This window comes from Rhipicephalus microplus, chromosome 2 (assembly GCF_043290135.1).
Source record: "Rhipicephalus microplus isolate Deutch F79 chromosome 2, USDA_Rmic, whole genome shotgun sequence".
NCBI classification, from domain to species: domain Eukaryota; kingdom Metazoa; phylum Arthropoda; class Arachnida; order Ixodida; family Ixodidae; genus Rhipicephalus; species Rhipicephalus microplus.
Genome location: NC_134701.1, coordinates 120,317,986 through 120,390,074, shown reverse-complemented (window position 1 = coordinate 120,390,074; position 72,089 = coordinate 120,317,986). Strand labels below are relative to the sequence as shown.

Here is a 72,089-nt window from a genome sequence, read left to right as displayed (position 1 = left end):
ATGAAAAGGTTTGAGCTCTGGTGACGAATAATCAGGCAGACCAGTACTCTTGCCAAATGAAATCATGCACTCCAGAGTGTAGATTGCAGCACCAAGCTCTCTAACGAAGTCAATTCCTATAAATTAATTTTTGCATCACTCTGGGACAACGTGAGGGCGCATCGTTTTGTAAGAAGCAGTTAATGACCATCCGCAGTTCTTATATATTGTCCTGTTCATGATGTTTTGACTTTCTTAAGACGAGAGTCCAGATCTCGTCTTATTCGGGAAAAATCAGCAAGTGTATTGACTAAGGCCATCACTTGCTCTCCGTCAATAAATACATTAGGGTCGACGCTCGTCATTTCCTCGCTGTTAATATTCTTCGGCGTCACTTCGTTCTGTTGCGCAAAACGGAGGACTTTTATTCATCTTGTTACCGGGCTGGGACGTTACCCCAACAGGTCACCGCCTTTAATTTCCCTGGTGTTTGTTAGAGGACCTCAACCCACAAAGGTGAGCAAAAATACGCCGCTTCAGAGACAGCGCTTGTGCAAGGGAGGAAGAGCGTGACCGGTAGCTGGAGAAGTGCTGGTGATCAGGAAGCGACTCATTATAACCAGCACCTCCACCCGTCTCGCGGTTCATCATGAACAAAACACCGCAGCGTTTCGTCGAAGAACAAGTGATTTGATTTATCCAACAGCGAAAACAAAAATATAAACAAAACCACACCGCCTTCTTCGGTCTGTGTCCCACTCCACAAGGCTGTCGAAGTGCACATCGTCTTCGTTGTCTGCCCAATTTGGGAGCGCCAATACGAATCAATTTTTTGTGATTCGACTTAAACCCCTCTAATTCTTCCATGCGACATAATAACTTATACTTAAGATGGCCAACGCGAACCTTTCTCCCATGCAAGCGGCATCGAAGTGAAAATGCAGACGAATGTCCATGCAAGTACCTGAAAAACTGCTGAGCAACTTCATGCGAAGCATTTTTTGATTGATTTCTCGGCTTCTATTTTCTGAAATGCTAATGCTGATGGACGACACATTTAGTGAAGTTGAATAACGTTTATCGAATCTCCATTCATTACCAGCATTCCATGACACTTTCACACATGGTTCTATATTTGCGCAGTATTGCCATGTGATTGCGGTTACAAGCTCTTCCATCGCAACTTGGCACAAACTGAGTGCAAACTTACGACCACTGCACAAAAAGTGCACGAGACTCTCTGTGTGATTTTAGCTTTAACAAATAACAATGTAGCGTGGCTGATGATATAGCTTCAATAATGAATAAGGAAGGTCTGTTACAAACACGATCACGCTCACGTCACGTCCGCTCACGGCAGCAGTGGTCTTGCTGTCCGCTGCCTTGTGACGGCCACTTATGCATAGTGTCATGCGTATAGAGATGTGAAGTGCGGAAAAAAACTGGAACATTTGGAAAAAAAGCTATTTTCTTTGGCACATTTGCAATAAAAATTGCCAACATTTTCTTGAGGTAAAACGAATAGAAATAAAGCTTAAGCAACATCTACCATTGAGCGTGAAACCAAAACGCCGCACTTGATATCAAAACACCAAATGATAGTTAACCACTCGCCATCAACATCACATGAAGTCAGCTTTGGCTTTAGCGTAGCTTGACTCTATAGCGTAGCTTGGTGTTCTGGTGTGGTCATGTTGGACGGTTGCAAGTGTTTCGGTACCCGTCATTGTTCACATTTGACTTTCCTAGTACATTTCTGCGACCTGTCAACAAACTCCGCTTATAAAACCACGTAGAAACAGACTATCCAAAGGTTGGGTCAATTTCCGACGGGTGAATGCACTTCGCTGTCGGGGAAACCTTTGACGCGAAACGTGAACTCGCTGTCTCTTAGCACTGAAACAGTAGTCGTGGTTTTCTTATTGCAACATCTTAACATGATGAAGAACGCTACAGATGAAGCCAGTGATAATGACTCTCATTTATTGTATGAGTTTCATTTTTGTACCATCTTCATCAATGTTTTTATAGCCAAAGCCACGACAAGAAGACATTTGTGGGTTCTTTATTCTAACTGACGAAACAATTATAGAAAGCCGCACCCATTCACAGAGAGTTGAATGAGTTCGCAGTCATGCCTCTGGTCAGCCTTCGATTTGGTAAATGTTATGCTTGTTTGTAAAATTGAAAAGAGGATTTCATTTCAGCTATTTATATACTAAAAGAGATTGCCTTTCACACTTGGCAACAATTTTTTTTACCAATGCCAACAAACTCTTGTTATATGTTAAAGAACATCTGTTTTAGTTCTTCAAAAGTTTCCGAAAAAGTAACAATTTTTTTTTCAATTGTTCAAAATTTCTAAAAATTTTGCATCTGAAGCTCTCCCTCAAGGACCTGGTAGACCAACAGCAACTTGTCAGCAGGGCCAAGAGAGCAGTAGAAACCCCCTTGGCCCTTTAGGGAGAGCTTTAGGTAAAGCTTTAGGGTATTTAGGGCTTGGTATATGTGATAGAGCAAAGTGTTTCGTCATGATGTGTATAATGTTTGAATTCATACAAAGAGCATTGTGCAAACGGAATGCGATAATTTTTAAGATATGTTGCAAAGGTTATATAAATTTGTAAGTATCATGTATACGCAGATTGTTCGAGACCGAAACTCAAGTGGTTTGAAAATAGAAAAAAATGGCAACGAAGATATAACGCGTTATTAAAATAGTTTGCCAGTTAGGAAGCTGTCTTAGCGGGAGTATTGATTAACGCCATTATTTTTAAAAACTCACATGTTCGTATTCATGCCCTATTAAGAATGGTAGGATGATATGGGCCAGACTCCTCAACTTATTGTGGGATAGCTCATCTGTTCTGATAAGTTTGAATGTAGGAATCGAGTAATTGAGTTTATTGTAGAGTTAACGTAGGAGGCATCTAGTTACTACTAGTTCTAATTGATAGTTTGTAAAAAATTCAAGGAATCAATTGAAAAGAAGAATATTCAATGAGAACAGAGGCAACCTTCACATAGCCGTTATTGTGACGGTATGGCACTGTTTGTGAAATAAATAATATGTGCTTTTAAATCAAGTAATGTTAATTTTTTGGTTACAAGGCCACTCTGTAAAGAGTTTCTCGTTAAGCGGCTTGAGTAGACCTCTTTCATTATCACAAAGAAGCGATAACGTGAGAGTGAAATACTGAACGTGAGAATAAAAAATAATTTTGAAAACACAAACTGTTGTTTCTTTTACACAAACTGTTCATCTGACCTCACAATGAGGTGATACAAAATAATTGTGAGATGTCTATCGTTCTATAAAAAATAAATTTATTGCTGTATACGTTCACACGCAGCACATGGCGAGGTATGTAGCTGCACACAACTGTTCACCTCAAAGCATTCCGGCTATTACACACTTGCACAAACTCTGTTGCTATTATGCATGTGGTGCTTCAACCGCTTCTTATATTAGAAAAAAAGTAAATTTATTTATGTGGTGATCCTAACGTAAATTCTTCATCATCGCATCAATATCATCATCTGGCGCTATGGTTATAGCGCTTTAGCCTCTGAAAAGACAGAAGAAACTTTAGCGTTGGAAACCTATAGGCGGTGGAGTACGAGCTCTCTGGTGCCTGAGTCCCCTCATTCCAGTAGTACCCGTCCAATTTCAACCAATGGTATCCCTAAAATTCATTTTGTGCCGCAGCTTGTGCCTCCTGCTTTCGGATATGTGACAAGATGAGCAGCCAGCCCAACGTGACAGCAACATGATCGTTTGCTCCCACTCCAGCGTCTTCACGGGTGATCATCATCACTAAGGTGAATCCAGCGTAGTTCTCTGGAGATCCAGTTAACACGTTTTTAAACGGTTGACTGAGCACAATTAAAAGTTGTTCCGCCAGCCAGAGTATCGGGTTCCCGAAAGTGCCATTCGAGCAAAACCTGACAAGAGTGCAGCCGTTGTTTGTGTGCCTAGTACACACAAACATATGTATTTTATTTAATACATACTGCGGACCACACTTCGGTCCAAGCAGGAGGGCATGGCGTATTACAAATAGAAATACAATACACGCAAAACAAAAACAAAACAGTGCACAGTTACTCAGTATCGCAAGTACTAGATTCCATTGTCTGGTTCCAGTCTGAAATGGTGCGTGGAAAAAATGAAAATTTGAACGTGTCCGTTCTCGCGAAGTACGGAGTTAGTGCATTTGGTTGGTGATGTCTTGTCGGTCTTGTGTTTAATGGAGAAGAAAAGGGGTTGGATCAAGGGAAAGTTTGCGATTATATAAAAGAGACAGAAAATCAAGGCGGGACCTCTTTCTACGATCCTGAAGGGGAGGAATATTAAGCTAGCATTAGGTCTGTGGGGGAGCCCGTTCGCAAAAACCTAGAATAAACAAACCGAATGGCCTTCGGCTGAATCCTTGCAAGTTTTTTAACGTTTTGTTTAGTATGGGGGTCCCACACGATACTCGCATACTCCAGCTTCGGCCTAACGAAAGTGAAATAACTAAGAAGCTTTACGTTTAGAGGGGAATTTTTGAGCTTATATCTTAGGAAGCATAATTTCCGAAAGGCAGACGAGCAAATATTATCTATGTGCATGTTCCATGATAAGTTGTTTGTTAGCGTAACGCCGAGGTACTTATAACTGTCAACCTGTGTGAGAGAAGACGATCCTAATTTATACACGTGTTCACTAGGGTTTTTCTTTCTCGTTACACAGAGATATACACTTTTTTTCAAATTTAATTCCATTCCCCATTCTACACACCACTCCCACACGTTTTCAATATTTTTCTCGAGTTCGTTCTGATCATTAGTACATGTGACTTCCCGAAACAAAACACAGTCGTCAGCGAACAATCGAATTTGAACAGTAGGGTCAACAACAGTTACTAAATCGTTAATATACAACAAAAAGCAATGGTCCCAAAACACTACCTTGTGGAACCCCAGAGGTGACAGGAAGACACCGAGATTCTTCTTCGTTAATTTTTACAAGCTGTTGGCGGTTGGATAGGTAGGCTGCAATCCAGGAAACAAAAATATCCGGAATGTGAATGCTTTTAAGTTTTGCTATTAGTTTGTCGTGTGGTAGCTTGTCGAAAGCTTTTTTGAAATCTAAAAATATAGCATCAATTTGGCCGTTATTGTCAAGACACGCTGCGAACGAATGAATTATTGTCACCAATTGGGTTGCCGTGGAATAACCTTTTCTAAAACCATGTTGAAATTTTGTTAGTACGACATTTACTTCTAGAAATTCAAAAATCTGTTTGGAAATAATATGTTCAATGATCTTGCAGCATTGAGACGTTAAAAATATCGGACGGTAATTTTGAAAGCTGGACCGGTCACATTTTTTTAAAAACAGGAACAATCAGAGCCATCCTCCAGTCACTCGGCAGCTTCCCAGTGGACAAAGAAGTACGAAATATTACTACAAAAAACTTAGCAAGTATTTCGGCATATCTGCGTAAAAAGGCGTTTGGAATCTGGTCTGCACCACATGAAGACTTGGTTTTCAAATTTAACAGCATAGATAGTACACCAGAGTAAGATACAAAGTCAGCGTCATAAATGCCAGGATCTGATATTAACAGTGGATACGTTTGCGCAGGAGAAAACACACTGTGAAAATAATGATTAAAATATTTAGCAATAATTGCAGGAGTTTTTAACAATTAACAAGAATTTTTGAGCAGGTAATTTGCTTGCGTTGCTTCATCAATTCACATTACTGCCACCGTCATAAATCTTCGAAAATAATTAAGCAACCACTGCGCTACTACTCTACATATAACGGAAGGGGAGGCAACCGCCACACATCTCTGTGACCTTATCAGCACAATTTGGCTGACAGTTGTATTAAAATGAAAAATTATGAAGGAGCACTCTATAATTGGCTGTAATCTTTGAACAACCACTCATTACGTAAGTCAAATTCCTAACGCATTCACATCACTTGTTCTTCTATCTCACTAATTTAACGACTCTCCTTCCTCGTAAATGTCTGTACCGAATTTTTGTAATGAGTCATAAGCTATATTTTTTCTGGTATAATAATATACTGCTCGCAAAGGGCCCGGATTTAAAGTCAAACCAATCTTATGTTTTCTTATTTATTATTTTATACGATAGCTTATTCGACGCTGGTGATGGAGAGCAACAACGGCCCCAAAATTGGCTTTTGCGATCTCGTGATTGCCGTTGCGGTTTTCAGTCGATTTGCAGATTGTCACGCTATAACGGTGGTTGTTGCCCGTAAAATATGATCTCGAGAAACCTGGGTCGTAAGACATGTTTGTTACAAAAATAGTACCCAAGGCGCATTTGTTTATATTTATATAAAATCAACCAGTTTAGGTTGTTCTAGTAAGCATGAGCGTGCAACGTGAGCATCTCAGTTTAATCTGGAACCAGTGTGACCTCGAGCAACAAGGATAGAACCTTTGAGGCTACATGTATAAGTGGTCGATTGGTCTAACCAATGATCAGGATACCACTGACCAACATCTGTAATTGCCGCTATCACAGCACTGCGTGCGTTGCTTGTAATATTACTTCTTTCCTCGGCAGAAGATCGTCATTGAACAATGGAATCTGTAAGCGCCCGGCTGCTGTTTCTTCACCGTCACGACCACGTGATTTTAGTGGGGAGGTGTTGGTACCTGTGTATGAAAGTGTACCATGCCCACTTTCTGTGCTAATCATACATTTATTAAAAAAGGCAACAAAATTAACGTTGGTATATCATGCCATATCTCTAACAAGCATCCCGTGCAAATTCGCTCTAACATTTCAAAGCACCAACAAACTATCAATCTCTTTTTCCAGAACCTAAGTGAGTTCACAAAAGCAATTTTCATGTGACACTCAAGTAATGTATTTCACTAAATATTTCTTCGATTGATTGATTGATTGATTTGTGGGATTTAACGTCCCAAAACCACCATATGATTGTGAGAGACGAGTACCGGAGAGCTCCGCAATGTTTTACCACCTCGGGTTCATTAACGTGCACCCAAATCTGAGCACACCAGCCTACAACATTTCCGCCTCCATTGGAAATGCAGCCGCCACAGCTGGGATTTGATCCCGCGACCTGCGGGTAAGCAGCCGAGTACCTTGGCCACTAGACCACCGCGGAGGGGCCTAAATATTTCTTTGATGGCATGAATAAGTACCTGAATAATGGCTACATATTCACCAATTTCTCCATTCGTGTTTTACATTATCGCCTAATATCTAAACTTTTGTCAGTGAATTTAGATGCTTTAACTTTATTGTTGCTCCGAAACGATCTTTTTTCATTTCATAAGCACTATATTTTTACCAATTTTTTCTGCTCTCCACTAACTGAATTAATTAAATTATGGATTGCATTAGAGATGAATTTCATCACAATGAGAGGCATCAACAGCCTTTCCAACGTTTAGTTTTGTCTTTTGAGGCATTTTACGAAGTACACTCTTAACAGATTTGTCTTAAATGTGTTTGCCTCGTGGAAGTTTAAAAAAAAAAGATGCGCCAAAGCTCTAGAAGCTGCACTCGATTGAATTTGTCTTGGCCCATACAGGCAAAAGTTAATGTGATTAGCTCCTTCAAATAATGATTAGTTTTTAAAGGTGATGAACCCTTGAAGAACAGCTTCACCAAGCAAGTAGACGTTGTCGTGATGAGCAAGATTCCATTCATTGGATGCGGTAGTTTTTTTTCTTTTCATATGGCAGAGAAATTTCTCAGATTTCTTTGAGCATGTCTGCTTCTGTTTAAATCAACTTGTTATAGCTGTAGCGTCTACCAGTGCTAAATAAAATCCTGTGTGCTACTGTCATGTAAAAAAAATAATGCCACACGCGTTTCTTATTTTCACTTTTCTTTCATTTGGTTTACGCCACAAAGTGCCGATAAGGAATACTCATCGCAAACTGCGCATCATTATTCGAGAACGTTCATGATCATAGTAGATCGTTCTGTTATGATTGCCTGCAAGATGCGAATACCCGAGAATATTCATGATCTTGTGACAATACCGGAGATAAGGTGAAATACTCGACGACACATGCATAAATGCCACCGCGCTTCACCGCTTGTCAGTTAGTTGATCGCCGGCCTATGCTCTGGTTGCCACTATGGGTGCCCATGTGTTTCTGTATATTCTGACTTATCTGACATGCTAGAGAAGATACAAGGAAAGTATTACTGACCTGCCTCACTGCCGACGTCATGCACTACGTGAAATCTTGTCGGGACTGTCAGTGATAGAAGACACCGCCAACTAGGCCCGCTAGACTTCAGCAGCCCATTAAACCATCTCGCTGACCGTTCCATCAAACCGGCATGGGCCTACTGGGGCCATTCAAGGCGCCGAATGTCGGAAACAAATGAATCGCATAGCTACAGACTCCCTCAACCGCTGCGCCTACAGACGAAAGTGCTGAACAAAATCTGTGCCACCGACGTTGCATTGTTCTTCGTCACGAGCATAGCCCTGTACGTTCATGGTGCCTCGTAAATCCTCAATACCGATAGAGGCATGGCCGTCACTGCGGGAATAACTAAGCCGATGTTGGCACAAATCCACGGAAGCCACCGCTGGACGACGGCGTACCACCTACAGGCGAGCGGCCTCACCTAGCGGCTAAACAAAGCAATAACCGACAGGTTCGCCAAGTACGTCAACTTCAAACACAAGACGTTGTATGACATGCATGTGTACGCGAATTTGAATACAACACGGTGGTACAGGATACAACAATGATGTCGTCATACAAGTCGGTCTACGGAAGGAACACGTCCACAACGCTAGACGCCATGCTTCCCAACGTCGCTGACGAACAAAGCCTTAACGCCATGGTCTACTTTAGGCTTACAAGGTCACTCGGCCACCTCCACATCAAGAACCAAGGGAAAAAACAGCAGCTACTGTTACAATGTGCTTACAAACCTTAAGAACTGTATTTGTTGGGTCTATGTACATTATTTCACGTTGGTATTTATTATTACACCTTCCTCATTCCTGTTATCTTCAGTGTTCATGTATTTTTCCCGAGTTTCGTTTCAAGCATCGGGCGATGCTTTCTCAGAGGGGAAAATGCCACGCGCGTTTTTGTTTTCACTTTTGTTCCATTCAGTTTTCACTCACAAAGCCTGGCTCAGGAATGCTCATCCTGAACGGCGCATCATTGTTTGAGAACGTTTGTGATGACTGTAGATCGTTCTGTCATGATTGCTCGCAAGACACAAAACCTTAATAATATTTAAGAGCTTGCGCAGAGAAATGAAAAGGCTTCAATATTCGACGACGCATGTATAAACACCGCGACTCTTCGACTCTTGTCAGTTGATCGCCGGCCCACGCTTTGTTCGCTGCTATCGGTGCCCGTGTGTTGCTGTAATTTGACTTTCAGTTTCTTAGCCAAAAGTTAGGCCGGATGCGCTGTTCGTCCACGTCGCCTTCTCGGTGACAAAATTTCGAATCGGAGAGGAAGTTTAAATGTTAACAATCTCGTTTATACTACAGACACACTGCATTAGAGTACACATTTCAAGCCGAAAGTTCCTCACGTGTGTTAAGTGTATAAAACCTGAGCACAACAAGTGTGTAATGTATGCAAACTTTTATTATTTCATCATTTGCACAGGTTCGCGTCGTGTGCCATCAATTGATTTCGTGAGTGTTTTCTTGTAAAAGAGTTTTAAAGTTATATCGACATGTTTACGCAAAAAAGAGATTATGCTTACAGTCCCAGCCAAGCAGTTATTTTGTACACTGTATAAGCACCAATAAAAATCTACAAACAACAAACATGTACTATGCATGCCTGAAGTTTATTTTGTTGAAATTTTACCTCTTCAAAGTATAGGTACTCACCTCATAACTCCTTTTCTTTAATATACATATTTTTGCTGCATGCTTAGCAGACTTTGTGACGAGAAATTCTAACTGTACACTGTAAAAATTTTACATCCTGAAAGGTGAAAAACGGGTGTACGTATTAAAAGCACCCATATGAACACCTTTCATACACTCCATTTTTTAATTTGAGGTCTTTGGGAATAAAACGCGCTAAAAACACCCCATTTGCACCTTTATATTTGGGGTGTTATGAACAAGACTACAAATGATTGATTGATATGTGGGGTTTAACATCCCAAAACCACGATATGATTATGAGAGGCACTGTAGTGGAGGGCTCAGGAAATTTCGACCACCTGGGGTTCCTTAACGTGCACCCACATCTGAGCACACGCGCCTACAAGGCTACAAATGCACGAGATTTTCGGGCAGTTTAGTTTATACTCTTAGTATACATTAACCATCTCGATACCAGCAAGGCTCCTACTACTAGCTACTTGCGGGCCTTGTAATAAATCGAAGCATGAAGTACTGTAACCGAAACACAGTTTTCATCGATATAGCACGCAAACTACTATAAGATGGAAGATACAATAGGAGCACCGCTTGTCCAATAGAGTAAGGCCAAATTCTCTTATATCTGTTTCTTTCATCTGTGTCATTTGCGTGATTAGTGCACAAAGTGCACTGATTTGCCTGAACAAGGTAACGTTGCGCACATTGGTGTAGCCATGCATAGAACACCCCCCTTCCTCCGTCCACCATAAGATTGAAGCTTTTAAAGCTGGAGATAAAACGTCCGCCACCTGCAAAAAAACAACAAAAACAAACAACAGCACCACAATTGTTTAGCCATAACCATCACGTCAGCGGGCCATCAGGTCCCTCAAAAACGAACATTGACGTCATGTATTTTTAGCAGGCACGCTTTAGTTAATTACTGTAGCGAATGTTCCTCTTCATGTGTCCTTAAAATTGCGTCATGAAAATAAGGAAGAGGACACCGACCATAAAGAAAAATGCAGAATAAGGACATTTCGGTGACCTTGACGCAACCTTGCTCACAATGACGGGAGCCTTGTGTACTAAATTGCGAACAAAGCTCTCCTCAGGGGAGCCGAAACGCATTCTCTAGTTCTCTCTCTTTCCTTTTTTTTTTTGTGGATCCCCTTCTTTTAATTTATGTAACTTCCCCAGCAGACGTGCTTCAGTCAAAGCCTTGCCTTTGTGGGTAGTGAGAAAACAACATTGATGAAATCATTTTCAGCCGCGGTCTTGTTCCAAGGACTGCAAGCTTAATACAAATGTATTTTTGCAACGTGAAGACAGAAGTAGTAATTAACAAATTGAGAAAGTAGCAGCAGGTCAGTATTTTTATTTACTGCGCATCAGAGCGTTCCTCTTTCTTCTTGTTATTGCTTGCTGCATAAAAGCGTACAGATGCGCATATGCGCTGTCGTCTTCGTCTTCCTAGCAGTACCCTTGTGGCAATATGTTCTCATCGAATAGTGCGACGGCCGATGCATGCAATGTTGCAATGTCTTTGCTGAAATGAAAGTGCTGATAAAATATCGCATGTGTGACCCTGAAGGTGCAGTCCCTAAAGACCCATAGAGCTAAGCAGAAAGCATCAACTTAGCTTTTTTACCAGTATTCACTACATTAGGTCGGTGAAGGTGCGCTAAATATTGCTCTTGATTAATACAGAAGCGCGTTTTTACTAGTAGCTCGTGCTGACCGCACTGCGTCGTCGCAATATTCACTATGATTAAGATGCACTGTTAAAGAACCAACCAATATACCGCAACAGATCACTGCCAAAAAAAAAAGAAAAAAAAAGCAGCGCCCGCACTATCAGTAGAGGCCCGGAGCTAGCGTTAAACGGCATCTATCCGGTCTGAGAGCGCATCGGCGCCATGAAGTCTCGTCGCCTAGATAACCTTGGCTGCCCGTGATTGCTATGCGCACGGGCGCTGACTGAGGGAAAGGGACTAAAATCGTCTTACATGTCACTGCATGCGCTGGCGAAAACCCTCCCGAGTGAGTGCGTGTGGTGCGCGTGGCTTCTCGATCGGTAGAGTTTATTAGTCAGTGTTCAGTTTTAAATGTGCCTGCGCTGTGTGCTCAACCTGTGTGTTCGGTCAGTGCTGATTATTGCAAAAGTGCACCATCCTGAAGACTGTACCTGCGCATTCATATTATGGAGCACTCGAAGTGAAACAGTGAGTACCGCTCTCACGTTGTTCCGTTAAGCACTTTGTTGACTGCGCGAGAACCAGAATAACGCCTTCAAACAATTTTGTTTTCAACTAGTTGATGACAAATCAGCATTGTTTTACCTAGTTAGAATATTTGTCCGAACCATTTCACGAGGATGATGGCGAAGTGTGATTGTGGGCAAGTTTTTTTTTTGTTTACAATGTTTGGAGTACAAAGCAGAGTGAGCGTGCGCCGCTCACTCTGCTTGAAATTGAACAGATTTTTGCGGTGCCCTCTGTTGGCAGTCGTGTTTAACGGGGCCCGATCGTAATGCAAATCAATTTTAGTAAACTAATTAATACATGTGTGGGGACGGCGCCTGCTAGCTCTAAGCATCAACCGTATCTAAGACGCATATGCTTGGGCATGTTGGTAGTTCATATACTTTCTTTTTTTTATTGCACAAAAAGACCGAGAACGGAAAACAAGGGCGTGGTGTCCATGTCGTTCTTTTCGGTTCTTTTTTGTTTTCTGCGGTAATACTACCGTGATAACTCGGGTTGATGCATCGGTTCACAACACAGCATATTGCTTCGCGTTAGGTGCGCCTCGCCAAGTTCGCCTACTTGCTAATACATTCGCTTTCGTTAAATTCGTCTTCGCCGGTATTTTCGTTCACCCGCAACGTAGCGTGACACTGCCGACAGCCGTATCTATGTAGTGCATCGAGCACTGAAGCTGGACTTTTGTTTGAACAGACCTTTCGTCTTTGTGTGTGGCCAAATTACCTACTTGAACAGTGCAGACACTTGTTTGAACGTAACTGCTAAAGTTCGAGCACATTTTATTCAGATTGCTTCCATCGTGGGTATCTTTCAAAATATTCTTGTTCTTCAGTGTTTTATTGCCATTGCCACGCTTTGGCCTTTAACTTCGCTAAGTACTTCCGATGTTAAAGCTATTTTCGCCATGTGAAACGTATTATTAGTTTTTTTCGTTGCACAAACAACACTTTATGGTATACATACTGCACGGTATCTAAGCATGCGTTGCAGCCAAATTGTAAGACTGGGCAGCATATTTATCGGGGAACACAACACGCACAGCTACTGAACGGCCCACGCCGCATTGGGAAGGAGTTATGCTTTCTCAGCCTGCCAGCATGATTTTAACACATGGCCCTAGTTTAGCAGTATGCAATGGTTATTGAGTAAAAGTAACATGGCCAATTTATTCCGAATTTCCCAGCCAATTTAGCGGCTATGGCAATTGTGCTTGAAAAACATCGTGCTGATTCAATGCACTGAAAACAGTGAACGGCTTGAATATATCGGAGGAAAAAATATTTTTTGGTCACGTGGTTGTCTTTTAAACTTCCCAGAATGTTGTTTTAAAAAAATATTTTACAAGTACCGCTCCTATTTTTTATACCAAGTTTGGTATATGTTAAGTTAAGGGGCTTATGTAAGATGTTTGAAACTCAGTAATATTACTACAATTTTTTTGGCCACATACGTCTGCAAGAATTTAGCCAAAATGTGTTATGTTTACATTTTCTCATTGCGAAACTGCACTTTGTATGAATATCTGAGCTGTGACTACTTCACAGAAAAGATATTCTGAAGAACAATTATTTTTCGACATCTTAAGCTGTTAACCTCTACGTGAAAAGATCACTCATTTCACAGAATTGTCATTTTTGTTCATATTGAGACGCAATTTGCGCAATGTGGTGGTCCAAATAAAAATTACCTTTTACCCAAATTGAAGCAAAGAACAGTTTTTGTATGTGACAACTTTTATAATTACAATTTCTATTTCAAGGAATAAAATAAATTTTGAATTTTTCTATCAACGGCAATGGGAAACTTAGAGACGTCAGCTGCCGTATGACCAAATGGCAAATGGTGAACTCGGAACTTCAAAAATCATTTAGGCGCAAAGCTCTTCAGTTAGTGTGTCGTTCCTTCCTCTATAGTCGTACTAGTAATATGCAGCCACTTTATGAATTGCACAGTAGATACCGTTAGTGGTTTTCCCAGCATATACATGGACAAAAAGATGATTCGTGGGGCGAATCGATCGTCCGTACATTTGCGCCTTCGTGCGTTCGTCTGTGCATCCATCCGTCCGGGCTTCCGTGTGTCGGTCTGTCCGTGAGTCCGTCTGTCTTTCTGTCGGTTCATACTTGCGTCAGACTGTCTGTCCATCTGTTTGTGCGTCCGGACAGATGGACGCTACGCCCCACTCATCATCATTCACTCCGTGGATATGCTGAGATCTTTTTCTCAAAACAAAAATTGCTATGACAAAACTTGGCACATGAAAAGAACTGTTTTTATTTGCTTTTGATTTAGGTGCAAAGTCTATTTTATTTCAACCACCACATGGCGCAAGTTGCATCTCAATAAAGACAAAACAACTGTTTTGTGAAATTCGCGATTTTTTCTCGTAAAGTTTGACCACTTGAAAGGTCTAAAATATTTTTTCGTCCAAATGTACCTTATGTGAATTAAGTATTCACTCCAGAGATATTCATTCAAAGTGCAGTATTGATATCGAAAACGCAAATATAGAAAAATGCAGATATTACACACTTGGGTATATTATTTGAGGTGTATGTGGTCGAATAATGGTAATAATCTTACTGAGCTTCAAACACTTTATGCAAGCCCTTCACTGGATTTGTAGACCAAATTTGGCACGGAAGAAGAAAAGGTACTTATGAAATAAGTTTTTTTCACAAACACCCAGACGAGATTCTGGGAAGTTCAGGAGGCAGCCACGTGACCAATTGTTTGTCTGCGAAATATTTTTTGGCAGTTAACTTTCTAATGCAGTAAACTTAGAGCGACTTTTTTCGAATACATTTGAGATGGTCACCGAAATAGCTGGGACGTCTGACGTGGAATCAACCAATAGCCAATTCTTCCATTATATAATCGTGTCAATGTGAGCCATTTCAAGAACACTAGTATCATTCTTAATTTAATACGTAACTATACAGTACTTAATTTTACAAGTTACCTGCACTAAGTACCTCTTCAATGCACATACCGTCATATATGCTCAGTAGCATTGTGCTTTTGTGCAATACAGATAAAATACGTACATGTTGTTGCGCGTCGTACTGCATTCCTTTTAATAAGCTAATCGAATGAGTAACATGGTAGATCTGCATAAATACACGTACAGCTGTGTTGATGCATACTTAAGCATAGAGCTTGACATTCACTTAGTTTGGTCGATGCATGCAGGTAATAGAACATTATCAACTTGGAGCAGCACCTGTTTATTTGCCTGTGCGAGCAAGTTTATAGGGTAAAGTAAGGTTCATATCTACAGCACAAAAGGTGTAATTATCCTGGCACAGTGCGATTTTTATGGCGTTTATTGCTCAGCATACCTTTACTAGCATTTTTCACTGTAGTGGAGCCCGATGCCACTGAAAATGCTTGCTATGCACTCAATTTATACTTAGACATTTGAAAGCGGTTAGTTATGCAGGGTGCATACTGTATGTTGCACTCTTTGTGAAATTTCGGTCATTGTTCCTTGTGTACTTATTTTAGGTTTCTGGGATTGAATTTTCTGTACAGAAACAACATCTTCGCCCCACTTTTTTCGAAGGCACCAGTAATCTCAGCAGCTGAAGATGATTGTGCAAGCAGCAGTGATGAGCTGTGGTTTTGCCGTTAGAAGTATACCTACACTGACATTACATTATTACAAATTTAATTACACTGCCTTGTCGAATGTTCTCATTTTTAATGTCAAAATTTAAACTGCGAGGTATAATAGGTTCTAAATGTGACGACAGAAACTCGCTTACTCTTTCAACGTGTTTTTTTCTATTGTATAGGTGTCAATCAACGCCATGCCTCTCAGTCGTTTGCCCGACTAGCGCAAAGGTTTTTGATAGTTGTGGGGATTTATTGTATTGAAAGCAATGTTTTTTAAGATAGAGTGAAAAAACTTGGTCACGTGAGATACTTCAAAATTTTGCAGAAAGCCACCAGAGTCCTGTTTGTCAGACTTGCAGTTTTTCTTTAATAAAGGCAGATGTGAACATATGGCCTAGTTGTTTCTTTCTTCGGCGTTATGTTCGGTTGAACCTAACGGTACAGGTTACTGCTTGCACTACTGTGATTTAATTTGCGCGCGCGCGTGGGGGGGGGGGGGGGTAAGTGCCTGTCACATCCTACTTTGTCGTTTTTGGCCCAGTCTACCTACACATATATACACTGGTCTTATGCAGCTCATTCAAGACCACAGCACCTTATTTTATCAGCTGCAGGCATGCAGGTATAAGTGCAGTGGGTGACACCAGTAACTTCCTTCTTCGTGTCAGCCGCAGAGAGGGTTCACATATGCTTCTCCCTGAAAACAGTGGAGGCTTGAATCAGTTGATGATGCATATTTGATGGAATGAAGTGCTATGAATGGTTCTCCTCAACAGACAAGACTAAGCGTTACCTCCTAGGTCTCTGCTTTTGTTGACCCGTCAATTACGCTTCATTTGATCAAATATGCTTATCCATATAACTGCCATCGTTTCAAAGGGCTTTTAGTGTTACACCCCACTCGCATGGGTGAAGCTTCATCGAACACCCATGGTTTAGGGGTGTTCATAAACACCTAAATAAGTAGGGTGTACCGTTTCATTACACCCTACGGTTTCAGGGTGCTTCTAAACATCTTATTGTTCAGGGTGTTCCTAGACACCCAAAAAGGGTGTTGCCCATGGAACAAATAAATACACCCTGATGGGTGTCAAAATTTTTAGAGTGTAGTAACTCTGTACTGAACCATACCGAGTAAGGTGACAAGCCGGAAAGATTTTTTCCCGCCTATTCCGTAAATACATATTGCCTACGATGTAAGTTCATTGCAGTGATTTAAAAGCTCATGCCTACCCTGTTGACACAAGGCGACATTATTCATTTGTAAATAAAAATAGAGGATGACCTTAATGTTAGGTAACAAGCCACCAATTTACCTCGGGGTGGGCGGTCTCCGAAGTGACTTGATCTTTGTTCTACCGAGCACCAGGCCGGAGGTGCGCTGGTATCAGCTATTTATTCAGTCCGTGCTTGGCAGCAACTGTTCAGGGCATTGCTTTGGTCAGCTTCTACTGTACCGTTGTGGCAAATTGTTCTCTTTTGGTGCGCCTCAATTTCTACTGTATAAATGAAGTTTGTTGTGTCAGCTGGTGAGAGGCTCTTCAAGCCACATCTCAACAAGATTGCAAACTATCTTACTGTTCCAGGAATACTTTTACATTGAGTATTTGTAATGTCTAAGTGCGCTAGGTGAATACAATTGGTCAACCAGCATGAAAACTGCGTGATTTCACATTCACTACCACACATTCCTTACGTGGTGCGCCAACGACGATGGGAGCGAGCACACCCGACGCGACGCAACAGTTACGAAGCAATGAACGAGTTCAACGCAAGCGCTCACGACGACCAGGCCTCGAAGCTTTCTACAGACGGTCGATTCGATGACAGCCGATCCCGGTCCCTATCCCGGAGTCGTCCCAGGAACCGCACCATGCGTGTATCGAGGTCCCGAAGCCACCCTCAGACCCATTCCCGCAGCACGCGAAATGGGACCCCAACCAGATCTATATCGCGAGGCTACTCGAGGTCCCGTTCTGGTTCACTTCACGGTTCCCGTTCAGGTTCCCGGCCCGGGTCACGCTCCGGCTCCCACTCAGGTTCCGGGCCTCACGCCTGTTCCAGGCCTCACCCCAGTCTCAGCGGGGTCCCGCGTCAACAATCGCCTAGACCATCGGCACCACCATCACCAGGCAACGCCAACAAGAATAAGCGGGGACCTCTCAATTCGGCGGACGCCGTCCGGAGAAGAGAAAACACTACATCACAGGTAGGGTAGGGTTCACTCCCAGAGCATGATACACACACCACATGAAAATCCGATGATGAAAGAAACCATAGGCAAACTCACAGTCGCAATTGCCGAACTAAAAACTGACAGAAACGCACGCGCTGCTACGCCCACAATCGACAACGACGACAATGCAGTCACCCCGATGCAGCCGCAACCCGTAGGCGCCGATAACGACAGCGACGAGAGCGCACCCAAGAAACGCGCGGTCACCCACGACCAGCCAGCTTTAAAGGCAGAGTTAGACTACATTAAGAGAACGATATCGGCGATTAAGGAAAGCCTTCGCTTTCTTGCGGAAGCATGGCTCTCGTGCAGTGTCCCTTGCGGCACACGGTAATTGTTTGGGCCAAGTGGAGCAATATCTTGATCACGTCGTCGCCCCTGCCGTTGCCGTGGGTAAGCCGTTGTCGCAACGTACAGCCGTGTTAGTCCACCACATCACGTGGCTCTCATGCACCCGCCGGGTTCTCAGGCTGACTCCTAAATGCTTCAAGATGGCCAGGCCAATTGATGAGTTGCGTATCTGGATATGGAACTGCAGGAGCTTCACCCACAAGAAAGCTTTTCTGCAGCAATACCTCCGTAGCCACGAAGCCAAACCTCGCATCACGCTATTACAGGAAACTGTAGTACCAACCGCCACGTTTTCCGGATACCAGTGGTTGCCCGGCCCCTTGGAAGGACGCGGTATCGCCAACCAGGTCACTAACAAGCTTGCCTGCACAGCGCACAGTCGCAATGTGCCCGAAATTGAACACGTTATTTTCGAAATTTTCCCTGTAACATATCACAACAAAGCGTGTACATGCTCAATGTATAGAGTAGTCCCAGCCACCATAGACAAAGATTCACACGCTTGTTCCAGAAAGCTGTCCGTCTCGCGGGACCTAACCCACGAATGATTGCAGGCGATTTTAACGCCGTGCATAGCGCCTGGGGCTACACGTACGACACACCTAAAGGTAACGAGCTTTGGAAAAATGCGAATGACATGGGCCTTATTCTCATTACGGACAACGCCTTTCCCACTCGCACTGGTACGTCCACGCAAAGAGATACTACGCCGGACCTATGCTTCGTCAAGAATATCTACGACGCCCGCTGGTCCAACCTCGCGGTAGATCTCGGTAGCGACCACTTCATATTGGCTGTACACCTCCCCACAGTAAGCAGGAAGACCAAGACGTACACGTGGGTCGACTGGGACCTCCTTCGTAAGACCCGCGCAGAACGATCTCCTCCCAATACGCCACCGAGCCTCAAGACGTGTACGGCCCAGCTCAAAGCTGATGTAAACAAGGCAACCAAAACTATCAGCACAAACCTTCTAACCGAAAACATTGAAAGACGTCTCGCCCACCTACTTGAGACCAAACAGTCTATATTGGCCCGGTGAAAGGGCCAGCGCCTTAATCAGAGGTCACGCAAACGCATATCTTAGCTGAACAAGCCCATGATGTATCACTGCCGCATCCTTTCAAAACAGCAGTGGGACCAAATTTGTAACTCGATTGATGGTCAGGTTCGAAAGGGCAAAACGTGGAACTTACTCAAACACCTCCTCAATGAAACCAACACCCGCACAAATCAACGTCATTCGATCGTGAAGATACTTCATCAGGCTAAACGGACAGTGTCACTGGAAGATGTTGTCAAGAACCTCGTGGAAAAATATCTCCCGCTTCCCACGAGCCCTGTGGCCCCTCACCCTGATTACTCTGGCAGAGACAACACAAACTTAGACGCGGACTTTTCTATTGATGTGCGCCTAGCTCTCCATGAGCTCAATGGCCGCTCAGCCCCTGGCTTCGATGGCATCACCAACAAGCTCTTACGCAACCTGGACGATTCCTCCGTCACTTACTTTACCGTAACTGTCAACGAACTATCGAAAAAGGGTGAGATACCCGTTGGCTGAAAACTAGCTCACACGGTTTTCATACCCAAATCGGGAAAGGCGCTGAGCCTAGATAACCTACCCCCATATCTCTCACGTCTTGCGTGGGCAAAGTGGCTGAGCACGTCGTCCTCAACAGGGTTGGTTGATACCTCGTAGATAACGACTGCATCCCGCACCACATGATTGGCTTCCAACCAGGGTTATCCACTCAAGACGCCATGTTACTCCTAAAGCATCAAATTCTAGATGGCAGAAACACTCGTAACATTCGTGCATTACTCGGTCTTGACTTAGAAAAGGCCTTCGATACAATAACGCACTCATAAATCTTGAAAGTTATCGCAGCCCTCGGCCAGGTCATTGATTTTACTACTTTATCCGCTCTTTTCTCACTCGACGCAGAGCCATCCTCCGCGTAGGGGACATAGTGTCGGAAGAATTGGAGCTCGGACAGCGGGGCACTCCTCAGGGATCCGTCCTCTCGCCCACGCTCTTCAACCTCGTGATGATCGGGCGTTCCGAACGACTTTCGAAAATTCGCGGTCTAAATCACACTATCTATGCGGATGATATAACCATATGGCGTTCCACAGGGTTGGATGGCTTCATTGAGTCCGCCCTGCAAGAGGCTATGGACACCACCGAGTCTTACCTCGACCACACCGGTCTCAGGTGCTCACCCGCAAAGTCAGAGCTGTTCATATATTCGCCCAAACGCCGCGGTGCCAAGCCCAAAGGGTGGAAACCTCTGGTGGAACGCAATATCACCTCCACATCAAAGATGGTCGTACTGTACCCAGGGTAGACACCATCAAGGTCCTCAGCATGATCATCGAGTCCCGCGGAACCAACACCCAAACAGTACACAAGCTCATGACTAAGACTGAGAACGCAATAAGACTCGTACGTAGAGCAACCAACAGGTACCATGGCCCCAAAGAAGACAACCTGCTGCGTTTCGTACACGCGTTTGTTTTTTGCCATTTTACCTACGTTGCCGCTATACACAAACGGCTACACGCTGAGCGCGAGCAACTCAATGCGCTTATTCGTAAGGTGGTCAAACGAGCCCTTGGCCTCCCTATCACCACTCCAACGGACACACTCCTCGAGCTTGGTGTACATAACACGCTAGAAGAGATTGCCGAAGCTCAGGAACGCGTGCAATTCACCCGACTCACCACCACCAAGGCGGGCCGCCATATTCTGCGCGAGCTCGGCTTCTTCTCCTCGAGGGCCAGGGACCCCCCAGAGTTGACTCTAATTCCCCGTGAAGTCCGCGACATCATCCCGATTGCTCCCATTCCACGAAATGTGCACACCGAGTACAACAGAGGCAGGCGCCTTGCGCGGGCGACCGCCATTCTCAAGCGCATATACATGGAAGCGGACAACGTCTCGTTCGTGGACGCCGCTGCCTATCGCAACAACCGAGCCTTCGCCGCGGTTGCGGTATCATCCGCGCAGAAGACTGTTAACTCTGCCACAATCCCCATCCGAAACCTCGAAGTAGCGGAGCAAGTAGCTATAGCTATAGCTATGCTCGAAAGCAAACGGGAATTCATCTACAGCGACTCCAGGCCGGCCATCAAAGCCTTCGAACGCGGAGTCATCTCCGACCAGTCGTTTCGTATCCTGCGCGAAGCGGACCCGAGTGCCCTGAAGCACCACACTGTCATCTGGTTCCCAGCCCATCTCGGCCAGGTGCCGGGTGCCCTATCCAACCTCAACGAGATCGCCCATGATGCAGCGCGCGCACTTACCGACCGCACTTCCACAGGGCAACCCCATCTTGCTGGGTTATATACCAATCGGGATGCACCAATTAAGTACAATGAAATTACAAAGCACTTTTACCTGGAACGCCACATTTTTCCACCCCCACATCCGAACCTTAACTTACCGCAGGCATTAACCCTACGCCCATTACAGACACACACGTACCCAAACCTTGCCACGCTTCACGTTTATTATCCCGATGCATACCCCAGCGACACATGCCCATCATGTGGACGCACAGCGGCACTAACACATGCTCTGGGAGTGTAGAACAACTCCACCCGACTCCACCTCAAGAAAGTGAGAGAGGTCCCTCAGAAGCTCACTTCTCGCCGACCAGCAATGGGCCGTCCAGCAGGCCCACCAAGCGGCCGCCAGCTACTCCCTGTCGGTCGTTATGTGGGAGACGCCCGCTACGCACTAAGCGCGTCCTGCAGGACTGAAATAAAGATTTTCATTCCATTCACATTCAATAGATTTACTTATTGTGATCATGCGTATTGCGACATTGCCGTATCCAATATCTGAGCCTACACGTGTCGTTTTGTTGGCTATGTGTGCTTTGATATTCGTGTGTTGGTTTCATGTCGAACTGCGACGTGTGACGCCAAAATCAAGCCGTTTAGAAAACGTTCACTACAACCTGGCACGTCTAATAATGCTTCGAGGAATTTTAATTTACGTTTTAGTAGCAGACGACACCCGTACGCTTAAGCTCCACGGTTATGAAGAACCATGGAGGCATTGTACAGTTATGAAACTGGCAACCCAGTTATTATCGTGAAAATTTACTATCACGTGAAAGAACACCCCAAAAAGTTATTTTCTTAACAGTGACACTTTGGGCCATATAATGAATTAAGGTTGAAAAACTTTTCACCAATGTGCGTCTCAATTGCGATGGTTCGTTCAGCATTATTGAATGCACATTTAGAGACTTCAAAGGCTACAGCTCACAAAAAGGAAACTTGTACCCTAAATGACAGCGCGGAATACTTTAACTGAATACAATACTTATTAATGTATTTTATGTTGAAATATGTACTTGGATTATGCTATTTCTTAGTTGTGATTCGCTGCGACGTTCTGCCAGTGAGTAAATCTCACGTGCCTTACGAGCACCGCAAGCGCAGCAGGAGGCTGTAACTCTTTGACTCCCTAATTGCTCATATTCATGTTATATTACGTGATAGCGTTAATATAACACATACGAATTAATGTTTCTATGCCTAAGAAGATTTTGACTTCTAGTGTCTTGTGCGTATATTTGAAAAACTGGAGGACGATTGAGTTCTCCCTTCAAGAGTATATCGCAATAGCATAATGGGGCCTCGAGCGCATCCCCGCCTGAAATGCTCGCCTGCATCGGTTCTGTACACCTAACATTGGTCTAAAAGTATCAGTGAATGCCTACTGAAAGATTAATTTCTAAATGGACAATACGCTATGATTACTACTTTTGCGAATCAACGAAGGACCCACTGCACGTAAGTACGGCAACACGCCAACCTGCGCAGCTTTGTTGATGGCTGTGCTGCTGCTGATGATCAAATATGTCTTGAACACTCACAATAAGAGGCCCTTTGAAACACTCACTGATTGCTCAGTTCACATTTCGTGACGCCTGAAGTGATTCCACGCTTCTGCGCCTCAACATAAGGAGACTTTTTACAGTACAAGACATTCATACAGATTTTTTTCAGGAAGTTTCGAAAAAGTATTATTCCTCGGAGAGAAAAAGACGTACTAGAGGATCACGGCTAACTGGCAGAACCTTTGCTTGTCAAGCAAACGGCCTGCGTCAAGCGTCATTCAAATTCGGAATATAAGCTTTTTTATTTGATTTTGTATACCTTTCGGTCATCAGCAAGATGACGATTTTTCGGTCACAACCAACTATACCTTCGCCGACACCGACGCAAACGCTGGAATTTCTGTGGAAGGAGTTCTTCTAATCTATTGCGTTGTTATTATGTCGAAGGCTAATTCACTAATGTAAATTGTAAACAAGAAACAGGCCCAAAACACACATTGGAATAGGAACAACAAAATTTTATTTTCTTGTCCTTGCAGCTCTACCGTGCCCGAAAGTTAGCACCTGAAATGAATCAAAACGAACGACGTGAAAACAAATCTCCCGAGCATCCTCTCAGAATTTTTGTCCGTCGGCTGAACACTCCTCACCTTGTATAAACAATACGGCTTTATCAAAAATTATAGGTTATATCTCCTTTGAAGTTCGCAAAGCATTATTTTCCTCTAGATATATCAACAAATAATTGCAAGAGTTTAAATATGGGTAAAAGTGGTGCATTGAAGGAATTTCAAGAAAGAACACTAGTGCATTTGTGACTAGTGTGAAGGTATATATTTGCTTTCGTTCCTCGTTTGTCATTGAAATGATGTTCTCTTTTGGCGTATTGTAATGTCCGCAGTTACCAGTTGTGCGACTAAGTGATATGCAACATGTGAGCTTCAAGAAATACCTGCCTGGGTTTTATACTGGTATATTTGTGGTCACAAAATTGGTGTTTCGCTTTAATTCACACCAGCCTAGGAACCTACAAATAAGGTGAAACAGATAGATAGATAGATAGATAGATAGATAGATAGATAGATAGATAGATAGATAGATAGATAGATAGATAGATAGATAGATAGATAGATAGATAGATAGATAGATAGATAGATAGATAGATAGATAGATAGATAGACAGATAGATAGATAGATAGATAGATAGATAGATAGATAGATAGATAGATAGATAGATAGATAGATAGATAGATAGATAGATAGATAGATAGATAGATAGATAGATAGATAGATAGATAGATAGATAGGAGTACACGGGGTGTCTCAGCTAAATAAAGTCGGCATTCAAGGAAACCGCATGGTATACTAGAGGTACTCGTGCGTATTTGCAATAATAATATTCTACACCAAAAGCTGTACATTGCCGGGACAAATGAAAATCCATTCGGCTGCCGTGTTATGAGCTGTCTCCATTGGCTGTGTTATCAGTTACGTTGTTCTTTGACGTGCTTTCCATTGGCTGCGTTTCGCGTCACGTCATCGCACACGTGGCGCCAAATCTGCGCGCAAGAGTTTCTCCTGCGACCTGCTCGTCGATCGGTCTCACGATATGAGACACTTTCAAAAACGCGATGTTACGGTTTCAGTGTGACTCATGCCAGAACGCGTTCGCCGAGCGAAGGCCACTTTCGGCGGGAGTTTCGCGAGCGGCACAGTGGATTTGGCGGCGACGTCTGTGATCGCCTGTGGTTTGAAAACAATCACTATGATTAACGCATTGTAAAACGCATTTAACCACTCAATACATTCCTCTATGACCGTGATCGCGCGAGATACAATGTGCAGCGTGTGAAACAAGCACTTTGGTAAACCGAGCGACAGATGTGTCTAATCTTACTAAGAAGCAAGAACATGAACCCAGTAATTGTGGAACGATTCAGTACCTCGTCGGGTGGAGCCCTCTCCTAAAACTGGGCTGAACGTTTCAGCGTTCGCTGGTTGACCATTTGTACAGATTGCTTTGGTGGCAATATTTAATGTATGAATACTGAATAATAACAATCAACTATAATTAGACGACTTTGATATCGCTGAAACACCGACCCTATGTGGTGCCTTGTATCAGATAATCCATTATTGAGCATAATTTTTCGGTGAAATGCCTTGTTTTTCCGAGAAAAACAAAATTCGCGAAGCAAGTGAATTATGGTATAGATGTCCGCTCGCACGCCGCTAATGGAGCATTTCCAAGCGTTTTCTAGTTGATACACTTTCTTACAAGATACGCATTGCATATTGACGACGAGGTATTTAGGAATAATTGAGACATTACTAGGAGCAAAAGTGTCGAAAACTAATTCATCATGCTTATAAACTACATGGGGTGACTGAACAAAAAAAAGACTGAAATGAGCTAGACATATTATTTAGCACTAGCTATGAAACAAAATCAGGAAAGCAACGTAGAGTTAATATAGCTTGAGTAAATCTTTAGTGTTATTAGCCTAATTAGGCAAATAAATATTTAACAAAACGTAATAGAAAAAGATGTATGTATAGTAGGTGCAAGGTTCCCGATCCAATGATTTATTATAAACTTAGTGACATTGGCTAACTTTAGTGAATGCCTTGATTTTTTCACAGTATTCATGCGATTCAGCTGCTCTTTTAAACTTCACATTTGTGGCACTTTTTATGGCCTTTTCTACCTGAGATACGCCCTTGTGACTACCTCGAGGCCGGTGCTCACGTAGGTTGGCCAGTTCACTATCACTCCACGTCCAGTAGTCTTATTTTTCAGTGTAAATCAGGACGGAGAATTCAGGGAGGAAGAAACACGAGCGAACGGAAAGTTAGGAACGAGAACCAGTCTAGAAGGAGCGGCTCGCTACCCTACGCTGGGCGCAAGATGAAGGAGTTTAAACGATCGAGGAAGAGGGAGAGCCGAGCAGGTGCACACGAAGCCGCACACCTCATAGTCATGAAGACCTATAAACCTATAATGGCCGGTGGAAGTTCGATGACTCGATGAAGTCCAGCCCCGCCATCGTCGTCTTTATATTTCGTCACCTTTGACCTCTGAGGACGACATTCCGGAACTGTTTCCGCCGTCATCGATCTGAGGTTTACGTGAGCTAACGCCAGTGCAAGTGATTTGCTCAAAGCTTTCTGTAAAGCGAGGGCAGTAGCGGAAATTGTGGTGTTGTGTCTCTTAAGCACACAGCACTCTTAAGAATAAAGCCACCCTTAGCCATAAACGGCAAAGAACAGTGGCATCGTTTGAGCACACTCCAGTAGGTGTCTGTAGACCTAGAGTGGTCGAGAAGTGGCAGCTTTCATTGCGCAGTCTCTTTCCTGTATTCCAAGTGGGCGAAGTGATTTCCCAATTTCTCGTGCGGCCACACGAAATTAGATAGCAGCCTCGGCTCTTGATAAATGTATTGTCTCAAGTCTTGCCTCCTAGCAGTGTTGACCAAGAAACATTCTCGGTGTGTTCATTGCTAATACGCTGCAGTTACTTGGAAATCTCTGAACTGTGACACCGTGTCATTTATTAAACGCAATATGTCAGCGGCACCTAACCTATAAAGCCAGCTGTTATGGACCATGTCACTCGGCCAATTGCATTGATAGCAGAGCTGTCTTTGACTCTCTAGAGACTGATCAACAGTGTTTGTGCATAAGCACTTGCGGTTATGTGCGAGAAAAACTAAATAAAAACTGTTGTGTCGCTCGTATTATGCAGCTGCCACGTTAACTGGTGCGACGTTTAGCCATATGACTTAAGCGTAGGATATTTTGGCTCTTGGATAGTTAAGGGCATGCCGATCCGTTGATACCAACAAGGCTAGGTTTCGGCTTCTTTGGAAATCAGTTTATGCCAGTGATATTAGCTATATCTCTATAATGTTATAGATCTATCAAAACGCTGCCGGGTCAATTCGCGGCACTCACTGCCATAGTGTATGAGTAAACAATGCGTCAGCATGGGCGTGAAGAGCAGATACAGCTATTAGTAAAAGACCTGGATATGCTCAAACCTATACCATGTGTGAATTCAGAAATGTGAGTACAAGAGCTACGCTACGATCTTGGAACACTTTCAGCTCTCAAGCCCGAACCTCACAAATATGACCCTAAGCCTTTCAGACAAGGCATCGTCTATTGAAGACACCAAACAAAATGTTTTCATAGCACAGTGAACACGTAACCAAATCTCCTAATTCTCGGAAGAGTACTTCCTTAACGCCGATGCTTCCATGATGCCTGACATGTGCTCCGCTTTGATATGGCCTCCAGCCACTTCGTCTCGGCATCTACAATCACCAGCAGCATGTTTCTTTTGACAGGACCTGCGTAGTCGATGTGCACTCGAGCCATTTCTGGTCCATTTCTGGTCATGTTGCCAGAACGTGCGCCAGAGGCATCACACTGGTTTGGTCGCCATTCTAGACAGATAGACAGATAGGTGAACGCAGGAACAAACATGCAGTAAACGGACGGACGGGTGGACGGATGGATGGATGGACCGACAGACAGACAGACAGACAGACAGACAGACAGACAGACAGACAGACAGACAGACAGACAGACAGACAGACAGACGGGCAAACTGACGTACGGACTGATGGACACTTTGTCCCACTCATCAACATTCCGTGGATAGGCTGTGAATCTTTTTACTCAATCCCTTTCTTTCGCTCTCCATTTCTTTATCCAAATGTTTATTTATTTTTATAGCTTTCACTCCTGTTCTTTTTTTACGTTCTTTTCATTTTCACCTTTCATTCCATGCGATAGTTATCTTATTTCCCTTTCCCTCACCTTCACACAGCTAGCCGCAACTTCCTGTTCAACACTATTACAATGCAATCATAGACTCAATTCGAGACTACAGTTCTACAACCACTATTTAAAATTTGCTCTATTAGCGTGCCCGCCACTCTTTATTTCTTTATCTAAATTTTTGTTCTGTAGATGTCTCTTCTTCTTTCTCTTTCCGTTTTTTTTTTCACCTTTCTTTCCATGCAATAATTGTTTTATTTAACTTCCCCTCATCTTCACTGTGCTGGCCAGCAACTAGCTGTTCCACATTACATGAATGCAATTCTAGACTGCACTACAACCATTATTTATGATTTGCTCTGCTAGCGTGCCTTGGTAGCCGGTGTTTAGGATGCTCAGTATTCTTCTTCGCTAGGCGAATCCGAATCTCGCCTAGCGAGGAAGCGTTCTTTCTGGAAATATTCTTCCTCTCTACGTTAATCTTGCTTCTTTTTTTCTGTCTTTCTTAGTCTCGAACATTTTATCGCTTTCTCGCTGTGTCTGTACTCACTCTCGCTCCTCATCTCAGTTAATACTTCCGCGCTGAAGAAATAGGCACACGTGTTTTAAGCCGAAGCAGAAACTGAAAAATACGACTGTTGTCAAGAAGACGCAGAGACCGTGAGCCTGTTTATCATGATTTTTTCTATTTTCGCGGCTGACTGAGCAATGGTGGTCTAAAGGTGTCGACAGAGCGACGCAAGGTGTCACAAAAGAGCCAGAAAGAGCTCTTCTGGCTGACCTCGGTCAGCAGGTGTTCAAGAAAATCAATTGTGCTGGTTACCACTGGAATTCAATTGAATCCGCACTTATCACTTTTCTGTTACAATATTTCATGCCGGATTATTGTTATAAATGCGTTGCTTACCATGTGACTGTAACTCGTCTCATGTGGTCATGACAGGTAATGTTAGCACATGGGCACCGTACCATCAAGGTTTGGCCCGGTAAAATGGGTAGCGGTCCTTCCGTGCACATGCCTGTGAGGAAACAGGGAGAACAAAGACTATTTATTTAAACGTGGTGGTACTGAGATGAAACGAACGACCGAAGCGGTACGTTCAACAAATAAATGCATTTAAAATGCTATCATGTAGCGTACATTTTAGGTGAAAACATCAGCGATAAGCATCGCTTTGCTAAGGTAGGAGCAGATGGAAGTGTTCTTGCAGTGCTGTATGCAGTGGACATAGGAAATTTTTCATAAATAGAAATGACCCCCAGTTCATGAAACTGCACAACGATAACACTGATCGAGTAGTACTAAATTCAGTCTCACATTAGACAAGGCGCCTACTGTGCTATGACTTGTGATGGCTAAAAGCTGTTTATTTTTATGTTTCAATATACGTGGCATTTCAGTGCCCGCTTAAGGCGAACAAAATCTATTTGACACACACACGGCCACGTTCTACAAAATGAAGTCACTACTAATGTACTGGTAATTTCTTATTTCGTTAGTCTACTGCTCACAAGAACCAAAACCTATCTTGAGAACTGTGAAACATATTGGCTTACTGGCATATATTTTTATTTGGAAACATTTACTGCATAAAATCTGTGTATTCAAACAATAAAAAACAGGGCTAGGTGGGTCCATCGTATTTTGTACGTATTGTTCACATATTTATATGTGTGGTAACTGATTGTGATGCACACCAGCTTATACAACGTCAACGTTTCCATTGGATAGGGAAAGCTTCATCACCTTCATTGCTAGCTCCTGTCTGGTCGTTGCCTGAAGTATTCAATCTACTTGAAGTATGACAGATAACAAGTACCAGTATGGCAAGCCAAACACGGTTTTTTCCTGGGATATTCAATCGTCGACTGCTTCTGTTGGAAACGATAATGATGTGAACTAACCGAGAACGATGCCATGTGAAGTATAGACGACGTTAGTTCTCGTAGTTATGGCATATATATGGGAGAAACAGGGTGACAAGATAACTTGCAGCTGTGAGAAACACACCAGCGACCTTCGAATATCACGTCCGATGGCCTACAAAATTAGCAACAGTGGTGGTCGTCCACCTATATGTTGCCTTAAACATAAGTGTTTCACAGCTAGTAACAATGACGGCGACTGTGGAACACCATTTTTTTCTCTTTGGCATCATGCCACGCATGATTATATTACATGACCAATGTTTTTGAAAATGTGCTTAATTTCGAAAAACTTAGCATACTATTAGTCTCGGCTCACGTAGGAGGTTGCATGCGGCATGGCAAACGCTCCTGTGGCTAAAACCCAGCATGGTAGCCCCACAGAAGAGAACCACCGAAAGGGATGCATTTAATCTCATCTTTAGAAACAATGGGACAGGTGTTGTTTCTTTCTTCTTTTTCCTCATTATGCATGCACTAATTTAAGAATGAATACCAACCAACTTGCTCAAATTACCGTTTTCCTCGGCTGACTAATGATATCTTGCACACAGCCTGAGCCCTTTAAACATGCAAGAACGGAAAGACGCGTTACCGTGGGTATGCACGTAGACACGTTCAACAGTTGGCGCTATACGACGCTTCCGTCGTCAAATACATATTGAGAGATCCTCTTTTCTGTGTTGCCCACTGGCTGGGCTTTTCCTAATACTAGCCGGTTCACGTGAGAGTTTAACTAAGTAGGTTTGTTTCCATAGCTCACTTAAGAAATTTCGAAGTTACAGTGAGCACCCAGAAGTCATTTGACTCTTCCTTGGCTGAGTTGCGAGGGATTGTAGGTGAACTCACTCTATGTCGACATGTCTCTGTTCTCTTTCTTTCTTATGAACGATGACCAGCACATTACCAATAGCAATTGTGACCATGCCTGGCACCTTTTCGGAAGCCCTGGTGAATGCCTTGGCCTCTTCCAAGGCCAGCTTGAACTGTGTCAGCAAAGAACGCCGTTCGTTGTCCTACCGGATACTGAGGACGGTCAGGATTCGTAACATTTGCTTCACTATGCTCTCGAAGTTTAATCTTTAGGAAAGCTATGTTCACCAGGTTTTCAGTAAACGATTGGTTGCCCCTATGCTTTGTTTATTCATACAATACGCGTAACTAGCTACCAGTTCATTAGTTGTTCTGGTCTTTCAGGCATTTCACCACGTCGTCATAGACTACAGTGTTCACCGAGTTGATATAACTATTTCCTTATGCAACAAGTATAGGTCTGTCGCTCCAAGAAGATATCAGTATACTGCAGCTTCTCGCGGAATTCATTCCTATATGTTCCTCAAAGAAGTCTTCTAGGCGTACGCTTTTCGCCTGTGTATTCCTGTAAGTTCGGAGTAGCCAAACGTCCCCAAGCTCCAAAACAAGCTGCTAGGTGAGATGCAACGACGTAAAGCTATCCGCTTAAAAAAAAAGCTATCCAAGACAGCAAAATGATTTTGGGTCTCGACAATTCTCGCTCATATACCGCTTTGTGGAGGTTTCCTTGATATATTTCCGCACACTAAGCTGACAATAACTGCGTAACTTCTGTCGACCTTGTTAGACGCATAAACATGCAAATCAACATTCACTGGCAACCAATACATTCTCGAAAATTCAAAGGACATTATTGTGATCTGAAAAATAAATTCCCCGCGGTGCTTTCACCTAAATACATATTGGGTGAGACGTTCAGTCTGCTGGTATCGCTCATACTATGCGATGAACTATTACTGCTGTCTGCCTGGACGGGGAGTGAAAGTGCATTCGTAGTTTTCTGAAATAGTGATGATGCTATTCTACATTCTAACACTCCATTACAGATGCATTGAGTGTACATGCTTCTTGAGCGGATTTAAAATAAGAATTTCGCACATGTCACAGTTATCAGTACAGACGTGCATACTTATTTTTTGGCGTTTTAGTGGCACACAACTTCCGACGCTAATAGAGTTAAATGTGTTATCAATTCACACAGGTCTCAGTTAACTATATCAGAACGTGCTTGACCGATGTGAAGGGGGCATAACACAGTGCGCACAGGATATAAATATGATGAAACTAATGCCAGCACTCAATTGTGTTAGTACGTACCAGAAGATGCGCAAATAATTTCCAAACATTGACGTTTGCAAAGTATAATTTTTAATACCCGATCAGGGTGCAAACGCCTGTTATCGTGACGTGATTGTTACTACCTCAAGTTACGCAAGTTCAAGCAATATGAACTGAAAATAATTATCACGATTTCATCGCCAAAGCCTACAACATCTAAACAACAGAACTCTATACCAGCTGAAGCCCAAGTTCGCAACAATGAATTTGGGCGAGACTTTCTATCGCAGAATTGCACAAAGCTGTCGGGATATGAAACTCATCTTTGTATCCTAGTACAAAAAAAACGCACTTATGCTTTATCATTGCTGTCTGTTAGCACTCACGTCGATTGATACACTTCGAAGCAAAAACTGCACAAAGTCATATATAGCGGTTATTCATTCACCATTGCCAACCAGAAGAGTCGTCTTGTCACATTCTTCCACATTCTGCGATACAACCACAAGGACCATTGTTGCCAAAACAATCAGAGCGTGCTTCATCGCGTATGTTTTTAAGTGAATAGCGGACAGCCTGGAAAAAAAAGGAAATGCTGTCAGCTTCAAATACTTGTTTGAAGGCACAAATGGTGCCCTGCGTGTACATCGACGATGCAAGGGACTGGGCTATACAGAATTAATTGTACAAATTATGCTTTATGTAAAACTTGATTAAGAGAGAATAGCGCACTTATTTATGGATATTACAATTTAGGATTGTAAAATCTATATTTAATGCATGAACTTAGATGTGTTAGCCTGGTAGATATATAAAGGCCGGCTCCACAGACGTAAAAAAAAATTAGTCACCTACCTTTGTTTCTTTCTATATATCTACCACGTTAATACCAGTTTAGTTTTATTGATGACCAAATCGCACGAGTTACAACAATTCAAATGCAGATAGGAGATACAAGCGCTCCACAAAGTCTAACGTTCAGGAAGCACCAGTTAGGGTTATAAAATGTGAAGCATTTCTCAGTGAACTTTAATGACTTTGAGCCGATCTATCTATCTATCTATGTATCTGTCTGTCTGTCTATCTATCATATATATATACGTATATATATATATATATATATATATATATATATATATATATGGGATATGGCACAACGGGAGCGTTGTCAACAAGGATAAATATATTTATTTCCCAACAGTTTCGGGAGGGGACCTCCTTTCATCAGGGGATGAGTTATAACTCATCCCCTGATGAAGGGAGGTCCCCTCCCGAAACTGTTGGGAAATAAATATATTTATCCTTGTTGACAACACTCCCGTTGTGCCATATCCCATACCTTCACGAAGACTAACTGGCCCATTGAATTATTACTCCCACTATATATATATATATATATATATATATATATATATATATATATATATGGGAAAGCGTACTATAAGTGGCCTGGATTACGTGGGTTTGCACTTGCACATTTTATTGTATAGACACATTCAAGTTCACGAGTACGCATTGCAGTAAACTATTGTGATTTCGTTCTGTGTCACATCAAAGCGAAAGTATGATGCAAACCAACAAATGCTGCTCCTAAGGCGTGTGCAAATCTGTTCGGCCTTTGGCTGCCTAAACGTGTGCTGACGTCTGTAATGTCCACTAATCTTTCGAAAATGCACAAAGTTGGACAATTTATTCGTTAGAAAGAAAAGCAAAGCCAATCGTGTGAAAGTGCAGTCGTTCCACGTTTATAACCAGTGTACAAAGCATATATATCTTTTGGTGCTATTTATTCATTTACTCTATGCACGATCTCAATACAACCGTTAATCATTCCCAAGACCAGAGGCTGTAAGCGACATACATGCTTGAAAAGCAAAATATTAGTCCTGATATAATCACGTTACAAATGGCATGACTGAGACATTTGCGCTTATATAACACGTGTTCTCATCGATGCACAATATATTCGTTATTCTTGGTAACTGGTAACTAACCAACATGGCAGCACCCATGTGGAAGCGACCACCCGCTTCGAACTGAACTTGCGCTCGCTATGCGATGTGCAGCGAGCAACAAGTAAAGGCTGAAATGAACCATCAATTTGTGCCATCTTCTACTGTGGAGCATGCATGAAACATATTTTAAAATTATTAAGGAGATGCGTTGTGTGTTTAGGTGCACCTGTTAAGTCTCACAAGCTCTTAATTTATTACTGGTTCTTGGAATTAGGACAGCATAGCCTCGAACTCATTACAGCTTTCAAATAGGAGCCCCAATTGTTACAGGGCCTCACAGATAAGCGTTGAGGCCACTGCACATCCACGCGACGCAAACAGGCTTCGGTTTTTGCGTCGAGGACGCTTTTTCTGACATTTAGGGGGAGACCCGAAGCCAGCCCCAAAAGATTTGTGTGAAGCGACAGACATGGCACCCAGCGAAGTCACGGCTCTCAGCCAATACTAGATTGACCCTGTTCGGAAATTTCTAGCTCCTGCTTGATCGAAAGCGAGCTTACGCAATACTCGAGCTTTAGGGCACCAATGTGAGGCTCGTTCTAGAGAGCTCTCTATCGCTCTCGAAGCATCTGCACTTTAGTCTGAAGCAAATACAAGCGTCAGATTGCAACGTACAGGTCACAAAGCGCACAAGGATGACTTGATGAATTCCATGCAGAGGGCACAGATGCGATGAGTGCGGCCATTTTTTTCTTGATGAAGCCATCTGTTCTCATTTGTCGACTTACGCATGTGAGCATAAGCCAGGCACACGTCGAGCAGACTATATGAACCCGATGAGTGCATATCGAGAGGATACTCATAGTTTATGTTGTCTATGAGGCCCTGACCTTCGCAGAGCTGACAGGAACCTCTGAGATGGAGCATAGACAGTACGAAATTCCATGTGACCTATGGCATTGTTGCATAACCGATAGGATTTAGTGCTTTCAGACATCAAGAAAGACCAACTATTAGTCTAAAAAATTTCACAACTTTTCAGGAACCTGAAGTTTCTGATGCAAAGATGCGTTTTCTACGTGTTGTGTTTCTGGAGCTGAATGCGTTTTCGTATACATATACTGTTTTTGCACATACAGATAACTCTTTAAAATATATAGTGTTTCTGCTCTTTCAAGGTATAAGTGACGTGTTTCAAATGCCATAATTTTGCACATTGAAGGTTACTGCAGCATGATTGCGTGCATTTTCAGATTCTTTGCGTTGGATGCTATGTAACCTCACTTTTTATGCAAACGTCGAAAATCAAAATTGTGATACCCAAATGAATAAATGTATCAAGTGAAGCTGCTTGAGAATCAGGCATAAAATGAAATATTCTTTTGAAATTGCCATCCGTGATGTTGTATTTTCGATGACAGTAACTCTACGGAGCGAATCAAAAAATTGCAAGAACAAAAAGTGCAGTTATTCTGCGTAATCCTGAGAATTTCCAAGTGGACGTAACTTACGTGAAACAGTTACAGGAGCACTCAACAATAAGGTAAGATGCAATACTATGACGCAATATTAGTGAAAGAAAGCAAAACAATGAAGTATAAGAGTCTTGACAACACAATTACCCCTTACTGCCAAATGTAGCACAGAAAAAAACTATGTTAGTACAGTGTCACAAATACGCAGAGAACTAGAGGAAAGAGCGATAGTAATGAGGGTAAGGCAAGGGTGGTAATATTTACTGAAACTGCAGATATGTTACCCTCCCGATGAGCAAGATAAAAAAGCTGGAAGGGGGTTGTTATATCTTCTTTCTTGAACTATATCGACCTAAAACAAGAGGAATAATACCTACCAACTCAACTCTTCTCTCTATGAAAACTAATGTTTAAAGCAACTCGGTACGCTGGCTATTTAAACGGTTTGGTGATGTGTCATCCCCTTGATGTTGGGCGAATATATGCAATCCCAAAAGTATTTTATTATTGTCGCAATTTAATAGATAGTGTGGCTTTGATTTGACAAAACTTGGTGTTACATGTCAGAATCAGAGAAATGAGGCTGCCAATTACTTGAAGGAAGCAACGTAAGAACCGAAGTAGGCAATATGTGGCATTATTTGAAACTTAAATGTGAACGAAAGCCAATTATACAATATATGTCTTCCGGAGTTTGAGCAGTGCCAGTCACAATTAGGCCTTAACAAGTAGAATAATTTGATGAATATAATGTTGCCCATTATTATTGCCATCTAGCAAATAAACAGCAGAATATATTTCCCAATAAGTGACATCAGTTAGTTTTTTGACGTCATACTTCAGTAGTCCACTAATACTAGTCATAAGTGTCATTATATTCTAGGAAATAAAAGTTCTCCAACCATGAAAAAAATGTCATGGGCCACATTATTCTGTGCACAAGTATTATCACCCTCAATGTTACTGATAAAAATAAAGACTATAACAAAACATTGTAATCTTCCTTTAAAGCATATGCTTCCTAGACAACAAATCAAAATCGTGGAAATTCAATCGTTCAACAGAAATAAAATTGCACTTGAAACTCTATCGAGGCCTTCGGACCTTTGACGTGTTCCAATGGCTTTTAGTGATTTCGCTTAAGAAAGGAAGTACTTGAATAGGGAGGCTAATTTTTGCACAAGGAAGTGAATACCGCACAGCTATAAGGTGCAAGGAGGTCAATCTGAACGATGGGCAGTGAAGCAATGGCGCCCCGCTTTGTTGATACTCATCATATTGCGTTTTCAATCACTTCAGCCATCGCTAACCCTTAGTACACAGACAACTTTGTTGCACTGATAATCATGGTTATACTACGTGGTGTCTAACGCGTTGACATTTCACATAATAATGAGGCACACCATGCTCAATAACTCCTTAAATGTCGATCATCTAGACTTCGTAACGCTTCGGTTCAAGAAACGAGCACCATAACAACTGCATCAACAAGGTGAACAGTACTTTGCTTGCGAGGTTCGTAGTACGAGCTCAAATAACAGGACTTCATGACAGCTGCATTCGGACGGTGGCTAAATGTGGAAATACATGCGCACTAGTTTTTTGTACAAGTTAAATATTACAAGGTCGTTAAATTTCAATTGATCTTCTCCTTCGAAAGGCATCATATTTTTATTGCGCTTTTTGTAGGTAAGTCCTTGTATATTAAATTCGCCCTAACTTCTGCGCAATAAAAAGACTACGCTGAAACGCCTACCCATCAAACACCCAGGGCACATCATTGAGTTTGATGCCCCTGGTCGTATTCACCGATGACACTTGCCGTACCAAATAAACAATTTCATTTCGTATTGTCGCCGATCGCGGCTACGGCGGACGCATTTCAACAGAGGCGAAATACTTAAGGCCCATGTTTCGTTCCATGTCACTGCACGAAGGATACCAGGTGCTCATATTTTGGATGCCTTCTACTGAGTCGCCTCAGATATTCATATTATCGTTTTGAGAAGTTGAACCCTAGGTATTGTTATATATACTGTGATAATATGGCACAACCGTGTTCCTAGGGGTCATTGATGTTTAACAATATTTTAGTAGCACGACTAGTTCCCCATTGTGAACATTACTGGCTTTCAAACAAACGAGTGGAAATGTTACCTTGAAGTGGCCACCATCCTCAACCTTCTTTATTGTACCAGCCACAACCACCTGTATGTTTGTAAGGGCACATCTCACCAAACTACATCTTACTGCAATGCGCACCCTTTCATATGAACGTAAAAGTTTTAACGTATGTGGCCACAATTCAACTCCAGGCTCGTGTGATGTAGGCGCCATGGCGCTCTCTTTTGAAGGAAGCATCAACCCGCACCGCGAGATGGTTTCGACCACAGTTAGACCTGATCATGCACGTTTTTCTCGCCAACCGCTGGCGTGAAAGCAGCACAAGGTTGGAGCTCCATCTTTTTTAAAAGGTATTAGACTTGAGATAAACGTTGACAATAAGAGTGATTGAAGCATGAGTGTACAATAAATTCTAGTGGCGAGGTTTGAAGCATGGTTGTAACCACTTTCGTATTCATCAAAAAAGCAGTCGCAGTGCCAAATGCAGACTACCATCATGCTTGCCTTCATAGCACTCGGCAATTAGTAGAACACATTGCCTGATTCCATTAATTTACATATCAAGCTCTACAGCTATTCATGGTTAGCATTGAAGGCAGTTTTTGGAAGTATTTTCGTCACCAGTTGATGGCGCGTTAAGAAGTAGTTACTTGAGTGCAGTCGTCCAAATAAACTTATGCCTCCGATTGCAGCGCCAGCCCGCTCTTTTTTGGAACGTTGACGAGCAATTCGGGAAGGCTAACAAGATTAGCCTCATGTTCAGAACAATACCGAATAACGCTTTTAATTTCCTGTGCTATGCAACGTCTTAATTATCAAGCCCACTGTTAAAAATGTCACTGCTGGTACGAAACAAAAGGCGTCACGTCGGGCTCTATTACTATCTGCGAACCAGCTCTCAGGCCCTCATACGCTGATCACATCACTACACCACCCTTTTAGCTTCAGTCTCACGGCCAACATAGTGCTGTTTTTTGACGAGTACTTCATCATGCCACTGCTTGCTCATCCCCTGCCCGATTCTAATATTTCGGTGCTATAAAGCATGTGAAGCAGCCAAGGATGTCAAACAATTGTGGTGGTATTTGTAGATTCACCGTCAAGAGTAAAATGCTACTGCTTAGTTCGACCCCGTGCACATCTATATTTTTCTGCAACAGAAGAATATTTTCTGCTGATTCTATCAGCAATTTACAATATTCTAGCACGTCTATTGCAACAACAGTTTCGAAGTACCACGTGCTAGGACAAGCAGGGCGTTTTATAAATGGGAGACAGCTTCAAACCGCTAACTCGTTGCGCAACTCAAATTTTTCAATGACTAATAGTAATTACCATCATCATCAGCTTGATCACATCCACTTTAAGACAAAGGCCTCTCCCATGTTCCGTCTGTCAAGTCGGTTCTGTGCCTTCTGCTACCACTGATTGATATATAGGGTTTAACGTCCCAAAAGTACCATATGATTATCAGAGACGCCTAGGCGAGAACTCTAGAAATTTCAACCACCTGGGGTTCTTTACGTGCACCCAAACCTGAGCACACGGGCCTACAACATTTCCACCTCCATCGGAAATGCAGCCGCCGCAGCCGGGATTCGATCCTGCAACCTGCGGGTCAGCAGCCGAGTACCTTAGCCACTAGACCACCGCGGCGGGGGTCGCTGCTGCCACTTTATAGCCGCAAACATCCTAGTCTTAACTGCCCATCTAGCTTTCTGTCTCCCCTTCATCCACTTGCCTTCTCTGAGTATCAAGTCAGTTACCCATAATGATAAGCGGATACCCTGCCTTCGCACTACGTGCCCAGCCCATGTTCATTTCTTCTTCTTGATTTCAACTAAGATCTCCTCAACTTTGACGTGTTCCCTGACCCACCCTACTCTCTTCATGTTTCTTGAGTTACTCTTATCATTTTCTATTTGAATGGTCACTGCGTCGTCCTCAATTTAATAAGAACCCCCTTTGTAGACCTCACGTTTGTGCTGCGTAGGTAAGTACCGCAAGAAGCAGCTGTTATGTTCGCAATGCCCATGGCCTATAGGAGGTGCGCCATGCAATCAAAGATGGCTGTGGAAGGATGATCAACTCATAAACTCGCATAAGAAAAGATAGGACGCATGGACGTGCTTCCCATGCCGCTTTCACCGGATGAACTCTTGATTATCAAGTGATTGTATACATCAATGCAAAGTACTTTCCCAACCGATAGGAACTGCTGAATGTTCGCTACCTCATTTCTTGCCGCAATGCGAAGGGTGGTGGTGTCAGCTGATGGACCAAGTATCAACGATACTTTGCTTAATCCTATGAGTGGTAGAGAAAACTGCGCGAAATAAAACTCACGAATAAACTGAACAGCACTCCGAGATAATAGGTGCTCATCTCGCCTGACGAATTGGCCACATTAGAGGGCCACCAGCAAGTAGCGCGCCGTCGTTGCTGCCCAGGACCAAATGTTTAACGTAGCGATGGTTTGCAAACACGTTTCGCCTTCGTCATAATCTGTGATTTCAGCATCATGCAGCTGCTTCTTCAATGGAACACAAGCATTGAACTTCCCATTAAGTAGCGCTTGTGCCATGGCCATGATCAGAAGATAACAGTACGCCATTGCCTGCCCTCGGATCTTGCAAGTTTCATCAGCGCGATCCAAACAAAGATATCGACACGCGAACGCTTTTCGCAACGTGAAAACTGCGAAAATTTGTCGACCAACAACGTCCTTCGGACGGCATCGGTGGAGGTCAGGAGAAGTTAGCGCGGGCTGTATTTGTAACTGCATAGTTTATTGCTTTAAGCATTTCGCTTCGCCGGTCAAGCTTGAGCGTGTTCTCGGCAAGCGACGCTTTTTAATATCCGCTATAATTGAGATAAATTCAATGGTAAAGAAAAAACTAGGCTTTTAGTTTGAGCTTTCTGAAGAATATTACACAATAAATACAACCAAAGTTACTTCTGAGCGGGAAAAAACATTGGCGCATGACGAGACGTGAAGTGCAACTCTCTGCTTGTGGGCTAGCAGCTGATCGTTCATTGTCGCTGTCACTTTCAGGGCATTGACAACCATCTACGTCCAGTAAAAAATCTTCGGCGTCAAGACGGTTTCTTTGAACATCACTGCTGAAAGTAATCTGAAGAATTCTCTCCGCCAAACTACTTCGATAGTACCATCAACGCGTCATTCATCACTCATAACACCCACATGGTGTCACACACCACGTTTATTGGAGGGCGATCATTTTGCTCCGATGCCTGGCAAAAAAAACATCTTGCAGTATGCTGCCATCTATCAACGAACATCAAAAACAAGCGGTGCAACGTAGGCCAAGGTTTAGAAACGCAAATCGTGATTATGCGCTACTTTCAGCGTACAATGACTGTTATGGAATTCATGCACTACAAAAGCACTGACGAATGTTATACTCAAGTAAAATGAACTGAGTTTTAATTGAAATAGTCAGACGATGACATTTAACTATTCAAAGTGGCTGCTGAAAATTTCGCGAAGCTGATGTGTGTGCATTGTGGGCTATAATCCAAAGCGCGAGTTGCCATGTATATTCAAAAAAACTTTGCGTCTCACAAGAATTAATCCGATTTATCGTGTCGCGGATGGTCTGGTATATCCCCTCGTGCACGAAACATACAAGGTGCTTTGTGTTCGTTTTTTGCTAACGCATTCACACTGCCGCTAGCACCGCCGAACTAGGGAGCATTGGGAAAGTCTGCCTACTGATCATCCTTGAGAGAACGCTCCTGAATTCCGCTAGGCGTTGCGATAGTCTATGAACATTGCAAATAGTTTTCTAATAGTGTACATGAAATGCTACAGTTAAGAAAAGGAATCGAATAAAGTTGAATATAAAACAAAACGTGATTTGATTACTTTTAACACACCCAATGACTGTGAGTGCTGGACATATAGTGGTTCTTTTATTCGTAATATAAATGCAAACACATTGTACAGCTGATGCCACCTGTGTTTTATAGCGAAAAAAAAATCAGTGAAGCGTCTCAACGGCACGACCTTTCACAGGGCAGTCATATTCCTCGTTCATACTCGCGTCAATGGCTTCACTGTCCTAGAATTGTGTAATTCAGTTTGGACATGTGTGTCTGTTTGTTTAATATAGAAGTGTTGAGCTTCCCCATGATTTGAGTGACATCCTTCTGTCGTGAAAATGACATTTTATAATCGCATTAGAAGACAAAAAAAACAGGGCCGCCAACGGGAGTCCGACTCACTATCTCTGGGTTGTTGACAACAGTTGCAGCGCACCCTATTCATGGTGCCACGGACACAAACTTCGGAGGCTTTAAGAAAACAACTTTTATATCTACCACTGCCCCCTCAGAGGAATTTTGGTAAAGCGTGCTAATGTATCATGACCGTGAAATGCACGATTAGCTCTCTCAACGCGTCGTTTTTACGCGTCTGTTTTTTGGGTGTGTTTCTAATGAAAGAAGTGCAATTGTGTCAACGCCTTCACACACTGGTAGGTGGCGACTTTATCAAAAGCGTCTCCGCAGCTCATAGCATCCGTCCTTACCAAACATACATCTGCAACGCATCGCGTAACGCGCGTGCTTCGCCTGGATCATGTAGTCTGGATCTAACTCTACGTACTCTTATTGTGCTTCGCCTGCTCTCGCCACGCAAAAAGTCGTGACCAGCCAACAAAGAGAGCAAAACGTGCGTTCAGTTTCCATCTACTCACGCAGTCTAGTTCAAGAGCTCTAAGATGCCGCGAGTGAGGAACCTTAGCTCAAGTTTGAAGTACAATCAGTGATGTTTTTGAGGCTGTCACATCACTTTATTGGTTATTTTTCTAACGTTGCTGCTAGAAGCATCCATGACTACAAAGGCATGTTTAGGCATTAATCAATCGTAAATCATGGACGTTAGTCCTCGGGAGGCAAATGCATCACTCATTGTTAACTTAGATGCGTTTACAAAAAACGGTGCTTCAGCTGTTGGACAACAAAACGCTAATATCAATGCGCCGTAAGCAGTAAACTACTTCTGTGAGGAGTCTTTTTACTTTCATGATATACTGATTTCTATTACTGAGGGATGAACCATGCATTTTAATGTTGTTTTCTGATATCACCCAAAAGTGACTTAATTTTAGTGCTCGTAGCGTTATAGGTACACTAATAGCGTCCTGTATTGTACATTCACTGCCCTAATAAGGAGAAGGTTATAGTTAAGCTCAAAAATATATCTTTCTCGGTATTGGTAATTACTGTCTCATTAAGAATGAACATCTAATTTCATATACCTTCAACTCCAAAATTTCATCATTCCTGTCATGACGAACTATAGGCTCAATTAGTTACATGCATGCTACAATCGCATTTTGCGAAATTGTGATCTTATACACATTACGTCGACTTTTGTCTTCCATACGTCTGCTATTCTCGCATTTGGTTACCGACGTCAGAAAGCTTAGGTAGCACTAGTGCTTTTAGTTCATGACGTGGCATTCAATGATTACGTGGTGTTACTTTTTGGCTATTCCTTCAGCGCTTCTGTTCACTAATTACAAGATTACCTTCCTCAATTTCAGCGTTAAACACAAGGCGCAATGCATCATGTTTCGTCGGGCACGTCATATGTCATGATGAAAAGTTAACTGAGCTCAAGGTTAAACGAGATGAAGGTAAATCTTTATTGCGGACTAAATTCACGGGATGAGACCGCTTATATAGTGCATGCAGTGATGTGCATACTGCTTTATATGCTCATTAACCTATACCTGGTGAGTATGACACCCGCTTTCCCTTTGTTATAGGCGTCTTTAAAAAACACACCAACTTCAATTTCGTTCTTGTGAGTTTCATCTACAGTGTCGTTTTTTGAACAATTCCGCGCTTGTCCAACTTAAAAAATACGCTTACTTCCTACTCAAGTTCCTATTCTTGTGGGGCTTCATACCAGTGTCAGAATGATGGCATGTGTTTTTAATAAACACACAAAGACAAGCTTCAAGTTTTCAGACCCTACGCGCGTATCTCCAACAATTAAAAATATTCTTCTGTTAAATTCCACACGAACACTCTAAACTCTGGTCCTAAACGATTTTTTTTATTTTTTCATTCATATAGCGCGCTTCTTAACTTTTTGTCTTGCATACTCATTGATGCTTAGAGGAAACGTAACAATTTAAATTTTTTATATGAACCCTTGTAGATATTTTAGTTATATGTTTAATATAGGCGTATTTCGTGCTCCTCCGCACCAGACGCTTGTCACACTATTATGCAAGAAGAAGTGAAGTAGCAGTGAGCAAAGCAGAACTAAAATATAGGACTATATTGTGGCATCACGTGGCAGAAGAACAATAAATAGCAAAGGCACTCTAGCTACCAGGTTCGAGAGTTTTATGTGAATGAACCTTTTTAGGAACATTGGCATTTCACAGTGTCAAATAACAGCATGGGCGCGCACTTGCGTTTCGCCTTGTTCTTTTTTTCTTTTTTTGGCTTGTTGAAGATGAGGGGGGGGAAGCAACGAAAAGGAAGAAGGCAGGGAGGTTAACCAGAAAGACATCCGGTTGGCTACCCTACACTGGGGGATAAAGGAAGGGGACAAGAAAGACGAGAAAGAGGGAAGAGAGGGAAAAAAGGGGGTGGGGGAGAGACTGACAGTAATTTCACTGCAGCGTGTAGAACTCTACCGCATGTCAGAGGCGTTCACACAAGCCTGTCTTTCTCAGGAAACGCAGCAGGGCTTTCACTGCCTTGTGGGCTGTCGAGGCATGTGTACGTTGCTGTAATAGCACCTGCACAGAAAGAGGCCGATCATCCAGTCGCCGCATTGCGTTGGCAAGTACTTGTCTCTCTGAGGCAAATCGAGGACAATGACACAGCAGGTGTTCGATATTTTCGTCGGTGCCGCAAACATCGCACGCCGCACTGTCAGTAATTCTGATTAACGTGGTATAAGCTTTCGTGAAAGCAACTCCCAGCCAAAGGCGATAGAGAAGCGAAGCTTCACGTCGATGTAGGCCGGGTGGAGGCCGGAGTTGTAGTGAAGGGTCGAGCTCGTGCAGTCGTGTACGTCGTATGCTTGGTGTGTTCCACTCAGTCAGTGTGAGACTGCGGGCTAGTTGACGAATCTCCCTCGCCGCACCCGCTCTTGAAAGCGGTATCGGAACGCTGTTCGCTTCTTTATGTGACGTGCGAGCAGCATGATCTGCAGAATCATTGCCGCCTATACCACTATGCCCAGGTAACCACTGAAAGACGATGTCATGGCATTTTTGTATTAACAGGTGGTGAAGTTTCACGGTTTGGTAGGTCAACTGGTCGGGGCATCCACGTCGGAGAACTGATATCAGGCACTGTAACGCTGGTTTTGAGTCAGAAAACACAGCCCATTTACCTGGTCTTTCTTCTGAATTGATGTGTTCCAGTGCATTGCGCAGAGCCTCGAGTTCTGCCGTCGTTGAACTTGTCACATGTGAAGTCTTAAAACACCGAGTTATCCCTTGTGATGGTATAACCACTGCTCCACCTGAACTAGACGGCGTAGTAGAGCCATCCGTGTAAATGTGCACGTGGTTACTGTAGTTTTCTTCCAGTAGGAATAGACTCAGTTGTTTCAGGGCATGTGTCGGTAAGTCCAATTTTCTCCTCATTCCTGGAATCATTAAGTGAACTCGCGGCCGGCTCAAGCTCCAAGGAGGAAGCAGTGGCTTTTATGCAGGTGCGTATGTCTCAGCAAACGATGAACGATGCTTGGAGACAATAGTGCCGTATGTCGTGCGGGGCCTTTCAGCAGCTAGGCTCGCCAGGTGGTGAGAAGGGGTCCTGGCATAATGCCTGAGGTGCATGCGCATTGTCTCGGTAATATTATGCGTATTTATCGAGTGATCTTGAGCGATGGCAATGGTTTCCGCCGTTGAAGCACTGCGGGGTATTCCAAGGCGTATCTTAAGTGCTTGGGCTTGAATGCTCTGAATTGCGCGCAGGTTGGTCTTGCCGGTGTTAGACATTTCAGGTAAGCTGTACCGTAAGAATCCGATAAACAGCACTCTGTACAGTTGTAGCATGGATGGTATGGGCACTGCCCAATTTTTTCCTGCAAGGAATTTGAGCATGTGGCATGTTGCGATCAGCCGCTTCTTCGCATAGTTCACGTGTGGAGTCCACGACAGGTTTCTATCTACTATGACTCCCAAGAACCTGTGGCTTCTGCTGAACGATATGTATTCTTCATTAATCGATATACTGTAAACAGACATTGGTTTCCGCGTGAACGCTACCACTGAACATTTTCCGCAGGACACCTCGAGGCCTTGTTTACGAAGATAGCATGACGTCGTTGTAGCAGCCTTCTGATGTTGAAGATGAAGATGGCAATATCACTTTGTGCGTGTGCGCCAGTAATACAATGATTATTATCATTTTCATTATCAGGAGCACGTGAATGAAAACGAGATTTTTGAAGTTGCATTCGATGATGTATGCGGGCGCGTTGAAGTTGTGCAATGTATCGATGAATATTTCCGATGCAATGAAGAAGATGTTGATTTGCCGACCACTTCGAGCTCTGAACCATACAGTATACATTACGGTGGCGCGATTTCGCACACCTAAAATTAGGCAAAATTTATCTGACCCTGCACTGACGGCTTCTCCAGAGTACAAACACTTGTTATTTCCCTGGCGCAGTGAACTAATTCAAAAATGATGAAAGTTGTCATCACAAAATTTCGTTGCCGCGTTAGCTCCCTCAATTTTTACTTGCATAGATCAGACATATTTAATTCCCCTATGTTCATTTACTGTAATCAAGAGGAAACGATCAGTCATTTTTTATTACATTGTCGCTGTTTCGATTTATTCAGGCAAAGCATACTAGCACCACCTCTTCAAAGACTGGGCTTGCAACTATCACAACCTGATCTTCTTTCATTTGGAGCCTCTACACTGGGTTTCAGCCACAGGGATGTTTTATTCGCCGTTCAAGAATACATCACTGCGACTAAACGATTTTCTTGCTAAATTGCTGTCTCACTATTTTTCTTCTTTTTTTTCTGCAAACTTGATATCGGTATTTCAAATCAAAATAAGTTACAAAAAATATTTGTAGGAATGACGCAATGCTGAAAGTTTAGGGCAAATTCACCTTATAATCGGCCAATCCCCTTCTTTGGGTACGAGCCATTTGCACAGGGGAACAACAACAACAACAACAACCATGACGACAGTGACCAGTGTCGAGAGGAATGACTGCTGCAATATCACGGACATCTTCAACAAAGACTGCAGAAACAAAAGCCCAAAGCGCGCTCGTACACCAACAAGAGGCGACCATGATAAGTTTGATAAAAAATTTCCCAGCGACAATCCTCCGTTATTGCTAGAGGCATTTCCGGACCTTGGGAACATGAGTCCTTTTATGGTATTGTGCAAAACTATTTCTCCAGAATATATTGATTCACTGGCTGAATTGGCAGCAAGAGAAGCACCCTTAAAGGGCGAGGAGGTGGACGTCACTGAAGCGGACATCGGTCAGTTTTTCGGTCTCTTACTTTTTCGTGGCTACCACTCTGTTCCGTCAGAAGACTCGTACTTGAGCACTGCAGAAGACCTTTGCGTGTCCATAGTCACGACAGTGATGTTCCTAAATAGGTTCTGGCAGCTGAAAAGGTTCTCATGTGGCTGACAATACTGAGTTGCAAGCAGGCAAGATGGGCAGGATTCAGCCGTTTCACGATCAAATATCCAAATGTCTCCACCAATTTGGAGTGGTGGAAACCACTCCAGATCCAAGAACCTAAACAACGATTCAAGAACCTGAACAACGAGTCAATGGTGCCCTATTATGACCACCACTCATGCAAGATGTATATCCACGGTAAACTAATTCGATTTGGTTGCAAGGTCTGGATGATGTACTCATCAAACGGGTACCCCTACGCAATGGATATATATTGCGGGAAAAAAGAGAAGGATGACACGACCCCTCTTGGGCTCAGGGTAGTTAGCAACATGGTTTCGGTCCTCCAAGCCCCTGAACGCTTGAAATCTATTTCCGAAACCTCTTCACTTCACACGGCCTCTTGACGAAACTCACTGACCAGGGGATTCGAGTGCCAGGGACTGCGCGAGGTACAACAACCATTGGATGTACACTGAAGAGCCTCCGAGACGTTGGAAAGAAAGAATGAGGATCTTCTTACTAGAAGTGTGAAGGGGTGGTCTACACATTCAGGTGGAACGACAGTGCTGTCGTCATCGTTTCTTCGAACCACCTCAGCCATGAGCCTGTTGGAAGCGCGCAACGCTGCACACGACGCTCGAACAAGAAAGTGGAGGTTCCTCAACCTCATTATTCAAGAAATACAATGAGGGCATGGGGGGAATAGATGTGATGGATTGGCTCCTTGGAGCTATCGACCAAAACTTCAACTCAAGAAATGATGGTGGGACTTTTTAAGCAATGGTCTCAACAAGTCTGTCGTCGCAGGATACTCGGCTCCTTCACTGCGAACTTCACAAGGGAACCAATGCCACCATGACACATATTTAACTTTATGTCACCATGTCATTGCTGCAGCTCAAGCAGAAACTAACTCGGGTTCATCCGAGGCGTGAGTACAGGAAAACTGATGGTCACTACATCAGCTCAGCGTCTCAGAGTTGATGCGCTGAGTGCAAAAAGAATACAACAAAGCAGCACTCCAACAGGGCAAGAAACGGCTGCATAAGAACTGCTTTGCTGTGTACCATGACTTGGGAATTGTTCACTGTATATAGGACAGCCACCATTTTTGCGCAAATTTGTTATTTTAAATTGTACTTTTAGACACTTTGTTTGAAGCTAAATATTATTCTTCACCTATCGTGAGTAAAAAAACCCGATAGTGACGTCAATAAAAGCTGTTCTAGACAAACTTTGTGTTTTGCATATGAAGAACGCCAATGTTCAAAAATGGAACATGTGAAAAAAACGCGCTTCGTCATCATGAGTGTCGCTGAATTTTTTGTCATAGTTAGTTTAGAAGGCCAATACAAATTACCAAAGTAAATATCACTTTCTTTATCGCTGCTTCATAGTGTGGCGTCTAAAAGGTTAATATATTTATTTATATCGCCAAGCTACCTAAAGCAGGTGGCAGACGAGCAAGTCGTTGACTTCGGCGAAGCTTCACGTATTGCGCCTCAGCGGTCAATGAGTCGTCGTTCGTCGAGGGCCCCGTTGTAGTACACAGTACCTCCATTAAAACTGTTACGATGGGGCTTATGATGGGGCGTGTTTATTCAAGAACGAATGGCGAAAGGTAGCCGCGCCGACACCGAGCTGCTTTCAAACAGACCACTTCGTTTTCTTCTTTTGTTCACAAGTTTCCGCTTCAGCGTAACGATAAATTTTGTCTCGAATATGTAACCTCCAAGATAACAGGGATTTTGTTCAATAGCTGCTTCATCTTTTGAGTTAGATTTTCTGTATGCCATAAAGCTGAACCAAAATCCTTTGGAAGCAAGAATTTCCTGTGACTGAGTGGTTGCGCGGGTGAATTTTTCCATGCTTGATGAAGGGTAAAGAGCACAAAAAAGTCGGAGCAATATTCTGCGCTGTTTCCGTGCATATCTTTGGGTTTTCTGTCCTTTTAGGGCTGATGTATTGTTACGCAGCACCTGAGTTTTCCAATAAGTCATTTCAAGCAGACATGTAGTTCTCCTAAGGAGACAAAATTCATCCATAAATTGTACTAGTATCGTACCAAAAGTGCTCTTAGTAAGAAAGGAATACGTACAAAGGCTAAGAAATATGCACAGCATTGGCTTCAGCACTGAAATGTGCACTTTGTGGTCGTGCAAAAGGTAGTTTCAACTTCTTTTAGCACACGTTCCAGAGTGCGGCGCTAATGTCTTTGGTATTTTTTACCGATCAGATGCAAATTGGTTCATGTAGTAAATGAATATTAGATGGGAAGCCTCTACTCACAAAACAATTGCAATATTTTTGTTGCAATTGTACGAATCTTTCAGCGAATACACCCAGAACAGATTCCTAGGTCAGGTCAACCTACATTTTCAAGCGTACATTAGTGTGACTGATAGATTCGATGTTGGTATGCCCTTCTTTGAAATGAGTTCTTGCATACACTACTGTTTGGGATATAAGGTGGTGCAGCCTTCCCAGACTATACTGCGCCGAGGAAGTTGGAAGAAGCTTTTTTAGGAATGACTGAGGCCATCAAGACCTTCCTATTATGGCTTTCCGGTTTCTCCCTTCATGAGTACTAGCGCTTCTTTTTCATCTTGGGGTGGTCCACAAGCACTCGCGATAGAAGGAACATTCTCTACCGCGCAGTGAAGTTACTTGCCCAGTTCCAGCTACTACAACTACTAGACAAGCTTAGTTACAATAGCGCCTTCTGGTGTTGTATCACACTGAAATAACGAACATTACCACCCGAACTTCTTGATTGACTGGTATAATATTGTAGGTCACACATTTTGGGGCCGATCGACTAGGGATTCACCAACCGATGGCTACGGGTGGCCTAGAGACATGGACATGACCATGGTGTAGAGCGATTCCCACTGGTCACTGAACATCCGGATCATCAATTAGGCAAATGCCCTACTTGGCACTGAATAAGCGACATAGGAGCAGCTCTGTTCCATCTACGAGAGAATGAAAACGAATAACGATGAGCTGTACACCATCAACCCTGAATAGGAGAATTTCATTTCGGACGAGTACTTCCAAGTCGAGTATGACAGAATCCTTGAGTACGAGCAGAACGCGACGTGAACCTTGGCCAAGCTTCTGAGCAGGCGGAACCGCTTTTCAAGCACACGTGTAGAAAGTCGATTGCCGGCTGCTGCAACTACGGTCGCTACACCATCAAACAGGACGAAAGTCAAGCTTATGAAACTGATAATTGTGCATTTTTGACGAATGTGTGCAAGTGAATGAAGTTATACGAGCAATTTTTCCAGACTGTTCACCTCTCTCTGCAACAGAAAAATTCAATGTTCAAGACAGGTGTTGAAAGGAGACGCTGCCTCAGCTGCAACCAGTCTTCGAATGGCTGAGGTATGTTAGAACAATGCTGTGTAGATGCTAAAGAAGTATATCGGGGACAATACTTGTCAGAAGCAGGCATACTTCGGAAGAATGCATCGGTGGAATCTTGTTTGAGCATCAGGAGACACAAAATCCCTTCGACAACTCTACGACCACGTTCTTGTGAACATCTCCAGGGCTTCAGTCGCGGTATGTACAGCGGGCTTCATTTTTGTCTGTGCTCTGTAACGTAAAGCTTTAAGAACTACCCAGAGACGTCGTGATCCTGTATCATAACACCTGTGCTGCAGAAGCTGAGAGTAATACCCCAGACAACGCTGCCCTTCCTTCAGGGCTATGTGTCCTATGAACGTTTTTTTTTTTCAATTGAACTAGGAAGTGTCTGCAAGAGTGACTACACAGATAGAAGCAGATGAGAAAAGGATGGTCATAGTGTATAGAACCAGCCAACTTTAAGTCACAGCTGCAACGAGCTGAATTTATCTGTTCTGCGGGTGAATTACTCAGGAGATTCTCAAGGTGTCAAAAACATGTGTGTTCTGCTCATCAAGACAGGAGCGTATCTTACGTATATTTACCAGATGCAGAAGAAACAAGTGTTGTGACGTGATAAATAGTTCTTCCGATGTACCACAAGAAAAAACAGGGCACACAATTGTAACGAAAGATCTCGTGTTCGAAGTGTAAAGGCCGACATGCGTCAATTATGTGTGATCCATGAAGGATTACCCGGAACTCACACCAGGACCCAACCAAAGACCATATAAGGGAACCAAATGAATACGCAACAACGATGAAAAGTGCAAAGAAGTCGAAAACAAGGAAATCATCAGTAGTTGATGGCCGAAAAGAGGAAAGCTCCCCTGAATATAACACTCCCATTTGGTTTAACTCTGCTTATTTAGACCATGACTCAACTGTGCTTATTTCGACGCCATCGGCCGTCTCGGAACAAAATACCGACAAGGAGACTGTACTACACCGTAACCGCAAGCGGGTCCAGGATCAGAAGCATGCTGTACCTTGTCAAGCTACGGCTCATTCTGATATGGGCAAGCAAGTATTACTAGAAGCCAGTACGGCGGAGTTGCGAATAGCTTTGTGTGAGAAGAAATTGGAACGACAGCGGGAACATAGCGACAATGTCACCAAGCTAAACGAACTGGATGCCTGCTTTTCGAACAGCTTGTTTTTTTTTGGCTTAAGCGATTAATTCGCAAAAGTACAGAAGCTGATTCAGGAAGTGTAGTAAGTACCTAATCACCTGTACGCATCAGAAGCGAATGTGCAAACATCTCTTCCGGCGCCCAGGATACACCAGGAGTTGGTTGAGGAATGACTCCTGGACGAATTGGTCCGAAAAAAGCAGCTAGAATATACTGTGGAACGTTCATGTCAAGAGACAGCAGAAGGTGAAGGATATTGGCTAGCCTGGAGAGCTGTTCAGAAGAATCACCACAGTCAGTGCGTACCAACTAGCTATAGCGCACAAGACCATGCCAGCGTTGAGAAGTGGCGGGGTCGTCTTTTGCAGACCACAGCAGAAGGCGCATTTGTAGAATACACGGTCGACATCGGTGCCAAGATGGTGAACCTTCCTCACTAGGACGGTAACCTAGACAGGAAGGCTTTGGTGACCTCTTTTGCCAGAAAGCACCAGCAGACCGGAGGGTCAAAACACAGGAGTGAGAGGCTTGCCGACTTGACTGCCTTCTTCCAGGAGCTGGCGGGGAAAAAAAGTCCTGAATATGCATTCCACGTGGAAAGCGAATATTGGCGAAATGATAGGCTAGTTTGAAAAGTAAAATGTTCACGATGATACAAAAGTCAGGCGCGAGAACTACAAAATTTTACGCAGATCAATCAGTCGGGAAGTTCGGGTGGTAACGTTCGTTATTTCACAAGCAGGATATGCAAGGTTTTGAGTACCACGTGGTCACATGTCAACAGTGCCACGTCTGCCATACGAAAATGTGTAATGCACAAATGCTACAGTGGGCGTGGCCTGGTTGGAGTCAAACCAGGACAAGCCAATTTTCGTCAAAATCAGCATAGCACGAAAGTATTTTTTACAAAAGTAGTTACAACGTACTGTAGTAGATTGATGTAAGGTATCTAGTACAGTGTATGTTGGTATTTGACAGCTTAAACAGTGTTTACCGTAAATGCATTTAGGTTGACGTTTACTCATACATCTGCATCCTGAAAACTTTCTTCCATAATTAATCATTGAACACTGATCAGTCGTACCCTTCTTACCATTGATACTGGTGGCAGCGGTAGTATATGGTGGTGGCGGAACCAATGAAAGTGGTTTTACAGCGAAAAGAGCGTGACTGATTGTACACAGAACTTCATCTATGGATGCCTAATTGTTGCATGGTACATTAATTCAACGACACTGCCCGATTAAAGCGAAAACGACGCGCTTTATGTCTTCCCTGTTCGCCGACTAGGATTTCTCGCGGGGCCAGCGTGAACGGGGAACTTACAGCGCGAACTTACAATCAAGTGAAGCAGGCACGTTTCTCCACACGTTGCAGGGCTATTTTAGGTACGGATGAATTCTATTAGCCCTGCTGACGCTTTGAGTGAAGATTTTGTATGTTGATGACGTAATTACACTTCCCAAATGGGAAAAGTTGTGAATAGAACGGAGGCATAATAACGATCTCTTAAAGAAACTAATCGCGGATGCAACAGTCATGATTCATTACTGCACTTAACCAGGAGCAATGTTAGAGGCTAGTGGCCGATAAAAAATACGCGTACCTCAAGCTTACACTGCACGTGGCTAGAGCGCAGTGGATTGCTTGCCCGGCAGCAGTTGGTGTTCATCAAGAGGTTGTGGGTTCGACTCCCATTCATTCAACATTTGTTTGCTCTTTGATCATGTGTATTTTTGACGTCAATATAGTAGACAATTATATCTATAAATTCGAATAAACTCAATGCATTTTTCGTGTAGACTGTTCTGGGTCAATTCATTTCACCGTACTGCTTGGTAAAGCAAGCGGAAACTGCTACCACAGCAGTACGCAAGATTTTTTATTACAGTGTAAGCTGTTGTGAGATCACAACTCGGGTTTCGCGCAGCGCCGTTGTTGTACTCCGCCGCTGCCCACGCCACCGTTGTGCGTAACCACATCGCTCGAATTATAAAAAGAAAACCTATCACCAATGACACAGCGGAGCTTAAACAAGGGTCCGCTGGGTGCCAGCGCAGTATTCTACCACTGAGCCACGCTGGTGCTTGAGAGTTGCCTTATGCAGGCTTGATGTCGGGAAAGTAATCGCGCTGATGTAACTTATAAAGCGCTTTAGGACAGCGAAAGTAGAAGCAGTCGTCGCACAATGCGAATAGCGTAACGACTGGGTCATCCAATGGTCGAACCCATTACAAATGCTCGTTTTTCTTCAGCTAACAACTGTGGCGCATACCCACTTCAGGCATAATTCCTCATCGTCGTCAGCCACTGCATGGACAATTGGTACAAAATTACTCGCATTAGTTTATCTGTTACTCGGCTTCTCAGAAAAATAACGAAAAAACACATAGCAAATAAGAGCCTACAATACCCTAAATGTTTTATTATTAATGCCGTAGCGGGCATCAAGCAAGTGGGCTTGCAGCAGTTACCCCAATGAGCATTCAGAAAAGGCTCTGACAGGCCACTCTTCTAGCTTTCGCTATGACTGTGCTGTGTCTTTCGCACAGGCATGGTGTTTTTTGCATTTTTTTATACTTCCGTGGTTGTAGTTGTCGATGTGGCACAGTGGAGTGCTATACACCAGAAAATGCGGTATCGATGGAAATAGCGTCCAATAATTGGGTGCCGAAAGCAACGAGCGTGTTTGGCCTCAATATTGTACCGTTTCTCAAAATCATACTCAGCACCCTTCTTCAAATGCCACAAGCAGCATTTCATACGATTTCTATTTTCCACTTCCATCGTACCATTACCTTCAGCTTTGAAGACAATGGTAGGCTGCTCTGTCTTACCACATGAATTGCAGCAACAAAATTGTCTGAGAGACAAACGATGACCGGTGATGATGGGCTGGCTGTGCAAAGACGAGCAGTATTTACCACGAAGTGCGTGATGGCATGCCTCAGTTGCTACTTGTTGCACTAGGTGATCTCATAATGACTCCACGTTCTCTTAAATGCACGCCAAAAATCTCGTGTGTAGGGAAAACCAATTTATCGGGACGTTTTCACTGCACAGTACATAGAAGTTTCGTTTGATTATATTTGATGTAGTCGTGAATTTTCTCTTGCGATCATGGAAAAGCTTTGCTGCCCTCAAGAATAGTTCCAAATAAAGGATAATTGGAATTACCATCCTATGATATAGTCGGGCTTGACTGTATGAAACTCCTGGCAAGCATTTGGTTTTCCTTCGGACAAACTCCTCATAATAAAACAGCTTTTCGGATCACATATTCTACTCTATACAAACTGGCACGATGCTCAATCGTAACCTCAAAAAAATGTATTAGTATGTCAGCGTTTCTTCATCTCTTCATAGTGAAGGATTTATATGAACAGTGTACTGGTATAGATTCTGCTCATTTTTTGAAATAGACGTTTTTCGTTTTTTTTTACAGGTTATGCTCTACAAGCATGACAACCACAGCTATGAAGTACGCACTGCTGATGCTATTATGGGTGACTGTATCCTTGGCGTCACAAGATGCAACTACGTGCACAAAGACCACCATTGAAGTTGGCAACGGTAAAAATAAGAAAAAAAGCCTAAAGATGGCATTATGCTATTCATTTATTTATATCAACTTTGTGCATTTTTTTTCAATAACAATATTCCCAAACTATGTGATAGTAAGACTGCATCAGTGTTCCATGGCATTTGCAAATTTCTATACCGGGGAGCTTACTGTTTTTCTCACCTATAAACCTAACTTTCACGTACGAAAGAATATAGGCTGATTTTGTACTTCACTTTTCGCAGCGCCTCAAATGTGCACAATTTATGTAACAGCAAGAAGAATAATAATGCCTGAGCAAAAGCAAATATAATTGATGTGTAATGACAAAATAAAACAAAACGTAGACTAGAGCACATAATTTAAAATATTTTGACGTCATTTGTTTTTTCAAAAAGGATGAGTATCTAATTTGGAGTTACGCGCATGAGATGTATTAAATATGATGCCATAAAGGATGTTTCAGCTATCGAAAATTAGGCTTTACAAAAATATGTGAGGCAAAAGAGAGCTTGAACATACTCTGTCTCTTACAGTCTTGTAGCCGGCAGCTAATTTTGAGCTAACAACTGGTGCATCATTATAACTGTGGTAACTCAATACGTGCCAATATAATGACAAAAAAGCCAGTGAGATGTCCGTCGACATATCTCAGAATTACCAAAGTGTGGAAAGTGCACGCCATACAACTGATCACCACGAGCTAACTTCTCTCTGTGACATGAATTTTGATATGCCCGAGTTGACACGCAATGAAGCTGCTGCTAAAGCACTAAGAACTTCTCCACGTTGATAGTAATTATAGACCTGTCGGCTAATAATATTGATGCACCCCTACTACACCACCACGTCCTGTTCGATCAATAAATAAAACAAAAGAGAAACCAGAAATAACTAGGTCCACTCCAACATACTACAATGCTTTCGAAAGGTATCTTTATTTTAAACAACAATAAATACAACTATATTAGGTATAGCAAGTTTACATTATCGTGAAAACGGTCATTGAATATTTCCTTAGTGCAGCTTGGCGCATAGTTCACTGGCGTTTCTCGCGTTTGAACAGTTGGGATGCACACAGAAAAGAAAAAGGCCTGGTAAGGAATGTGCTCAGCTGCTCTTTATATTTCTAAGTGATTAGATTCGTTGAATAAGCAAGAAGTGCTCTAAACGTTTGGTGGGTTTCTGTGGTAATGCAGTAATTCATGAAAACTCGTAACCGTAATCGATATCCCGCTGTTTTGTAGCCGTTGCGCTTCCTAGATTCTATGTATAATAATATGGACTATATTAAAATGCTCCTTCGTGTTTAATCGAATAATCCTTTGCCTTATTGGCCTCTGCCACCAATTTATCCTTGATACTATTTTTTCCATCTTCGCAGGTAAATGTGAAACAAGTGCATTATCTCATCGCCCGGGTCATGTCACGCACCTCAGTTGCCCATGTGCAAATATGATCTGTGATGACAAAAGGAAGCGAGTAATTGTAACATGGTAAGACTTGCATTGAAAAACATAGCCTGCAACCAATCTCACATAGCAGTCTTTTTAGTAGCAGATTTGCAACAATTCGGGCCAGATTATAAAACACGTTTATTTATTTTTTATTTTTTGAGACGATTAGTAACAGTGAAATGGTTTGTAGACCCACTGCCACTCTTTAATTAGGACATTTGCAGTACTCCACACTTGTATGCGTATGATTAGAAAGAGCAGGGACAACGTGAACTTGAGTTACATCTCGAAAAGTGACTGGAGCTCTAAAGTTAATGCTATAATTTGTTTTAGCTAGACAACTGAACCTGTCTCAGCCACTTTTTTTCAAAACTATCCCTGCACACTGACCTACTACAATTATACATTCATTCAATTTGAATGACACCAAAGCATCATCCATTGTAATGGACCCATGTATGGTTTTACATGGTTTTGTGCATGTATGGTAATACATAAATGGTTTTTACCTTGATCCTATATGCTCATATACAGCTGCAACGTCACTAGCGTGACGACGCAGCTGTATATTAGCATATAAGATGAACTTAAAACTATACATGCATTTCAACAGTCCAGCTCGAGCATCAAAGTGGGATATTTTGTATGCAAATTTGTAGGGAAAGAGGGATATATATTTATTATTATTTACGTTGTTTAAGGGTACTGTGGTTGAAGCCCCCCTTGCCGTTACGCACTGGCTGTATGCAGTTGTCGAGCGGGTCACCATTGTCGAGCTGTATACCAAAGCCCCTAATGTTTCCTCATGTCGCCACTTTATCTATATATCTATTTATCTATCTATCTATCTATCTATCTGTCTATTTATCTATCTATCTACCTATCTATCTATCTATCTGTCTGTCTGTCTGTCTGTCTGTCTGTCTGTCTGTCTGTCTGTCTGTCTGTCTGGCTGTATATCCATCTATCTATCTATAATCTATCTACCTATCTATCTATAATCTATCTATCTAACTAACTATCTGTCTGTGTGTCTGTCTGTGTATCTACCTGTCTGTCCATTGATCGATTGGTCTCAATCCTCCCCAAACTCTGGAATCTCCTGGTCGTATTGTTATTGCGATGCATACCGAAAATCGTAAGGGAGTAGTACATTACTGTGTAACGAACATATATGTCAGGTTGTACCACGCAAATCATAATATACTTGTCATGAACTGCATAATTCCCATTCTTAGGCACTCGTGTGCGGCCGTTTTGTAGAATTCTTATGTACCTGTCCGAAGTGGTGTGGCATGACAGGAGTAGGCGATGAACATAAGCGACTTTAAATAAAGTGCGAATTATGGCACAAATGTTATGTAGAGCATACTTTGCCTCACATCATCTTGAGGCCTTTACAGCCAGTAAGCAAATAGATATCTGCCAAAACTGATATCACATCTCTTAATGGCAGGAATAATTAAGCAGTCACAAAGAAATCATGACATGCCTTTCATGTATGCTGGCTTTCTTCAGGTAAAGCCCCTGAGGCTTCATTGAAGAAATTTCAAACAGCAATATACTGTCGCAATATTTAATTATACTTGCGTAGCACCCTGAATGAAAACAATTATTCCCCTAGAGCACAACCCACATGAAAAGGTAGCAAGCGGCCCGCCAATTATGTTTTGTTTTTTTATGCGAAAAGAATAAAATGTATATTAGACAGGTAAGTGAAATGAGGTCGTGGTTACTTACGAAATTGCTGATCTTTGATTATTGGTCCCTATAAAATTGGTATAGTGAATACCTCCTGCATGAAGATTACAGCAGCACCGGAGGTGTAATTTACATGTAACCGAAAGTTCACGTAGGTTTTGCTCCAAAGTCTGAAAACTATCACTTCTGCTTTTTTGTCCATGACTAAAGATTACTCAAAGACATGGAAAAACCTGGCTTCAATGGCTTTGGTTATTGCGCGATCTACTAACATATGTTGTGTCATTGACAGCTCATTATTATATTTACGCTCGCAATAACCTAACATTTCCTACTAGCAGATAGTTCTCTTTTGGTTACGTTTTGACGGATTTTTTTTCTTGCAGGTGCTGACAATCCACACATTATAACAAACCGAGAAAAAGAAAAATCGCTCGTTATATGTCTGCTCGATGCTTTTCTAAGTGACATGTGTCGGATGTATTCGGCTTGCTATTTTGTATGACTGTCTATAACGCATTGAGTGTATTTTGGAAGAATTGTAACCCCTGCATGTGCTTTATAATGTAGTTCAAACTGAAGTATAAATAAAAATAAAGATTTCGCTCTTTCGCTTAACCTCCATAGTAGTATTTTGACCCTCGACATACTCGTGCTGCGATCAATCACCAACATTTTCTTTCTAAACAGGAAAGTTCTTGTCACGGCATAAAGAGTTATACGCAAACCCGAAGATCACTGTCGGCCATATACATCAACAGCGCTCTATTGTAGGCCCCATAGAGCTACAAAAAATACACCGCAGCATCGCAGGTCTGGTCAAATGGAGGCTTATTTTCCTCAGAGGTAGCGCCATTGTATCTGGTTCCGGCAAGGTTATGTTCATAGCAAGTGATTGAATTTGAACGTGGGTACTTCAGTTGCGGAGGGAGATATATATATATATATATATATATATATATATATATATATATATATATATATATATATATATATATATATATATATATATATATATATATATATATATATATATATCGTGGTCATGGTTTGCATCGCAGTGGCATTTCAGGAACAAGTGTGTCAAAGTGTACAGTACGCTGCAGAGCGGGCATATATAGCCACGTGTCGTTGCGTAGAGGCAGTGCATGAATATTCAATGTTTCGTAGAACGGAAAAATATTGAAAATGGTTTATGTACCTGTTCTGGCCAGGCATAGGTGAACCACGAGGTAAGACCATTCCCACACGAATTCTGCACTACACCACCTTCTTCTCACGTGTAAAGATGCCTGGGAGCTTTGAACCACACGGAAGTGTTAAATATCGGATTCTACATTGAAGAATCAGCTTGCGGTGTAGGCAATAATCCAGGCGATCAATTGCGAAAAACGTTTCTAATGTAGGTGACAGCTCGCTATGGGTGGCAGTGTCAGCTTTCTTGCGAGCCGAAGTATTGTCCCATGTATCCACTATATCCTCTGTTGGCTGGGCATTTGTGCATTTATGCATGTCGTGATAACTGTAAAATAGTGGGTGTTGTACATATTGCTGGTTACCTTTACACCCAAGGAGGACTCGATGTCGAATTTAATCAGGAATATTAGTGACCCGAAAGCCAAGTTCACAAAGCTTGTCGCACCTCCTAGTACGAGAAATTCATTCTTTGAGGGAAGCGGTAGTCTTAAGAGTTGCAAACTTCTGGAACACAAGTCTTGGTGCCCTGGTACAATGGGTGAAGTAAATAAAAAAGAAAAGGATGACTGAAATTTTAGCTTCAATTGCCCCATGCCACTAAGCTTCGCAGGGTGGGTACCCTTCCAGGTTAATATTCTGCAAATAATCACGCCGGAAGTGCACGGGCATCTAATTAACTGGTGGGTGCTTCGCAGCAGCAATTCTATGCCTCCCACACTAGTAACAAAAGCTCAACTAGATCATCAAATTGCTACTTTTCCAGATGAGTACGCCGAAACAAAAGAGCTCCAGGTGTGTTACTACTCTGCAGATTAGGAAAAACTGGTTGGTTCTCGGTCCGCACTGAGAATAACACCCCGTACCTTCATCATTAAAATGGATTGTGTAACCATGTAGCCACAGCTTCAGTGGCTACATGGTTGGAGACACAATCGATGTGCCTGCCTTCGATATAAGAGGTACACCCGTCATGGGTAAGTAGTGGATACGGCCCATGACCACTGACGCGAGGGCTACGGTATGGAATTCCGGCAGCAGGGGTCGCATTTTCGATATAGGTGCAAATACCCGAGACCGAAGTACTTCAATTTATGTGCACGCTAGCAAACCCCCATAGTCGAAAATCACAGAGCCCCCTATCTGTTGCAGTGCACGTCATGATCATATTGAGCTTTTGAGACGTCAAAGCTCGCCCAACATTATAGGGTATTAGTAGATCTAGAGCCAGAAATAGGAGCTGCCAGAGAACAAAACGAGCCAACTGTTGTTATAACGTAATTATCTACAATGCCTAATAAGGTTTATAATGAGTTTGACAGTTTAAATAAAAAGTAATAAATTAACAACGTCGATGAGAGACACCTTTAGTGTCACATTGGGACATTATTGAATTTCGACATGACCGCAGTCCTACTCTCATTGATCAGCTGTCGGCTGTCCAGCGGATCTGCAAAGTCGCCGAAAGGCTCGGCTTGGTGGTCCCTTCGCGGGAATGAGTCAGGTGCGTCACTCAGTCTCGTTCCGCAGGACCAAAATAATTTACAAATGTGTGTACTACTCATCATTTCCGTGCTCGCTGAAGCACCGTGCGTTGCAGCTCCCTTGGGCACTAGCACCAGAGTTCATTTTAGTGTATAATAGGAAACTCCATGTGTTGAACCAAGAAAGCTGTCCCAATAAGTTTTCGTCGCAGTCATTTTCTTACGAGTCTACAGCCATTTCAGCATGACATGTAATCTGACACCGACACTTCGACATCAACGCTTGGTGATCCCTCGCAGCCATACAGACATGATGCCCCTAAAAAGCGAAAGTTGGGGAAGACTTCAACTAAAGGGGGAGTCATTACGAATGGTTGCAGCAAATGCAACAAATGGGACACAAATGATCGTCTCGCCTGTGCGGTGTTCTCGCTGACTGACAACCCACTCGTCTGGAACAAGGATCGCGAGGACGTCTTAATGACGGGCAATATTTTTGTTCGAGAACAGATAAGTTGCCTTGGTCACACCACCGCGAAGAAAAAGCATGCTGAGTTGATACTCGCCCCGTGGGCTGAACTCTATGAAAACCGGATACACTGAGAAAATCTTGCGGCAGTGCAAGACGGGTAAGTGTTCTATGTCGGACGAGAACAAAGTAGGGCATCTTCTAAAAAGCATCGCTGAAGACGTGTACAACTTCCTCATCGTAAAGGCGATTCGTGCATTGTGCTTGATCTCATGCAGTCTTGCGGGACCTTCAGAAGGTCGAAGATGTGCCGAATAACTACGAATTTAGTGGCTCTGATGGTATGAATTGTTGACGTGAGCTGATCGTCAGACCTTGCGTCAACGATACACCAAATTGTTCGAGACGAGCTGCTTCAGCGAGAAGCTCACCCACGCCACGCTGATTACGGCACGACCAATACAGCATGCGCTTTGATATTAAAGATCCAGCCCTGCCGTGGTGGTCAAGTGGTGAAGGTACTCGGCTGCTGACCCGAAGGTCACGGGATCCAATCTTGGCTTCAAGTACACGGGCCGCTGCATGTTCGATGGAGGCGAGGACGCTGTAGGCCCGTGTACTCCGATTCAGGTGGATGTTAAAACCCCAGGTGGTCGAACTCTCCGCAGCCCTTCCCTACGGCGTCTCTCATAATCAGATGAAGGTTTTAGGACGTTAGAGCCCACATATAAATAATCAAATCAATATTGTAGAGCCATTAAAGATATTCAAAATGTCAAGGGAGTCGAATTTTTCTATGAAAAACGATTTATTAAATCAACATCATGGCAACTATCACTTCAGTTTCGTAGGGTAAAGACCTTAAAGGCTTCAAATTTGCCAATAACACGAACAGAATTAATATTTATACATTACTAGACAATAACTCATGCTCTAATATTATCCATAGCATCTGAGGAGTCTAAGGTAACTAACAAGTGCACCACGCAGCCTTAGTTGACTAGTACTACGGCCATGGAGCAGGTGTTACAATTGAAACTACATGCCGTTTTATTTTATAATACCGCGACCCAAGTACTAATGATCATTTTAAGAAACTTTGTGTGCACTTTACTTCTATTTGCGTATTTTTAATGTCACCATACTTACTGTTCAGGTGGTTTTGTATGAGCCCCTTCGGTTCTGATGCGAAAGTTTACCACAAATTTCTTCACGTGCTACCACCCTTGATTTGAGTGTGTAAATTAATTTTTATTTTTTGCGATTCTATACGCTTTCAGAAATAAATGTCTTGGTACATTTATTCATCAATTTGTTGTAATTTTGTTCATTATTAATATAACTAGTGACAATGCATTTTCAGGTTACTAATTAGTTTTACATGAACAATAAAAACAAAAACAAATAAATGACGTGCATAAATGAAAGCAGAAGCGTGATATTGGGATATATTTGAATTTTGACAAGACATATGTTTCTGATCAAAGCCACTTATTTTCTTATCTAGCAAAATTGGTTGTCCGATATGGTATTTCTTGTTTTTCAAGAACTTTATGCACTGACTTTTATGATGTATTGACTTTGATGATCACGTAGGACATTCTGCTCTAGTTTAAGGGTTTGGTTTATTTGTTTCGAAAACGAAGCGACAATGCGTTTGACGAGTATATCTTCATGTGACGCAACAAGAACAGACCTTTTAAACGCAATGCACAATCAGGACGCACAGTTAGCTAACTTCTAGTAATAATGACAAAGAAGTAATTCGTCATACGATAATATGTTAGTACTAACAGCTTTCATGTACGTGCAGGAAGGATGTCTCGGCTACACCTGCGTCACCGGTGTCTTGCTGTCTGTAGCTGTACACTAATTCAGATAATCGTAAAATAAAAAAAATACTTGCAGATGGGTTGCCCGTTCAAAATCGTTAGCCTAATCATTACCATATGCTATGACATTACATTACATCATTACCAATGTTATTATCATGACAATTATTCATGGGCCCACTAAGTACTAACGATCTGCTTGTACTTGTTTTAAATATTATTATCATGACTCATCATATTTAACCGTGTGTTTTCCGTTGCATTTTTCTTGTACTTTGTTCTTACCAACCCCAATTAGAATACTGATTTTGATTATCAGCAATCAGAATACATTTGTTTGCTGATGGATATGCTTTAAAGCATTTATTTCGAAGATATGAAACGCAATGCATTTATTTCGAAGATATGAAGATATTAAATGGAGAACGAAGCAAGATGATTCCAATCGCAATTTCTAATAGATGTTTTAGCGGTACAGCCAGTAAGTAGCCTGCAGAACGTAACGCAATTGTAGTTATTTTCTGTCTGAAATCGATGAATAATATTCTGGAGGCGCTGCATTACTGTGCATGCCTCGATACGCGCAGCGGAGGCGAACGAGCGCTGCGAGGCACTCTACGCCTCTACGCTTCACTGTTATTTTACACTGCGTGATACATGAGCGACATTTGGCAGTTTTAATAAAAAACGAAGGGATGACCTCTCATATAGCAAGCGCAAGGCGTGTGTACCCGTCTGAGAGGCCATAATATGTAGAATGCGAGTCGACCGGTAGGTGCCGTCGTTGTGTCGTCTTGGTTCATCAGCAAAGCGTACAAAACACTTGACTTTTCGTGCATAGCATTGCGTTGTCAGCGCATCGTGATAAACGCTACGGCTCTCATAATTCCTGGTGTATGCCTGTTCTAGCATAAAAAAACACACCACAGAATATAGACGTGTTGTTTTTGTGACTCAGATACGCGTGATATCTCTTTTCTAATGAAGATCGCACAAGTGTTAATGCCAAAACCTGAGCAGTACTGTGGAGGGGGGGGGGGTGCGATTGTGGCTGTGTTTTGGCAGTTTCGAGTGTCACTTCGGACGGCAGATAGACAAGTCGACCGATAGACAGAAAAGGAAAAAGAGAGAAAGTCTAAAACATGAGCAGTATTGATGATCGCAGCGAATGTGGTTGTATTTTGGCAGTTTCGAGTGTCGTCTCAGAAGACAGATAGACAAGTCGACCAACAGACAGAAAGACAGAGAGAGAGACCACACTTATTCTGTCATAGCCTCCCAAGAAAGACTATTCTCTTTGAAAAGTAGAGCGAAAGAAATTCGGCAGATCCCACGTACCTGGGAATTGACGTTATGTGAAGGATACTGACTGAGGGAAGGTGACCGTGTTGAATTATTGTATTGAGTGACATATCACAAGGTGACGCTAAATATAGGTACAAATGTTGCATGCACAGACATATGTTGAAGGGTTGGAAATGTTTATATAACCTGTTGTTTGCACTTTCACGATGATGCCAACGGGAACATGCGCATTAGCAACACCAGAAGCTAATATGAAGTGCTGATGCTCGCGAATACGCTGGGACTTGGACACTGCTACATAAATCACCTTCAGCACATGACAACTAACCACAATTAACGTTAACCAGACGTGAAGGCTGTATCAAAAAGTACATAGGTAAATGATTATAAAATTGGATAGTCAGCACTGCAACTACTTTACGTTTTACGAAGATTAGCGTCTATTTGAAAAGTAGTTCCGAGACCTGGCGTAGCTTTGTGGTAAAATGCTTTGTTGCCACGCCGAATGCTTTTTTTGGATTCCAGCTGGGACCCTAACATTCATTTGTTGCGTTCGTCGGGTCGACGCTACTGATGTCGGGTATTTCTTAACGCTCGTGCGTCGAAATTACCCATGTGTGTTCTCGTCGTTCCTGGGTAGATAGTAAGTTTGAATAACGTATGGCACATACCCGCATACCAGCAGCATATACCCACCCGCGGGTATGTGCCACTGTCTGGCGTGAAGTGTTGTGAACGTACGCTACGATAGTGTGCCATTATGGAAGTCTTGACCAGCGCGTCATATTAGTCAAACCGTCTTACCCTCCCATGCTAATTTTAGTTCCCGTCGAATTAACGCTGTGACCACAAGAGCACCCAAACGTAAGCGGCTAGATAGATAGATAGATAGATAGATAGATAGATAGATAGATAGATAGATAGATAGATAGATAGATAGATAGATAGATAGATAGATAGATAGATAGATAGATAGATAGATAGATAGATAGATAGATAGATAGATAGATAGATAGATACGTTTAATGTCGCCGAAGTTGAGTAAGATGTCCTTCACATCTAAAACGAGATAAGGAAAGGAAAACAAGCAACGCGTCGTTTAGTGACCAGATACGGCACAACGAGACCGGGCCGCGCATACGCATTTTATCAAGGTGACGTCGACCGACAGAAGTATCTGGCGCCGCTTCCGAAAAGTGTATTTAAATAGGTAGATGCAGCTGCAATTTATGTGCCACCATGTGTGGAGGAACAAACACCAATGATGAAAAACCAATTTTGAATGAAAGTCGAAGCCTCACTATTCTTTACATTTGAGATTTTTCCATCAACAATAATATGTAGGTGTAGTGAGCAAAGAGTTCATGACAATTTTTTATTAGCGCGAAATGCTTCTTTTTTTTGCTGGTGCCCTCAGCTCACGATCTTATTTTCTGTAATCTTGCACTGGATGGAAAAAAGGTACGCTCGCAAACGACACACGCCCTCACGCGTTTTAGTGTCCTGCTCTTGTTTGCGTTCTCTGGTGTGCGAGAAATTTTGAGGTGCGTTTTATCGTCGGTGAAAAAGTTGAGTGCAGTGTCCAACGGGCAGCGCAACGATGCGGATAACATTCAACGCGGATTGCTTTCGTCGGCAGCTGCGGAAACGATTGCGCAAAGATGCAGTAGCAACAAATGTATGCTTTTCGACATATGTCTTCCAAATAAGAAAGAAAGGCAACGTTTCAGAATAGTGTGCTCACTGGACTCTATGCGTGAGTATTCCTGCAGCCTGGTTTCTTCGAGGTTCTATTCGAGTGACGAGATGAGGGTGATCACATTATCAGTATCTGACCTACCTTGGCGGCATCCGTTCATTTCTTGGAGAAAGTTGTCGTGGCTTTCCAGGAACCACGCCAGTTGTTTGCCAACCATCTGCTACATAAACTTGACAACGGAAAGCAGAGCGACCAGTCGGAAAGAGGCGTAGCTTGTTGGCTGCTTAGCAGGTTTCAAATTGGGCACTATTTTAGTGAGTTTCTATTCTGCGGTAACCTCACCAGACAGCCATGAAGAATTATAATATTCCAGCAGTTGTAGGTGGGAGGTGAGAGGTATACCGCTGCAATGGCTTCATGGATTATTTCGTCGTGACCGCGGGTGATGTGTGCCTGTTTGATTCGCCGATTGCAGTGTTGAGTTCTTCAGTTTTGAAAGGCAAATCCCATGCAGGCACTGCCTCTCGGGAGTTCTAAGACTTATTGCTTGCGGAAGAGCTCCAAGGTATTGAAACTGAACACTGTGCAGTATTCCTCCGGCAGCTCTTCGGGAAATTTTTATTTGTGAAGGAAAAGTTCGGTGAAAAAGTGAAGATAATAAGATGGCATGCACATGCCTTTAGAGAACCGCAAGATTTCGGCTACCGCAAAAGTCGCGTAATATGCGTCGGCAGACTCGAAGATCATCAAGACAATTTATCCGCATTCTTTCCCTTTCAGATAGCCTGCAAAAAGCGCACAGCTTTTCAAACTCCTCATCGTTTGACAAAAATCTGTCATTCTTAGCTGAAACGCACATGCATTCACTTAGGCAGTCAGTCATTGTAGGGAGTAAATCTCCGTCCTTGGTTTCAGCAGTATTTCCCCTGCTAGCGGCGTCTTTGTATGCATCGCTACCTGTACACATTGTAACTAATTTGTTTGATGACATCTTCGCATCTACTGCTGTTTTGATGATTGGGTAGTGATCACTCCCACGTGTTTCCAAGTCGGTGCAGCAGTAAATATTATGGGCAACTGAGCTTGTTGCGTAGGTTGCGACGATGCTCCTGGTAGTGGAATAGCCTCGCAGATATATAACAGTTGCGTCATTTAGAGGTTCAACAGAATGTTTCGAAAGTACTTTAGCGCACTTGGCTCCTCACGCACAAGAATATGAGCTGCCCTAAATTTCATTGTGGGTATTGATGTCACCAAAAATGATGTGTGGGCCAGATGTTCTTGCAATAAAATTTTTACTTTTTGAAGCGTGTAAAGGCATGCTTGGCTCCAGGTGTACTCCAATATGTGGGTGTTCTTTTTTACATGTTACTGTGATCACGCACGCACATTCATTGTCGTTGTGGAGCTGGATGTCGATCTCGGAAGCCAGAATTTTCCTGCAAATGCCCATGAGTAGTCTGCGGATATTGTCAAGTGCTGCAAAGGAAATATTGCCCGTTAATTCTTAAATGTGGTTTGACTCGTGACGCAGAGATGACGATGAAAGACAATCGGTACGCTCCCACCAGCTTTCGAAAATCCGAAAACTTTCAGCAAATTCCTTGTGCGTTTCACTGGAATGTGGTTTATGTGCGTACTATGTATGAATATTCAGTTCATGGGTGCTATGCAGGGTGCCCCGAGCTTCTCGGACAGACGAGTTTGCTCCGAGCTCGCTCGCGATGGTCATGACATGAAGACAGCGCGGAGCGCGAGATAGCAGCGTTGATAAAAATGGCTACAGGAACGCGCATCGCGTTGGAAGCGCATGTGTTACTTGTGCGGCAGTTATCCCAAAAACACCGCGTGCGATAACGTCAGCGCCGCCAATCAGTGAACATTTTAACAGTGCAGCGACGTCAGCGTGGTTGTCACGCTATCTTTTTGTCAGATCAACACGCACCTGCCACAAGCGTGTTCGTAGACGTTTGTGTTCTTTCGAACAGCTTGTTTCGTACCACTTGCAGCATGGAAATTTCTTCTCTTGAAGGCAGCAAGTGTGCACACCCAGCACTCTCATGCCACTCGTTTTGCTTCTATCAAACATGGCAGATAAATATAAGGTCAGTTGGTCACTAGGAGCGCTCGCATCACTGCAGCAACGCGGCTGTGATTACATACGTCGTCAGCGCGGTGAAATTGATTGCGAGACATCGCGGCCGCGTGGTGATATCATTTCTACTACTGCGTGCGTCTCTGTGTAGTCTTCGCGATAAAGCTGATAGATTAATCGTGCCGTTCGACAAGAGCACTGCTCCTCCACGCGGGCTAACGTTGTTGGCGTATCCGAAATTCACCGCGGGCGTCTGTCAATCACACTGATTGACGCGTGAACTCGGATAGGAACTTCTTGATTCTGAAAAGGCCTAAGTTCAACTCGTGACTGTAATGGTGCCGGTGTGACTGTGAACTGTTCGATGCGGTGAACGATACGCGGCCGCTTCTTTGCATAAAAAAGAGCTTGGTGAGCTTATACTACTTGTGAAAGGCTGGAGCAATAGAGGAGCTTGTGATAACCTGAATACTTGCAGCTTTTTTAAGTTGGTCGTCTCCTAATATGCGTGGTTGGCTTTGAAGTGAAGACCACATCAGCACTGTCCTAATTTTATTTTGATAATTGGCTGAGGCCTAATGACCATTTCACTGAGCTGTCCTGTCTTCATTATAAGGCTTGAATGGAGAAGCAATTATCTCGGGCCCATTTTGTCAGGTCAGGATCAGTATGGACTCAATAAAGGTAATTCTTATTAGCAGAATACTAATTGGCATACTATTAGTGAGGGCTAATTAGCATTGTTTTACTTAGTGTACTAACGTCGCGTTATTGAGCATAGTTTAGTTAGCTCATCCACTAGCATGCCAGGTTCTAGCTTTACATGGCTTCATTAGCACTGTCTCCTTAAGATGTGACCTAAATACCTCAGCCTTACCGTGACTTGATGTAGTTAGCTTTTTCAGGGTCGCTGGATTCCGTGCCGACCAGTTGTGCCCTCGCGATCTCCGACGTCAGCGTAGCTCTGGCCTACTGGGCTGGCCCTACGTCATCTCCTGACGCCGATCTCCGACGACAGCGTAGCTCTGACCTACTGGACTTGCACTACGCCATCTCCTGACGCCTACAAGAGCTCTCGCAAGTGGTGCCCCGTCCTCGGACTCCTGTGACCGTGTTTCCATCTTTCCTATTTCTCTTATCTCATCGCTCACTGTCATAGCACATCTCTCTCTCAGTCTGTATATACCTTTACTCCTATCCTTTTAATCCCTTCTTACCCCCATCCCTCGTGAGCTACTGTTGAGTTGTCGCACCCTGATGCAGACAGTTGTGGGGCTCACTTTTCTTTTCCCTCTTATAGCCACATCTCTTAGCTTGGTCATAGCATGTCCTATCCTAACTAGCTAAGTATACCATCCAGCCAAAAATTCACGGCATATCCACGGAGTAAATGATGATGATTGGGGCAAAGCTTCGGAGGGTTTTATTGGCAAATCGTGAACCGTCCATCCATCTGTCTGTCCATCCGTCCGTGCTCCCCTACTGGGTCAGTCATCGATCTAGGCAGTCACGTACCACGAGCTAGAAGAAACAGGCCCATGGCATTAGGGCCTTCACCCCTATAGCTATATAGCCGGCCGCACGTGCTCGGGTGCTAGCGGGCGATGATGACAAAGACGATGCGCACCGACCGAGTGACGCACTAGAATGTACAGGCCGAGCAACTCACTAGAATGTACGTGATTAACACGTGGCTTCGGATGTAGTTGTGGTCGCGATGTTGAAAGACGCTCAGTGGTGCAATTATATACAAATTATAAATCCAGACGGAGGCGGTGTGTTCTATTCAGTCGCACGCAATTGGCCCATTCGAGCCGTGACGAATTATGTGACGTCCTATGTGACGTAGGCCGAGGTGTCACGTGACTGTTTTTCTCTGGTTTTCGGAGGAAGGCGAAGGAACGGTTGGAGAGACCATCCGAAAGGAACCGGATGGATTGAAATGGCTGCAAGGTGGCCTAGATTGGATTGAAATGTAAAGGCTTTGCGACTTTTCAGCATCCGGGCACTTAGACAACATGGCGTTTCCCACTGCCACGGTTCTTCGTCTCGTCTGTGCGGCAGCTGTTGCCGAGTGGAGACCACGACGTGAGGTAAAAGATGCATTTGAAGAGTTCAGCGAAGAAGAATTCCGGCAATGTTTTCGTCTGTCTAAACGAACAGTGCGTAGCTTCTGCGATGAACTTGACCCTATAATTAGATGCAAGAGAACCAGTGGCCTTTCCACGGAGACGAAGGTCTTTTGCGCGCTGTGATTTTTCGCCACCGGTAGCTTCCAGAGGAGCATTGGTTGCGAGTAACTCATCGGCATGTCTCAGCGGCAGTGGGCACCACCTTTAGTGAAGATTATCCACCCAGTTCCACCACTAACAATGATATCCGCGCTCCGGCCAGCAATGCGGCAAGCAAGAACCGCCGTAGCAGGTGAAGCGGTTCAAAGCAACACTCCTGAATCATCTGCGCATGCGTGAGCTGCCAGATGATTGCATCACGTGGTTGCAACGCTGGCCGCATCACGATTCCAGGCACTTTGAGATTTCCCCTAAGTGTGAAACAGCCTGTACGTTCGGCCAGTCCATGAATGTAATGTGTATTATACGCTTGGGCTCTGGCTTATGAGCCTCGCGCTCTTGTTCTCGGCAAGCCTTGCGACTGTGTTCAGGTGTTCCTGAGTTTGTAAAAAATAAAGCATCGTATCTTGAAGCTAGACTCCCATCACTTGAGTCACGTTTCATATTGTTGGCAGTACAATCATATTTAAAGGTTTATGAATTCCCAGTGAGGCGTTCTAAAACAGTTCCTTTGGAACGAGGTTTATTGGCGCAAGTAGTACTTTCACAGCAGGTCTATTGATGCGGAAAGCGGGCGGCAGGAACCGACGCAGGAAACACAACGCTCGGGACAACAGCTCGCGCTCGGCTCCTCTTGCTAAAGGCGTGACCCACTGTGGCACATCTTCTTCCTCTCTACAATACCTCGGCGACGAAGACGAGCCATCCTGGCAAGTCAAGGTGATGAGATTAGGAGTGGGTCGTGATATGGCTTGAGACGACTCACGTGGACAGTCTCACGACCAAGGCATCGCCTGTCTGTAGATGGCGTGACCGGCTCGATCACGTATGTGACAAGAGATCGACGTGCGACGACGCGATATGGACCGTGAAACTTGGGGGCAAACTTCGCGGACAGACCTGGGGAGTGGAAGGGCCGTCGAAGCCAGACAAGCGAGCCCACGGCAAAAGTCTCGACTTGCTGGTCGCGGTCGTGGCGGTCTTTTTCGAATGCTTGCTTGTCCGAGGTGAATGATCGGGCCAACTGACGACACTCTTCAGCGTGGTGCAAAATTTCAGAAAGAGGGCTGAACTCTGAGACGTCGGGACGATACGGCAAAATGGTGTCAAGTGTGGGGCGTGGCTCACGCCCATATAGAAGAAAGCAAGGCGAGAAGCCTGTGGTTGACTGCGTCGCGGTGTTGTACGCATAGGTCACAAATGGGAGAATGACATCCCAGTTTGATTGGTCGGAATTGAC

The 72,089-nt window shown here is 43.2% G+C and overlaps 1 long non-coding RNA gene across 1 annotated transcript; it reads left to right on the top strand.

Annotated features, from left to right (window-relative positions):
* The first annotated feature begins 11,867 nt into the window (after positions 1 to 11,867).
* Positions 11,868 to 59,098, top strand: LOC142796349 (uncharacterized). Its single transcript, XR_012893767.1, has 4 exons — positions 11,868 to 12,075; positions 55,206 to 55,333; positions 56,707 to 56,818; positions 58,867 to 59,098. It is a non-coding gene; the product is annotated as an uncharacterized LOC142796349 (long non-coding RNA).
* Positions 59,099 to 72,089: the final 12,991 nt, after the last annotated feature.